At 42.4% G+C, this 72,089-nt stretch overlaps 1 protein-coding gene across 1 annotated transcript; it reads left to right on the top strand.

The window, feature by feature from the left end:
* The first annotated feature begins 49,554 nt into the window (after positions 1–49,554).
* cfap144 (cilia and flagella associated protein 144) lies at positions 49,555–60,479 on the top strand. The gene is made up of 4 exons (XM_060918470.1): positions 49,555–49,693; positions 56,086–56,145; positions 60,105–60,208; positions 60,366–60,479. The coding sequence occupies exons 1-4, from the start codon at positions 49,555–49,557 to the stop codon at positions 60,477–60,479; spliced, it is 417 nt and encodes a 138-aa protein (XP_060774453.1).
* Positions 60,480–72,089: the final 11,610 nt, after the last annotated feature.

Genomic DNA, 72,089 nt, shown 5'->3' with positions numbered 1-72,089 from the left:
GGGCTTGAAGGGAGGTTGGGAAGGTTATATCTAGCTTTACAAGAAATATCATCACTCACGCACATTTAAAGATTATCATCTCTTTATTAGTGATTTTTGCACTGCTCTTTTTAAATTTATGTAGTTCACTTTAAAATATATGTAGTGTGATTTTAGTAATGTACAAAGAGTAAATTCAATTGTAGAAATGGACTAGTTATAATGTTAAACCAGTGTTCTGGGCCCTGGGCCATGTAATTAAGAAAAAAAATTTAAATGTATATAGTTTTATTTAAATCTTGACTTTAGAATTCTTTTATTTATTTTTTTAAATGGTGTAGTTCACTTCAGTTTCTGTTTCCTTATTATTAAGTTCTCACCAACACCCATAATGTCTCAGGAAACTGACGCATGTGTCAACCGACAATTAAATACTAGTAATTTATCATCAGTTTAATAAAAATATAATTTCTCACTCATATATATCTCCGTTAGGACCACAAAGACAAATTGTAAGCTACATTATTATATTACAACATTCAAAATCCCAGATGACGTCCCATCTCACAAGACTATGATCAAAGAAATATATCTTCCAAGTTTCTCTCTCACTATTTTCTCCAATGAATCCTTGCTCAGTTGACTGCAGCAGCTCATTTGTAGGATCTGGACAATGCAAATTTATGTTGACATTAATATTGCGTGTCAAAAAAAAAACAAAAAACTTGTTATCCCTATATATGACTAATACACCAAAGGCTGGCTATGGTACGGTCGGCCGGCTGGTTCTGCGTAGGCTACATGTAGCATTAAAACATATGATTAAATTAAATCAGGGCAGTTATTGGTGTCGACATGAACACATTGTTGTTGATCTGTTAAATAAACTTCATCGGGGCAAATAGAGCACCACTGTAGATATTCATTAAACCACTCGAACTTTTGAGCTCTCCTGGCACACTAATCATACAGACCCTACACTGTAAATTCAACATAACCAGGCTACACGGAGCGGTTTCTGTGCATCGACATAATTCAATAGGTTACATTGTTGATACAGTCTATATACACACCCACGCTCGACGACTGACCATCTGTTTTCATCTTGAAAAATCCAACAAGGTTTTTTTTTTTTTTAAGTCGTCTTCCAACCAGGTCTGAATGATGTTCTTCTGTTGGCAGTTACCAAAATTTTGAATGTGCACTGTGCAGCGCTCAATTATGTCCCCCCCATCACTGCTTCCCCTGTGTTCCCCCTGTCCGTCTTCAGATGCTGCAAGTCAGGCTCTGATCTGTTTCAGTCAGTTGTTTTCTATTAATCTCTTACTTTTTTTGAGGGTGAAAATACCCGGGGCTAGGCTCTAAATACCCAGGGCTATAGCCCCAAGTGATAGGGCCTAATGACACCATTGGAGTCACTTACATCCAAGTTCTGATTTAGTGTGTACACTTTGCTCTTAAGAGAACAGTGTGACCCAAAGCTCCTTGATGGAATGATAATGCAGAGTGTTTCAAAAAATTTTATATTATTTGAGATGTAAATATCCCAGAAACTACATAGTTTAGGCAAATGAAACTGAACAGGCTTAAAAGTACATATCACGGGTAAATTCAGGAGCAAGATCAGTCAGTGCAAATTCTCCTATTTTATATTAAACTTTGGTCAAATATCTGTCACATTTTGCATTTTGTGCAATTTTTTTTTTACCTTGCACAATACCAGAAAAATTCAGTTGAAATCAAGCCATTTGAGGCGAATTGGTCCGCCTCTGAAAAAACTTGGCATTTGAATTTCCCGGGAAACATTGATTTTCTTGACGTCGCGTGCGGGACACCTCCCTCTGAATCCTACGTCAGCGCTGGTTTGTTTATGAGAAAACGACCTGGTGGTTTTCTGCAAATTTCTTCAACATTATCGTGTAATTATTAAAATGGTTAACAGATGTATCGTAGGAGGGTGCAGCAACACCAATCTTGATGGGATTAGTACTCGTTGTTTTCCAAAAGACCGGACAATGAGAGAGAAATGGGAGCGCTTGGTCTACACAGGCTGTGCACTGAAACTGCACAAGCTCGCGCAGCCTGCTGATGCTTTCGCAGGTGACGTCACGAATCTGGCTCCAGACTCCCTTGGGATTTTTCCAGATGTGTTTTGTTATTTTATTTTTTTCTGCTGTAGACAGATGGCCTTGTGCAAAATTACCCTTCTGGATGTGTGTGTAAAAGGACATACTTTCATATAAAAAAAACGAAATTGGTCGAGAATATGCACTTTAATGTTGAACATCCATACATTATCTGTAGCCGCTTATCTGCAGGGTCGCGGGCGAGCTGGAGCCTATCCCAGCTGACTATGGGCGAGAGGTGGGGTACACCCTGGACAAGTCGCCAGATCATCGCAGGGCTGACACATAGAGACAAACAACCATTCACACACACACCTACCGTACGGTCAAGTTAGAGCCACCATTTAGCCTAACCTGCACGTCTTTAGACTGTGAAGGAAACTGGAGCACCCAGAGGAAACCCACGCAGACATGGGGAGAACATATACACTCCACACAGAAAGGCCCTCTTCAGCCACTGGGCTTGAACCTAGGACCTTCTTGCTGTGAGGCAACTGTGCTAACCACTACACCACCATGCCACCCTAATGTTGAACAGTATAAGATTTATTCCTCAAAATTTGGATGAGAAATTCAAAAAGGTAGGTGGACTCCATGAATGATTTCACAAATTTTCAATATGTGCACTGCCTGACACACACACACACACACACACACACACACACATACACACACACACAGAGACAGCCTTCCTCTTTGAACCATGTCCAAATCTGCATTGCATTTGGTGCATTTTTAGATAATTCTCTCATAAATGCACGCTGCACAGTCTTGTTCGACTGTGTTCGAGCGAACTCGAACTCACAAAACGCCTTTTCTTTTCCAGTGAATGGCATTTCAATACCTAAAAAGATAAAAAACAAAAAACATTAAACATTAAATTTTGACCTGTTTTCACACATGCTGTTAAAATTTGAGGTCAATTGAATGAGAACTGGCAAAGTTATTAGGTTGTGAAATGATATCAGATGTTTTGAAACACCCTGTGCAATAAAAGTATAGATGTATACGGTATACTGTACATGTGACTGGCTCAGTTAGAAAATTTGCACACTGGTCTAATATGCCTCTCTAAAACCGTTTAAATAATGCATTCCTCTAGTGTCCGATACAGTCTTTTAAAGCACTTCTTTTCATTAGATAGTTTAAGGGACATTCCACCGAATGGGTGCCATTTGCTTGTTGTACCACTCCCAAATTAAACTTAATTTGTTATATCTTTTCAACACTGATTATAATAACACACATATTTAACTATTCAAAATGTGTATTGGTCAACCTCAGGCTACGTTATTTATTTTTTTACAAGGTTTGGAAGTCAAAGATGGCTGTATACTCTTTATATGAGTAACAGGACTGAGTTTTTAGTCTAGGATTAGCTAATACATGGAATTAAGCCACATGGCGTCATCACTAATAGCATGACCATACTTAGCACATTCTAGTGAGTTACCAAAAATCTGTATTTTTAAAATAAACAAGTATCATCTAAGAAATAATTTAAGTAACAGGACAGCATGTTGACATTGACCTTATCAAAGTTAAAAAAAAATCATCAAATATACAGAAAAGTAAATGAGAGAACTAACTTTTGGTCTTCCCATGGCCTTCAGAAGACACAACTGATGTAACTTCCTGTTGAGCATATGATTTATGGAATGTTCCAAATTTGTCAGATGGGGTAATATGTTTGGGTAACAGGACTGAGTGAAAACCCAGGGACACGACTAAAATGTGTATTTTAACTAAGATATTGTGGATTTCTTATGAAAAAAATATATTTAAACCATGGATAGGATATGGAGTCACACAACAGTGCAAAAGAAATACTGTTTCTGAAGGATTTTAATCATAATATTTCATAGTTAAGTATAAAGTTAGAGTGCGGGGACAGGTAACACATGCTATTTTTCAGTGTTTTAGGTAGTTTTTATTAATCCTTACAATTATATATCTTAAATTTGAAATCAGATCAATGTGCAGGACATTCTGCATAATAAGGAAATGTATTTTAAAATACATTTTTATGTACATTTATACATATAATTTTCTAGGGACAGAAATGGCACCGATTCGGTGGAATGGCTCTTAATCGGTCACGTTAATTCAACGTTAAATGCATAGACTTGAAATCCAGGCGAAATAACAGTTTTATCTGCAGGCTATCAGGTTCTTAAATAGCCTCTAGTCCAGGTCATTTCCCGATTCCATCTGTCACTAAGTCACTTTACACCCTACTTTAGCAAAGTGAACTACTTTGTCTTGTTTACACTACTCTGTCTTGTTTACACTACTCATATTGAGCCATATTTGTCAATCCTTGAAGAAATGTGTGTGGAAATATTTTCGCAGGTCAAACTGAACTAAAAGCAAATCTCATAGACAGCTGATAATGACACACTGATGGCTAAACAGTGAAAGAGCTTGGTGTGTGTTCAATCTTCCAGTACTGTAACTCTGTCACACTTCAGCTACTGTAGACACACATTAATGCACCATTTCCTTTGTCCTACTTGAACAGCCAGTCTGATTTATCTTTATTTATTGACTTCTTATGGATCGCTTATGAGACGTAAATTTGCACAAAACTAGGAGCTCTCATAGGATACATTAGTCTGAACTAACAGAATTTTCATGAATACTATTATTTCTTGTGTAAAAGTTCCTGCATATGATGCATAAATAAATCTGTTTGTAACCAGCTTGATAAATGAGACCTATAAATGTTTTAAACATTTTTTCCACTTATATTGTGTATTATGTTTTATATATTGAATTCTTATTGTGGGCGGCACGGTGGTGTAGTGGTTAGCACTGTCGCCTCTCAGCAAGAAGGTTCTGGGTTTAAGCCCAGTGAATGATGGGGGCCTTTCTGTGTGGAGTTTGCATGTTCTCCCTGTGTCAGCATGGGTTTCCTCCAGTTTCCCCCACAGTCCAAAGACATGCAGGTTAGGTTAATTAGTGGCTCTAAATTGACCGTGAGTGTGAATAGTTGTGTGTCTTTACGTGTCAGGCCTGTGATGACCTGGCGACTTGTCCAAGGTGTACCCCGCCTCTCGCCCATAGTCAGCTGGGATAGGCTCCAGCTTGCCCGCGACCCTGCACAGGATAAGCGGCTACAGATAACGGATGGATGTATAATTAGGTTATAGTTGTTGCCCTTGTGTTGTGTAGTTTAGTTTAAACGACATATATAACTAGGACACTCGGTAGCGTGCATATCTCCACCAAGCCACATGTTCAGATTTGCATGAAATCTAATTGATTATTCCTTGGCCCATGGACCACCTTTCCTCAAAATACTCAAAACTACTTTTTGAGTTACATTGGGAACAAACAAACAAGAGGTGAAAGCATAACCTCCTACACAGATTCATATCTGTAAGTAAAGTAATAGCTCACTTGGCATATAGTGTACTTTTATAATATACAGGATTTAGGCACTGCCTAAAAGTATGGGTAGACCTTCTGGTGAGTGTAAAATGTATTTGTAAAGTTATTTTTAAAAAATAACTTTAATAACCTTTTTTTAAAAAAAAATCAAAATAAGCACTAGAAAAAAAATCCATCTATGTGGATGTGTTGGTAAAGATCCAAATTTCTTTGGCCGGTGGTCAAGTGTTTATGAGATACATTGCCTTGCACTTATGATTGGGTTCCTTGTGGTGGTACACATACGTCATCCGTACGTACAGACATCGTACAGTCAAAAGCCATCAAAAATCAGGTTGATGTATTATCATATTTTCTTAAGTATGGAGCGCCACTCCAGGCACTGCGTGAGTGGGGAGCTCTGCTATTAACATTAAGTATACTTAGAAGAAGACTTTGTCACATGTACACAAGCACAGTGAAATTCCTCCTCTACGTTTAACCCATCTGAAGCAGTGAACACACACACACACACACGCACACAGAGAAATGGGCAGCTATGCTACAGCACCCAGGGAGCAGTTGGGGGTTAGGTGCCTTGCTCAAGGGCACTTCAGCCATGACACAAAGAAAGGAAAGTGCTGTTTATTCACTCAACTCCCCTCACATTTTTCCTGCCGATCCCAGGAATCGAACCAGCGACCCTTTGGGGTTGATTACGGTACTTAGTGTACTGATTACTTAGTGCACTGAGATTTGAGTTAATTAGCATGCTTGAATTGAAGTAAACTTGAATAAAATGAGTATAGTTTAATAATAAAGTTTTTTTTTCTTTTACTATTTATTTGGGTGCCCGTTTGTGCAAGTCTCAAAAAATAGACATAGAAAAAAGGGCTCTTTCTTTCTTATTTTGGGGTACAGAATCATAGTACCATTGAATTAATGGGTTCTGTTTGGGAATAGACACTCAATTTTATTTTATTTTATTTTATTTATTTATTAATCAATCAAATCAACAGGTCAGTACTCTTGCAATAGCAAGTCAATGAACTATGATATAAAACTCATCTCATCTCATCTCATTATCTCTAGCCGCTTTATCCTTCTACAGGGTCGCAGGCAAGCTGGAGCCTATCCCAGCTGACTACGGGCGAAAGGCGGGGTACACCCTGGACAAGTCGCCAGGTCATCACAGGGCTGACACATAGACACAGACAACCATTCACACTTACATTCACACCTACGCTCAATTTAGAGTCACCAGTTAACCTAACCTGCATGTCTTTGGACTGTGGGGGAAACCGGAGCACCCGGAGGAAACCCACGCGGACACGGGGAGAACATGCAAACTCCGCACAGAAAGGCCCTCGCCGGCCCCGGGGCTCGAACCCAGGACCTTCTTGCTGTGAGGCGACAGCGCTAACCACTACACCACCATGCCGCCCTGATATAAAACTGTGGCTGTATTTCTATGAACTCCATATTTCCTACAAATATTCATATTCATTGATGGGTTCAGAAAAATTACAGAAACGCCAAGGGATGTGAACATGTATATTATGACAGTATATTACTGTCAGAACCCCTGGCATTGCTGTAGGCCATCAGAATATTCTATGGCTCTGCAAAACACTATGAAACTAACGAGCTTGTTTTTGTCTTTCTCTTGTATCTGCAGCTGTTGGGGGAACCTGGCATCGTCTCTCCTGGAACGACGCAAGTGGGCAGTGGATAAAACCTTCCAGTCAAATGTGTCCACCTCAGCAACAAGCAGTGGTTTAAGTTTGGATTTAAGTTACCCTTAAGGCTAAGCTCTGCTGCTAACTCTGCAAAGACAAGCCTTTATATTGTGGAAGTATTTGGAAGTGTCAGACTGAAATTAAGTAAGAGAACTGAAACTTAAATAGCACTAGGTGGTCTGTATAAGGGTGCTTTCATATAGTGTTTAGTCCATTTGAATTGGTTCCTGGTTTGTCATCTCTCCTCTTGCAGGTTGTTCTGGCAGGAGTTCAGTGTTTATATTTAACAGTTATTCCACGAAATTGAGTCGTACATGAGCTGATAGCCTACGAGGCGCATAGTGCCGAGTCAGCTATAAGCCATGTACGATGAGATTGAGTGGAATAACTGTTTTATTCTATCCACATTCACTGGATTTTGAGAAACCAAGCATTTTTATTTTTTGCAAATTCGGTAAATAAAAACTTCATATAAAAAACATTCAATAAAATAATTTCTACTTAGAGTGTAAACAAACCGGCGAAATGATGAGCAATTTGTGAAAAATGCTATAATAATAATAATAATAATAATTCTTGAAAAATAAAAAGTTGATTCTTACCATCAAATGCTTTTATTCCTTTTTTTTTGGGGGGGGGGTCGTTTTCTTTAGGGTTTTTTTTGGTGGTTGGCAAACCAGCTTAAAAGGTGCATTACCACCACCCACTGGGCTGGAGTGTGGAACAAGAGATGGGGGGGGGGGACTATATTCTTTTAGCCATTTCTGTTTCTTTTAAATACTTGATAATTTTTGGGGTTTTGTTTTCAAATAGAGTTTTTATTTCATCTTCAGTTGGTTCAGCAACACGCCCCGCCATTTTGTTTCTCTCTACTCATGGTATATGAGCTGATATCCTAGTAGTAGAGTCGCCAATCAGAGTGCACGATTACTCATATCCAGTGAAAGTGGATAGAATAAAAGCATTTATTGACCATTGACTCCCTTCTTTGTACTCAGTGTGATTTTTCTAATTTCTACACATACTTGGAAATTTAGTAGTACATGGTCAGAAACCAAACCAAATAACAAATGAACCAAAAGTATCAACAGCTCTGATTTGGACTAATAGGTGTGAAAGTGGGCTAATAGTATAAAAACACAACGTAAAAAAAAGTAGAAATGACTTTCCATTATCCTCACAGAAATAGATTGCAACATACTTTATCCAGCACGTGTCAGTTGTCATGTCTTCCCAACCTTAAAACCTGCAGTGGCATGACAAATTCGCCTACTCGTTCAGCGTCGATTGTGTTAAGAGGTCTAAGTGGGGAAGCAGCATGTCTGAACAAAGGAGAGACTCTTGAGCTAAGTGCTTTACAATGAGGGGGCCTCATTCTGCGTAACCTGATCACTGTTTGAGCTTAGCACGAGTGACAAGCCAGTGATTGGCATCTTCCTCTCCCCCACAGATATGGCCGCCGTACAACTGGATAAGGAGAAGGAGAGGAGCCTTTGTGTTCTTATCTGTATATACACAGAGTCGCCAGCAGAGTTTGTGATCTGTCTAGCTGTCTCCCTTTCACCTCCCTCAGAGGGCTATAACAATAACAATCAGCACCATACTGTCCACCATCCCGCTCATGCTTGGATGTGTACTAAGTGTAGATGGAGCAGGGTGCATTATGAGAATTGCTGTGGGACTTTTCTAAGAGGTCTTATAGGTTACTGTGCTGCTGCTGTAGATCTCTGCACACCATAGATAAAATAATATCAGTTAATCTTTACATACCGTTTGTCACTACAGCTCAACGGACAGAGAATATTAAAAGGTACTGACTGCAAAGTCATCTGAAATTTCCAAGGTTTTTTTTTTTTTTTTTATTGTGCATGGCATTTTCCTATGTCTCGCAAAAACAATTTCATGCAGACAAAATGTGACCATTTTGATGTCCTAAGGGTCGCTTTTCTCCATTTTGGGACCAAATATATTCCCTCTTGAGGTTAACAGTATGGCCCTATGGGAGGAGCTTGAACTAATTAACAATTATGGAACTAGGTCACACCAAGATTGTGATGCGTGGAAAACATCGTGACTCTGCATCAACCTCAGAGAGTTTTGAATCGCAGGGATGTAATTTGTGGTTGACATTCTTGAATAGATTTGTTTAAAAAAAAAAAAGATATATATACACACACGCACGAATGTTTCTCAGTTACTGCTTTTGTGTTATCGTTTTTCTCTGCAAGATCAAAACATTCGGTGTACCGTATAACTCCATACTGTCAAGTTGTAGGCACTTACAGATGTAGGTGCAGGGGAGAGTGGGAGAAGCAAACTGTAGATTAAGCCAAATCAAAAGACAAGAATCATGGTCAGAGAAACGGGCCAGGGTCGATTGATCAGCAAACAGGATGTAGTAGGCAAAATGAGAAGACAAGGTCGGAGAAAGCGAGAATCAGGTTGAGAATACGAGAGGTCAGACAGAATGTAAACGGTTTGGTATGACAGGAGAAAAAACACTGAACAATACTTCGCATCTAGGGTGCATGAGAGAGGGGTTTAAATAGTGGAGCTGATAGATGAGGAAACAAGAGACAGGTGTAATTAATAGACAGGGGGCGCTGTGAATCATGGGAAGTGTAGTTTGGAGTGTCCATGTTTGTAGGCTGTTTTGAGCTTGTGCTCTCAATGCTGTTACTGACACATACTCACTAACGTGGAGTCAAGCTCATGCATAGCTAAGCGCTAGTTAGAATGATTATAATTTTTCTGGACAGATAACTAAGTCATCTAACCTTGCAGCTGCACTCACGAGGCAGGCTTTCCTTTTCTTTTCCACTGGCTCTTAGCTGGTGGGAGAGTGGAGTCCATCATATTTGCCCACACCAAGTTATTTTGGTTAAAAGTTGGTCAAACACGCCCCATGGTGGTCACGTGATATTGTTGCTCACTTGCTTCGGCGATCTCCGCAATCGTAAAATGCGAGACGAATTTTCTCTCAGGAAAACATTTACACATAGGATACACAGTGCGTGTGCGCACAGCAGCGAAACATCTCCAAATTCCAACAGCAATAGAACATTTAAGTTCCATTTCAACAGGGTTAGGTTTGAAAAATAACATTCTTAAGCATTGATACAATAATATAATCAACTTCTCCAGGGGGGCGGCACGGTGGTGTAGTGGTTAGCGCTGTCGCCTCACAGCAAGAAGGTCCGGGTTCGAGCTCCGTGTCCGGCGAGGGCCTTTCTGTGCGGAGTTTGCATGTTCTCCCCGTGTCCGCGTGGGTTTCCTCCGGGTGCTCCGGTTTCCCCCACGGTTCAAAGACATGCAGGTTAGGTTAACTAGTGACTCTAAATTGACCGTAGGTGTGAATGTGAGTGTGAATGGTTGTCTGTGTCTATGTGTCAGCCCTGTGATGACCTGGCGACTTGTCCAGGGTGTACCCCGCCTTTCGCCCGTAGTCAGCTGGGATAGGCTCCAGCTTGCCTGCGACCCTGTAGAACAGGATAAAGCGGCTACAGATAATGAGATGAGAACTTCTCCAGGCCTGCGTTGTACAATGAGTCATCAAACTATCACTCACACAGCACAATGCTCCCTCACATCACACAAAATGACAGATTTGGTGATCATACTGGGCTAAATCCAAAGTTAAATGTCAATTATGAGTAGTCGCTAGCTATTTGTTGGCAAGGATGGCAACTAGGCATTTTATAAATGTACATAAATTTGTATGCTGAAACATCAAAGAAAAGAAGATGCCAAAAAATATTGACACAAGTACAGGATCTATTACTTATCTTTAGTTTCTCTTGGGTTTAAACTCAATTCCATATTATTCATATACTAGTGCTTTGAATAATAGACACTGTCACACAAAGTAGGATGTAGATTTAGATCCCGAATGAACAAGCCAGAGGTGAGAGTTACAAGGAACAACTCCCTGAGATGACATGAGGAAGAAACCAGAAGAGGAAGCAGAGTCAAAAGGAAACTTATCCTCATCTGGGTGACACCAGATAGTGTAGTTACCGTATAAATCACTACTCTTCTATTAATGTCAAACAGTATTAAGTGTGTTTAAACGATCTGCACTATGAGCCAATTATGCATAAGCGTCACGGGATGAGCACAGAGCAGTCTTTATGATTACAGCCAGGGCCGTTGACAGCTTTGGCTGGGCCCGGGACAAAATAATCTGAGTGGGCCCCCCCCAAATAATCTGAGTGCCCCCCCCACACACACACACGCGCGCACGCACATCGCCACACAGCAACCACCCACACCCAACCCCTCTTTTCACAGTCTCCATTCACTCCAACCCTTAAATAACAGGTATTCCAAGCCCATTATAACAGTCAACCATTTTATTTCAACATTTCAACATATTTACAGTTTGAACATTTCCTTAGTCTGCAACTATTCAGGTGCGAAATGCAATGCGCCGGACTTTTGCTGTGGTAAAGTCGTCAATAAGGTCATTGAAGTCCAGCTTCTTTGCAAGTTCGCGCTCTATAGAGAGCATAGCCAGCCCATTGAGCCTCTCCTGTGACATGTTTGAGCGCAGGTAGTTGATAAACCAAAATGATTGTTTACGGGATGGAACTGGGCCTCAATGAGAACGGAGTTATGGCTTTCCCAAAATCTGAACATAGAAGCATCACCACTAGTGATGTGTACAGTGAGTTTTTCAGTGTATTTTTTTGTCTTGTTTTTCATAAACGTCCTTTCCGTACTCGATTTAGAATGTTACAAAAAAAATTGACACCCTCCCAACCACGTAACATTAGCCTATCTGACCTGGGGGCTGACACGTTTATTACGGATAAACCAAAAGGATTACAACGTTCCCTGGATATAGAACTGGACCGAGAAGATTTCAAAATCTTAACGTGTAAGCAACAACAATAAAACAGAGGTTGTTTTATTCATTTAGGGCTTATTAGGCTACTTTCATTAATTGTGCTTTTCATACAGGCCTATCATTTTTCACTTGAGCAAGGGAATTGTTTGAAGAGTATCCAGTCTAAGCGAAAGTTTAATGTTTTGCAACAGACTAACCTCAAAACACCCCATTTATAGCCCAGTCGTTACATTAAACTCTATCTAGCTGGCAATTTCACATGCCGTCGTATCTACACGGGATGATTTCCAACAAAATAAGGTTTAATTAACAAGAGGCAGCGTTCCACGGGCTTTCAGCTAACCGGAGTCCAGCTCAGCGCAGCTCAGCAAGCGTGCCTAAAACATTTGGATATGATTGCGGGCCAATGTGCTATTCTTTGCTTCTTTGAGATATATGCAACACAGTGTTATTAAACCGATATGTTTATGAAATAATTCAATGCCCTGTGCATTTCAGTGTTCACTCAGTGTACCCTGTTATCCCCTACTTTATAATTATGAATGGCGCGTCGCGCGTGCTGGGGTTACATTACGGGGCTGGAAAAAAGTTATCTGTGTCTTACCTGGCTCAGCTGCCCCACTGCCTTCACCACCTGCTGCATCATCTAAATCTTTTCTAAAATATCTATGCAGTGAGCCCCTGAGGCTCTTGGCTTCTTCATCTCTTTTTCTCTTTTCTTTTCTTTGCTCCTGCCTTGTGCATGTTGGCAAACGGGCTCGCACGCTTATTGTCGAAGCGTTATGATGGAATAGTGCCGTGTTATTTGGCGCCTTAATCAAAGACCAAACCGTTTCTGCATTAGGGGTGGTAGGTGGGTTCTTGAATCTATTTTCGAAGACAATAAAGGCAAAAGAACCAGAAATCATTCATTGAATGCAAATATAGCACATTTTTCTCCCCCAAATCAACACATTTTGAAATGAAACAGAATGATTAATGGCATCTTCATGAGGGACCAGTTCTGGGCCCCCCCTCATGCCTGGGCCCGGGACAAAATACCCGGTTGTCCCACCCTGTCGACGGCCCTGATTACAGCAGAAGTTATTTTGTATAAATCTACAGTATCCATGTGAGATTATACCCTGAAGCCAGGGTAAGATTTGGATATAAATTGTTTTTTGGAAGTGCTATCTATGGGGTATCCATCTTGGACTATATACAGCAGCAGAAGATGAGTCACAAATGAAGAATTAACAATTACAGTGTCTTGCAAAAGTATTCATCCCGCTTGGTGTTTGTCTTGTTGCATTACAAGCTGGAATTAAAATGGATTTTTGGAGGGTTAGCACCATTTGATTTAGACAGCATGCCTACAACTTTAAAAGAGTTTTTTTTTGTGACAAATTATAATGAAGATGAAAAAACAGAAATCTGGAGTGTGTATAGGTATTCACCCTTTTCATATGAAGCCTCTAAATAAAAACTGGTTCAACCAATTCACTTAATAAGTCACATAATTAGTTGATTAAGATCCACCGGTGTGCAATCAAAGTGTCACATGATCCATCACATGACATCTGTATAAAATCAACCTGTTCTGGAAGGACCCTGACTCTGCAACACTACTAAGCAAGCAACATGAGAACCAAGGAGCCTCCAAACAGGTCAGAGACAAAGTTGTGGAGAAGTATAGATCAGGGTTGGGTTATAAAAAAATATCCCAAACTTTGAATATCCCACGGAGCGCCATTAAATCCATTATAGCAAAATGGAAAAAAATATGGCACCACTACCAACCTGACAAGAGAAGGCCACCCACCAAAACTCTCAGACCAGACAAGGAGGGCATTAATCAGAGATACAATAAAGACACCAAAGATAACACTGAAGGAGCTGCAAAGATCCACAGCAGAGATAGGAGTATCTGTCCACAAGACAGTTTTAAGCCGTACACTCTACAGAGTGGGGCTTTATGGAAGAGTGGCTAGAAAAAAAAATAAAAAGAAAAGCCATTGCTGAGAAAAAAAAAGTGTTTGGAGTTTGCCCAACAGCATGTGGCAGACTCCCCAAACACATGGAAGAAGATTCTCTGGTCAGATGAGAATAAAATTGATCTTTTTGGCCATCATAGGAAATGCCATATGTGATGCAAACCCAACACCCTGAGAACACCATTCCTACAGTGAAGCATGGTGGTGGTAGCATCATGCTGTGGGGATATTATTCATCTGCAGAGACAGGAAAGCTGGTCAGGACTGAAGGAAAGATGGATGGCACTAAATGCAGGGTAATTCTGGAGGAAAACCTGTTTGAGTCGGCCAAAGGTTTGAGACTGGGACGAAGGTTATACATTCCAGCAGGACAATGACCCTAAACATGCTGCTAAAGCTACACTAGAGTTGTTTAAAGGGAAACATTTAAATGTATTGGAATAGCCTTGTCAAACCCCAGACCTCTATCCAATTGAGAATCTGTGGCATAACTTGAAGATTGCTGTACACCAACGCAACCCATCTAACTTGAATGAGTTGGAGTAGTTTTGACTTGAGAAATGGGCAAAAATTGCAGGAGCTAGATGTGTTAAGCTAATAGAGGTATACCCCAAGAGACTTGCAGATGTAATTGCAACAAAAGGTGGCTTGACAAAGTATTGACTGGGGGTGAATACCTACAGTATGCGCATTCCAGGTTTCTGTTTTTCCATCTTCATTATAATTTGTGTCAAAAAAATTGCACCTTTAAAGTGGTAGGCATGTTGTGTAAATCAAATGGTGTTAATCCTCCAAAAATCCATTTTAATTCCAGCTTGTAATGCCACAAAACAGGACAAATACCAAGGGGGATGAATATTTTTGCAAGACACTGTAGCATCATTAACTTTTTTGTATAATGTAACTGTCACTCACAACCTAAGCCTGTAAATCTCATTACTAAGCAACACCATGTTGCAGACAGAAAAGCTGCAGATCAGCTTGTTGGTGCCATTTACCTGTCCATCCACCCATCTGTCCATCCATTTATCTTTCCATCCATCTATCATCTATACCACTTATCCATCAGGGTTGCGGGGGAAGCTGAAGCCAAATCCCAGCTGACTTTGGGTGAGAGGCGGAGTACACCCTGGCCAGGTTTGTGAATCTTTCACAGGGCTGGTACTATTCATATTTATTTATATTTGTAGTCATTTTCCATTTAACATAGACATCTGTAAATTACACCAGGCTTCTATGCTTATCACGTCGTTCACTCGACATGATGGCAAATTAAATGTCAGAAATGTATTGAGAGCTATGGCAGCATCATTTACTCACGCTGTACAACATTTACATTCACACAATTTAGCCATGTTGTACACAGAAATGTTCCAGCAACAGCCATAAGGTTTCCAATTAGTTTCCACAATACAACTATACAGACTAAGTGCAGATTAACATTATGGACATTTTCAGCTGTGGCAGCAGATTTGTAGGAATGTTTACAATTATTATATAAAGCCGTCTTTAAGGACAACAAGAAATATTCAACATTGTAGAAACCAAACATTCCTAAAATCATAATTTTCAAAAGAAAAAGAAAAAAAAGAACCTGACACTCACTTAGGTGACCCCTTTTTTGTCTTTCCATCAAACTCAAACTCCAGAGAATTTAAAGCACATGTGCTTCCTTTTTGCCATTTAACTCTGTACACCACTAAATAACAAAACACATTTAAAGCAGGTTCTGTAATAACTTTAAACATTATTAAAACATCGACACACAGCACTTAGAAAACTTATAGAATTTTTGCCTGTAGTAACCCACTACAACTGCAGTCTATCTTCAAATGTAATCATTAAAAACCCCAATTCCAAAAAAGTTGGGACAATGTGTAAAACAAATAAATACAGAACGTGATTTGCAAACCATGGAAACCCTATATTTCATTGTAAATACTACAGAGACAGCATATCCGATGTTGAAACTGAGAAATTATTATTTTTTTTTTTAAATGTGCATTTTGAATTTGATGCCAGCAACAAATTCTTTCAAAACAGTTGCTGTAGATTTTTTTTTTTTTTACTGAAATGTTCCATTCTTGCCTGAGCTGCAATTTCAGTTGCTCAACAGTTCAGGGTCTCCTTTGTTGTATTTTGTGCTTCATAATGCCCCAAATGTTTTAAAATGGGAGACATGTCTGGACTGCAGGCAGGCCAGTTTAGCACCTGGACTCTTACTATGGAGCCATGCAGTTTTAATATGTGCAGAATGTAGTTTGTCATTGTCTTACTGAAATAAGCAAGGCCTTCCTTGAAAAAGATTTTGTCTGGATGGCAGCATGTAGCTCCAAAACCTGTATACATCATTCAGCATTAATGGTGCATTCCCAGATGTGCAAGCTACCCAAGCTATGTGCAGGAATGCCCCCTCCACAGCACAAATACTTGCTTTTGAACTGTGTGCTGATAACAAGCCGGATGGTCCCTCTCCTCTTTAGCCTGGAGGAGGTGGTGTCCATGATTTTCCAAAAAGAACTTCAAATTTCATTTCATCAGACCACAGCACAGTTTCCACGTCGTCTCAGTCCATTGTAAAGGAGTTTGGGGCCAGAGAAGGTGGCAGTGTTTCTGGATATTGTTTATTAGATGGTTTTAACTTGCTTTTGTGGCTGCAGTAATGAACTGTTTTCACAGCCAATGGTTTTCGGAAGTGGGATGCTCAATTTATTTTATTTTTTTATACCCAATAATATTACTGACCTGTTTCTAATTATCCTAATTACTTGTTTTTAACATTACACAACTTGTTCAGTGTTTCATTGCCCCTGTCCAAACATTTCTGAAACATGTTTCTGGCAATAATTTAAAAATAAATATATATATTTTAAAAAACAATGTAATTTGTCAGTTTCAACATTTGATACGTTATCTTTGCACTATTTTCACTGAAATATAATGAGGGTGCAATTCATCACATTCTGTATTTGTTTTACACAGCATCCCAACTTTTTTGCAATTGGGGTTGTAAGTACGTTTTAAGGAAATTGTTAAAATTTCCTTAATGAACCATTGGCATAGATGCTAGTTAATCATATTTCATGTATTTGATAATCTCATCTCATTATCTCTAGCCGCTTTATCCTGTTCTACAGGGTCGCAGGCAAGCTGGAGCCTATCCCAGCTGACTACGGGCGAAAGGCAGGGTACACCCTGGACAAGTCACCAGGTCATCACAGGGCTGACACATAGACACAGACAACCATTCACACTCACATTCACACCTACGGTCAATTTAGAGTCACCAGTTAACCTAACCTGCATGTCTTTGGACTGTGGGGGAAACCGGAGCACCCGGAGGAAACCCATGCGAACATGGGGAGAACATGCAAACTCCGCACAGAAAGGCCCTCGCCGGCCATGGGGCTCGAACCCGGACCTTCTTGCTGTGAGGCGACAGCGCTAACCACTACACCACCGTGCCACCCCATATTTGATAATTCTCTGCTTAAAAACAATAAAAACCCGAACAGTACACAACCATTAACAGCAAAGAAACCTTGCAAAAAAAAGGTAACAAAATCGTTTAACATGTTTTCTTAGATGCAATACTGAAAAACACTTAAAAATTAAACTTTAATTTTTACTTGTTATAAAATGGCACCGTGATTGTAGAATCAGCCAATTAAAGCACATTCTGCTAAGTGTCTTGCTTGAGCAATTGTTCACTGCATGAATACAACTAGCGGACATGCTCAATCATACTTAATTCCAGTTTCACAGATGAGCTATGCATAATTTAGCCAGTTTGCTTCTGATATCCAGAATAACGACCCTAGAGATCTCCTCTAAAAGCCTTGATTTAGTAGATTATAAAAAAAAATGTTGTCATGGGTCTTTCTTTAGAAAGAAACGGGCCAAGTAAAACTGACAGTAAGGAGAAGTATAAGCAACCTCTTTCAGCTTTTAAACTGCACATACAGTAAATGGCATCAGTCAGATGGTCAGCCATAATCTTAAGTCTTATTCAGACTGGATCAGTTTTAAATGTGGCGGCGGGGTAAGAATTATTGAAGTATGTCTGGGATTTTAGTATTTTAGTCCTGTCTCAATGTCAGCAATTTTTAGCAGAATGTGTGCAGTATGCGTCTGGAAAGATTATGCCATTTACTTTGTATAAAATGTATAATATAAATAACCTCAGGTAATGTCCTATATATCCAATCTGACCTGATAGCTTGGTAAAGATTACTATATCTGGTGTAAAAACAGGATGTGTGCCTTCACTATAAAGACACTTTCATCACTGTGATGTACACGTGAGTCTGTCATAATCATTACACATATCCTATGGCAACATTACATAATAGAGACACAGTGGCTATAAAAAAAAAAAGTCTACCCACCACTGTTGAAGGTTTGTGGGATGTAAAAGAAAAGAAACCAAGATAAATCATGTAACAACATTTTCCACCTTTAGTGCGATATAGCAAGCAATTCAAGTGAAAAACAAATGAAAAATGCTTTGGGGGAAAGGAAAGAAATTGTGTGACTGTGCTCAGAATTACATTGATGATCATGTTCAAAATTATCATACACTTGTCATCTGATGGGGCGGCACGGTGGTGTAGTGGTTAGCACAGTCGCCTCACAGCAAGAAGGTCCTGGGTTCAAGCCCAGCGGCCAACGAGGGGCTTTCTGTGTGGAGTTTGCATGTTCTCCCCGTGTCCGCGTGGGTTTCCTCCGGGTGCTCTGGTTTCCCCCCACAGTCCAAAGGCATGCAGGTTAGGTTAATTGGTGGCTCTAAATTGACCGTAGGTGTGAATGTGAATGGTTGTCTGTGTTAGCCCTGTGATGACCTGGCAACTCGTCCAGGGTGTACCCTGCCTCTCACCCATAGTCAGCTGGGATAGACTCCAGCTTGCCTGCGACTCTGTAGGACAGGATAAGCGGCTACAGATAATGGATGGATGGATTGTCATCTGATGACCGCGAGTTGGCCTAGTGGTTAGCATGTCTGCCTCTTCACCAGGAGATAGCGAGTTCTACTCACAGTCAAGTCATACCAAAGACCATCATAAAAATGGGACCTACTACCATCTGGCAAGGCATGCTGCAATACAGATGTGAGTGGGGAAGTCAAACTCTCATTGTTACCATAGGACCAGCCCCCCACTGTAACCCTAGCTATATACAGTGGTGCTTGAAAGTTTGTGAACCCTTTAGAATTTTCTATATTTCTGCATAAATATGACCTAAAACATCGTCAGATTTTCACACAAGTCCTAAAAGTAGATAAAGAGAACCCAGTTAAACAAATGAGACAAAAATATTATACTTGGTCATTTATTTATTGAGGAAAATGATCCAATATTACATATCTGTGAGTGGCAAAAGTATGTGAACCTTTGCTTTCAGTATCTGGTGTGACCCCCTTGTGCAGCAATAACTGCAACTAAACGTTTCCAATAACTGTTGATCAGTCCTGCACACCGGCTTGGAGGAATTTTAGCCCGTTCCTCCATACAGAACAGCTTCAACTCTGGGATGTTGTGGGTTTCCTCACATGAACTGCTCGCTTCAGGTCCTTCCACAACATTTCAATTGGATTAAGGTCAGGACTTTGACTTGGCCATTCCAAAACATTAACTTCATTCTTCTTCAACCATTCTTTGGTAGAACGACTTGTGTGCTTAGGGTCGTTGTCTTGCTGCATGACCCACCTTCTCTTGAGATTCAGTTCATGGACAGATGTCCTGACATTTTCCTTTAGAATTTGCTGGTATAATTCAGAATTCATTGTTCCATCAATGATGGCAAGCCGTCCTGGCCCAGATGCAGCAAAACAGGCCCAAACCATGATACTACCACCACCATGTTTCACAGATGGGATAAGGTTCATATGCTGGAATGCAGTGTTTTCCTTTCTCCAAACATAACGCTTCTCATTTAAACCAAAAAGTTCTATTTTGGTCTCATCCATCCACAAAACATTTTTCCAATAGCCTTCTGGCTTGTCCACATGATCTTTAGCAAAGTGCAGATGAGCAGCAATGCTCTTTTTGGAGAGCAGTGGCTTTCTCCTTGCAACCCTGCCATGCACACCATTGTTGTTCAGTGTTCTCCTGATGGTGGACTCATGAACATTAACATTAGCCAATGTGAGAGAGGCCTTCGGTTGCTTAGAAGTTACCCTGGGGTCCTTTGTGACCTCACCGACTATTACACGCCTTGCTCTTGGAGTGATCTTTGTTGGTCAACCACTCCTGGGGAGGGTAACAATGGTCTTGAATTTCCTCCATTTGTACACAATCTGTCTGACTGTGGATTGATGGAGTCCAAACTCTTTAGAGATGGTTTTGTAACCTTTTCCAGCCTGATGAGCATCAATAACACTTTTTCTGAGGTCCTCAGAAATCCCCTTTGTTCGTGCCATGATACACTTCCACAAATATGTGTTGTGAAGCTCAGACTTGTTAGGACTAGGACTGTTTTGGCCTCTAGAGGCCGCCACTGTTCCTGTGTTTTGTGTTTGTGTTAATTGCCTAATTATCTTCACCTGTGTCCTTAATTAGTTTGTCTATTTATACCCCTGAGTTCAGTCCTCTTGTCACGGAGTCTTTGTGCTGTTATGTTTATCTCCAGTTTCCTTTGTACTGTGTTTTTGATCTTCTTAGCTTTTGAATTTTTGCACTTTGCTTTTCTTTTGGATTTACTCTTTGGTTTTTTTTGTCTTTTGTTTTGCCCTGTATATAGTGTATATAGTTTAAATAAACCATTTGATTCTTTTTCTACTTCCGCCTCACGCCTCTGCATTTGAGTCATCCCCCTGGTGGCCTAGTGGGGGTTTGCTGGATTATCACACCAACGAACCAGGTTCGAATCCCAGCAAAACCCTAACAGAAAGACTCCGTCATGACCGACTCAGCAGAGGCTGCTTCAACTGTCTACCCGGCCAACCTTCAGGGAATTATGGCAGCTTTGACATGCTTCGGAGCGACCATGGACGCTCATGGACGTACGCTCACCAGCCAACGTGAGGCCCTCGCTCGCCACGAGGAACTGCTTCAGCAAATTGGGAAAACCCTGGCACAGCTGACATCTCTGCCTGCATCTCCTGCTCCTGATCCAGTTCCTGCTCCTGATCCAGCTCCCACTCCTGCTCCAGTGCCTCCTGCAATGCTGCCTTCTTCACCTCGCGAACCCAGCCTTCCTGCACCACAGAGGTATGACGGCAAGCACAGTGAGTGCCGAGAGTTCCTTACCCAGTGTCAACTCACCTTTGAGCTTCAGCCTACCACCTACACTACGGATCGCCGCAAGATTGCCTTTGTGATCACCTTATTAGCTGGTAAGGCGCGAGCCTGGGCTACTGCTATCTGGCAAAGACAGGGACCTGAGTGCTTTGATTTCCAGCTGTTTTCTGAAGAGATGCTTCGGGTCTTCGATCAGGCAGACATCAGTACCGACGCAGCCCGAAAGCTCATGTCCATCCGGCAAGGAGGAAGCGTCGCAGATTACGCCATCTCGTTCCGAACACTCGCAGCAGTAAGTGGATGGAACGAGACTGCCCTGGTGTCAGCCTTCCACCATGGTCTGTCTGACCCCATCAAGGACGGTCTGGCCTCTATTGGATGCCCAAGTGACCTCGAAACCCTCATCTCACATGCTATTCGTCTGGACAACAGGATGAGAGAACGCCACCAAGCCTTGAGCCCCCCCAGCCTCCCTACCTCTACCTGGAGACCGTCTACCTCCTTCAGTGACTGTCCAGAACCCATGCAAGTGGGTCGTACTCGCCTCTCCGCATCTGAGAGGGAGCGCAGAAGGAGAGACAAGTGCTGCATCTACTGTGGCAATCCTGGTCACTTCCGAGCATCATGTCCCGAACTCTTGGGAAAAGGACCGCCCCGTCCAGCCGAGGGAGGGTTGTGACGGGGCCTACCCTCTCTCCCGGACTCCCTGGCCAAGGAATCTACATCCCGGTCTCCATCTCCTGGGGTGAGTCTGTCCACTCTTGTCAAGCTTTGATAGACTCAGGGGCGGCTGGGAACTTTATGGATATTCACTTCGCCCAAAGCATCAATATTCCGACTGCACCTCTTGAAGTCCCACTGTCTGTGTCTGCCCTCGATGGCCAAGCGTTAGGTGATGGAAGAGTCACCCAAGTTACTTCTCCAGTTTTCCTCCAGTCTCAAGGTCACAAGGAAGAAATATCCCTGCACCTGATTCCTTCACCTGAGTTCCCAGTTATTCTAGGCCTTCCTTGGCTTACTCGCCACAACCCTCGCATAGACTGGGTAACAAGCCAGGTTGTGGAATGGGGCCCTGCATGCCATGCCTCTTGTCTGCTCTCTAGCTCTCCTGTGTCTCCTGTCGAGCCCCCTGATCTCACCGAGTTATCTCAAGTTCCCACAGAGTACTGGGATCTCAAGGAGGTATTCAGCAAGAGCAGGGCCGCCGTTCTTCCTCCGCACCGGGCCTACGACTGTGCCATCGACTTGCTCCCTGGGACTACCCCTCCTCGTGGCAGACTGTTTTCACTCTCTCAGCCAGAACGCAAGGCCATGGAGGAATACCTCAAAGATGCCCTGGTCTCTGGGTTTATTCGACCCTCCACTTCACCTGCTGGAGCCGGCTTCTTCTTTGTCGGCAAGAAGGATGGGGGGCTCCGACCATGTATTGATTACAGGGGCCTGAATAAGATCACTGTGCGCAACCGATATCCCCTTCCGCTGATGTCCACAGCTTTCGACCTGCTCCAAGGCGCCACCGTCTTCACCAAGTTGGACCTACGGAACGCATACCACCTCATCCGTATCCGACAGGGAGACGAGTGGAAGACTGCCTTTAACACCCCGTCTGGGCACTACGAATACCAGGTGATGCCCTTCGGACTCACCAACGCACCAGCTGTTTTTCAGGCCCTAATCAATGACGTCTTAAGGGACATGATTAACCTATACGTTTTTGTCTACCTCGACGACATCCTTATCTTCTCCAAGACCGTGCAGGAGCACCGCCACCATGTCCGCCAGGTTCTCCAGAGGCTGCTACAGAACAATCTGTTCGCCAAGGCCCAGAAATGCGAATTTCATGTTCCCGAGGTCTCCTTTCTGGGATTTATTGTACGGACAGGCCAACTCCAAATGGACCCTGCCAAGACCCTGGCCGTCCAGGATTGGCCTACTCCCAAGTCCGTTAAGGAGGTTCAGCGGTTCTTAGGATTCGCTAACTTCTACCGCAAGTTCATCAGGAACTTCAGTTCTGTGGCAGCACCCATGTCAGACCTCACCAAAGGGACAGGTGGATCTTATGGCTGGTCTCCTCAGGCAGAAAAGGCGTTCAAAGACCTCAAGGACCGCTTCTGCACGGCACCCATTCTGGTTCTCCCGGACACCTCCCAACCATTCATCGTGGAGGTGGACGCCTCGGACAGTGGTGTCGGCGCGGTGCTCTCTCAACGTTCGGAAGGAAAGCTGCACCCCTGCGCTTACTTCTCCCACCGCCTGAGTCCTGCTGAGTCCCGGTACGATGTGGGGGATCGAGAACTGCTAGCAGTCAAACTGGCCCTTGAGGAGTGGAGGCACTGGCTGGAGGGAGCACAACATCCATTCCTGGTTTGGACTGACCACAAGAACCTGGAGTACCTCCAGCAAGCCAAGAGACTGAACCCTCGACAGGCTAGGTGGGCCCTGTTTTTCAGTCGGTTTGACTTCACCCTCTCATACCGCCCCGGCTCCAAGAACACCAAACCTGACGCACTGTCCAGACTGTTCTCTGCCACTAACAGGGAGAATGAAGTCGGGCCTATTATCCCTGTGTCCCGGATTGTGGCCCCTGTCCGCTGGGGTATTGAGGAGGCTGTCCGACGAGCCCAACGCCAGGACCCCGGTCCTGGGACGGGGCCACCAGGCCTCTTGTACGTCCCACATCAAGCCCGGGCCAAGGTTCTCCAGTGGGGTCACTCTTCCCCTCTCACCGCCCACCCGGGAGCTCGGAGGACCCTGGACTTCCTGAAAAGACGCTTCTGGTGGCCTAACATGGAGAAGGAAGTAAGGTCATTTGTCCTGTCCTGTGAGGTTTGCACCAGAACCAAGAACCCACGACAGCGTCCCCAGGGTCTCCTGCATCCTCTGACCATTCCCCGGCGTCCCTGGTCCCACGTGGCAGTCGACTTTATCACGGGTCTCCCTGAGTCACAAGGTAACACGGTCATTTTGGTCTTAGTTGACAGATTCTCCAAGGCCTGCCGCTTCATACCACTGTGCAAACTCCCCTCTGCTCTTGAAACTGCGAAACTTTTGTTTAATCATGTCTTCCGAGTCTTTGGTCTTCCACAGGACATCGTCTCAGACCGAGGGCCCCAGTTCTCCTCCCGAGTGTGGCACGGGTTCTGCAAGGTCATCGGAGCCACTGCCAGCCTCTCCTCTGGGTTTCACCCACAGTCCAATGGTCAGACAGAGAGGCTCAACCAGGACCTGGAAACCACCCTGCGAGGCCTGGCTATGGATAACCCGACATCGTGGAGCACCTGGCTGCCATGGGCGGAGTACGCCCACAACACCCTGCAGTCATCGGCCACCAAGCTGTCGCCATTCCAGTGCCAATTCGGGTTCCAGCCACCTCTGTTCCCGGACCAGGAGGAGGACGCGGGGGTGCCCTCGGTCAACCAATATGTGAGACGGTGTCGCAAGACCTGGAGCATGGTCAGGAAGACCCTCATACAGACCTCCAGAACCAACCAGACTCAGGCCAACCGCCATAGGAGACCTGCACACGCTTTCCGCCCTGGGCAGCGTGTTTGGCTGTCCACTAAGGACCTTCCACTGCGGGTGGAGAACCGCAAGCTTGCTCCTCGCTACATTGGCCCCTTCAAGGTGGTGCGCAGGGTGAACCCTGTCTCCTACCGGCTCCAGTTGCCCCGGACTCTGAGGATCAACCCCACTTTCCATGTTTCCCTGTTACGGCCCGTACTGACGTCTACGTATGCCCCTGCCCCTAGGAACCCCCCACCCCCCCGCATCTTCCAGGGGCAGACTGTGTTCACTGTGAATCGCCTGCTTGACTCCCGCCGGGTCCGCGGCGGGTTGCAATATCTGGTGGACTGGGAGGGCTATGGTCCTGAGGAGCGCTGCTGGGTTCCTGCTCGGGATGTCCTTGATAAAGAACTATGTCGGGACTTCCATTCGGCCCATCCGGATCGCCCTGGGAACGTCAGGAGACGCTCCTAGAGGGGGGGGTCCTGTTAGGACTAGGACTGTTTTGGCCTCTAGAGGCCGCCACTGTTCCTGTGTTTTGTGTTTGTGTTAATTGCCTAATTATCTTCACCTGTGTCCTTAATTAGTTTGTCTATTTATACCCCTGAGTTCAGTCCTCTTGTCACGGAGTCTTTGTGCTGTTATGTTTATCTCCAGTTTCCTTTGTACTGTGTTTTTGATCTTCTTAGCTTTTGAATTTTTGCACTTTGCTTTTCTTTTGGATTTACTCTTTGGTTTTTTTTGTCTTTTGTTTTGCCCTGTATATAGTGTATATAGTTTAAATAAACCATTTGATTCTTTTTCTACTTCCGCCTCACGCCTCTGCATTTGAGTCATCCCCCTGGTGGCCTAGTGGGGGTTTGCTGGATTATCACACCAACGAACCAGGTTCGAATCCCAGCAAAACCCTAACAAGACTTTGATAGATCCCTTTTCTTTAAATAAAACAGGGTGCCCACTCACACCTGATTGTCATCCCATTGATTGAAAACACCTGACTCTAATTTCACCTTCAAATTAACTGCTAATCCTAGCGGTTCACATACTTTTGCCACTCACAGATATGTAATATTGGATCATTTTCTTCAATAAATAAATGACCAAATATAATATTTTTGTCTCATTTGTTTAACTGGGTTCTCTTTATCTACTTTTAGGACTTGTGTGAAAATCTGATGTTTTAGGTCATATTTATGCAGAAATATAGAAAATTCTAAAGGGTTCACAAACTTTCAAGCACCACTGTAGGTGAAAGGCTGAGGGCTATCGAAACTGAGATCGGCACCACACCCATACACCTATAAGGGCCACCCATAAGAGTAGGTTAGTACTGGGACAGGACACTGCCTGGGAAGACCAGATTCTGGCATGAGAGGGACTTTGATTTGGATTGTCATCTGATGTGATTCTCTTGAAGTGTCACGACAGATGATCATCTCGACACCTGCGGTTGGATGTCACACCCGGGTCCTGGCTGACAAGCTTTTCTGGCAACTCTCTTCTCCTTTGCACTGGTGACATTGTGTTTCTCAAAGTCCTCAACAGCAACGAGGCAGCACTTTCTCTACAATGACAGGTTCAGTGTGTCTGTTTCCCATGTGTTTAAGTTTATACTTCACACTTTCATGTTTCTCTTGAGGGGGTCTCTATAACAAAGCCATGGGCGACCTACCCAGCGGCTACCAGCACCAAGTTGTCCATAACATAGTGCTTTTGGGATGCGCGCTGTCCCCGTATGCACTACATGTCCATCCCAGCACAGTTGTGATTTCATCAGAAGTGACTCAATGTTTATTATGTGACACATCTCCAGAACAGTGGTGTTGGGTACGCGGTCCTGCCAGCGGATATTGCAAATCCTGTGAAGGCAGTGCATATGGAATGCCTCGAGTTGTCATGTGCACTTTCTGTAGGGAGTCTCCCTTTCATGTCAGTATAGAAGAGAGGACAGTACAGCGGCTCTGCAGACGCTGATCTTTGTTGTCAGCTTTATGTTGTGGCTCTTCCACAAATTATCTGTCAAACAGCCAAATGCTACACTGGCTTTGGATATGCGGTTGGTGCATCATCACCAACCAACCAATGTGATTCTAATTAACTCCAAACAGAAAAAAGATAGACAAACTGTTTCTGTTGGATTTTCTTGACATCTTCTTGGTTTCATCTGACTGCTGGTCTGCAAACATCTTCCAAAGTATGTACAGGATCTCATTTTTGTAAGGTATCAATCAGGAGAAGGGTACAAAAGAATTTCCAAAATATTAGATGTATCATGAAGAACTAATGAAGGCCATCAGCATTATCAAGTGGAGAAAATGGGGCACTGCAATGATATTACCAAGAACAGGATATCCTTTCAAAATTGACTAAAAGGACAAGAATTTAGGGGCATAATTCAAAAAAGAGAGGTTTGGCACAAAACCAAGATATGGGTGGCATGGTGGTATAATCGTTAGCACTGTCGCCTCACAGCAAGAAGGTTCTGGGTTTGAGTCCAGTGACCGATGGGGGGGGGGGGCTTTCTGTGTTGAGTTTGCATGTTCTCTCTGTGTGGGTTTCCTCCGGGTGCCCCGGTTTTTCCACAGTCCAAAGACATGGTTAGGTTAACATGGTGGGTGGCCTTTGGCTGAAGTGCCCTTGAGCAAGGCCCCTAACCCCCAACTGCTCCCCGGGTGCTGTAGCCTAGCTGCCCACTGCTCTGGGTACGTGTGTGCTCATTGCTCACTTGTGTATGTGTGTGCATGTTTGTGTTCACTGCTTCAGATGGGTTAAATGCAGAGGACGAATTTCACTGTGCTTGAGTGTGTATGTGACAAATAAAGGCTTCTTCAGCTTATCACCCAAAGAGCACTACAACCACGTTGAAGCATGGTGATGGCAGCATCATGCTATGGTTCTCTCGAGCTGGGACTGGGGCTCTAGTCAAGATAAAGGGAATAATGGATAGCACCAAATACCAATCTACTTTGGCAGAAAAAATGAAGGCCTCTGTAAGACAGCTGAAGATGAAAAATTTAACCTTCCAGCACAATAATGACCCAAAGCACAAATCCCAATCAACAAAGTAATGGATTCAGAAAAAGAAGATCAAAAAAGTTGTTGTTTTACAGTCAGACCCCACATCTAAACTCTTATCGAAAACCTGTAGAATGACTTGAAGAGGACTATACACAGGAGATTTGATACAACTCGATCTGGGGAGTTTTTGCAAGGAAGAGTGGAATAAAATTATCAGTTAATGATGTCTTAAGTTGGTAGACTCTTTCCCAAAAAGACAACCAGGTTTGTTCAGCCAAGTTATTATAATATTTTTTCATTTTATTTTTTCCCCCTACAATGTTTGTTTCTCAATTGAAAGTTTTGGTTGCTATATCACATTAAAGGTGGGAAAAGATCTGATATGATTTCTCGTTTTCTTTTTTTTATCATCACAAAATCCTGCAATTTTAACAGAGGTGTGTCGACTTGCATCCACTGTATGTCTGGAAATCATATCCCATCCAAATACTACTTTAGCAAACTGAAAAGCATAATGTTCCTCATAATTTGAAAAATTATGAGTCATGAATAAAACGAAAAATAGCATATGATTTGTTTGACAGTGTAGCTGCACCCCATTTGGCCTGTGAGGTGAACAGCTCATCATAAAGGTTTAATGGGCCATCTTCAATTCTGTTTGAACTTAATGAGATCATCAGTCTCAGTTTTATGATCCCTTGGCAGCAATTTTGCTATAACTGTGTTGGCTCTGTTCCTCCTCTGCTATGAGTCTTTAATATATGCAGTAAACAACATTCAAACAATATTAGTTTCTCTGCAGTCCAATAATCTAATGTTTGGTGTCTGGAGTGGATGGAAATGCAACCTACTTTGATAAACTATGATAAGTCAAGCTAGAAAGAGAAAATAACATTGCACATTTGATGGATAACTGACTGAATTGAGTTATTCTGCCATATGGAACTTCTGGCACTGCACACCAACAAGCACAAGAAGCCACTGATAACCTTCGGCTCATGTCTTTTTTTGCAATTGTGGTTGGCTGAGAAACCATTTTGTTTTAGATCGTATCCTTGCCTCATGTTCTTAACACACCCAAACGCCTCACCCTCTCATTCTAGCTCTTGGAACAAAGCCCAAGCAAGCCCAAGTCCCAATTGATACTCTACAAACATTGCTGGGCTTCTCCAAGGTAACTCAATATCTCTTTTGTGTCTGAAAATAAGTGGTAGTTGAGGACAGATGTGACATTTAGCTGGCTCGTCAGTCTGTGAGGGAGGTATAGCATGCCTTGTTTTTATCCATGTTTTGAAAGAAATGATTCATAGATAAATGAGCTTTTAAAAGATAAAAATTCACACCTCACCAATCCTAACATTGTCAGAAAAGACAACTTTTAGCGTTTTTATCTGATTTATGTACGAATTAGGCTTAATATTTACTACAAATAACTTAAAATGTTCTTATCCACAAAATTTAAGTAAATCAAATCAGACCCCCCCCCCAAAAAGTGACATTTGTTTCTATTAAAACCACTAATTAATTGCATACACAATTGTATATCCTCATACTGTATGTACATCTTTGGCAACTTTGGTATTAGCTTTTACTTAGAAAGTTACATGCATCTTTAAAGTTGTAAAATTGTATAAAAAGTTAAACTCTAAAAGGTAATTACTCCAATTATATAACTTAAAACTTTTTAAAGGAACACTTTTACTACAACCCTGATTCCAAAAAAGTTGGGATGCTGTGTAAAATGTAAATAAAAACAGAATGCAGTGATTTGCAAGTCCTTTGTCAACCTATATTCAATTGAATACAGGTCATTTTCAGAGATGTCCTGGCTTATGCTAGCAAAGCAAAGCCAAGCCGCATTCTGCATTTGTTACAACAGCGTGGCTTTGTAGTGAAAGAGTGCAGGTGCTAAAATGGCCTGCCTGCCTCCTATTGAAAGTGTGTGATGCATTCTGAAGTGCAAAATTTGACAACGGAGACCCCGAACTGTTGAGCAACTCAAGTCATATATCAAGCAAAAATGGGAAAGAATTATGTTCAAAGCTTCAACAATTAATGCCCTCAGTTCCCAAACATGTACTGAGTGTTGTTAAAAGAAAAGGTGATGTAACACAGTGGTAAACAAACATCTACAAATTATTGCAGTCTGTTTTTATTTACATTTTACCAAGCACCCCAACTTTTTTGGAAATGGGGTGGTATGTTTCCAAGTGAAACATAAATGTATTAAAAGTTCAAAAGATAAGGGTGCCACCACAATGACAAGGTATGGTCTAGTGGGTTTTTTTGTTGTTGTTGTTGTTGTTGTTTTTAAGTGGAGCACATTTACACAACAGTTACATTTTTGTTCCTATATAGAGACAGACATCAGAGGTAAATGTAACACCGAATTTACAATAATAGGTGCCATTATGTACTTCAAACGAGTTTTAAAAGGTACGTCGACTTTCCCAATTGTAGGACCCATACTAAATTCATCCTTGAAGTATATCACTCCAGTGACAAACTGAAACTATACCTTAAGGGTACCGTTTAGCATCTTTTTAAAAGATTGTATCAAAAAGTAATAAACGTAAGAGCATTGGTGGGTTAGACATGCCACCTACTGTGTCCACTGACATTTACCTCTATATAAAAAACTCAGTAGGGCAGAACTATCAGATAAGCGGACCTTCATGAGTGAAATCTGGTAAAACTCTGCCAAGCAGAAGACAGAGCAGAGTGTCTATGGCATGCTAGCAGATTCAGTGGCCTTTTCACTTTCAGCAGTTCTCATTCTCATATCTTTTCTCGCCTGTCAAACACACGCCTCATTCACACTTCATTCCTGGGTGACTCTCACTGTGTTAAAGTCTTTTCCCAAACAAAAGCCACTTTACGGAGGAATGTGACACGAGCAATGAACCTTTCCTCCCTCGGTGCAGACTCCACTTCAGCTGATAGACCACTGACAGCTAATATAGTGACACTTATTTAGTTCTGGGGCCAATGGAAACAGAATTATTTGCGAAATCACCTTTTATTGTAGTTCTCAAACTCATCTGAAACCAGTGTGGGCATTTCTGTGTGTATACTTCTCCAAAGACTATGAGACATCTGACAAGTTTGTAAGGTTCAGACAGAGTTTAAAGCCAAATCAGATAAATTTCTGCAAAGAAGAATAGCGCCAAAATTCAATCAAGGCAAGGATACAAATGTCAGAGTAATCGCTGAAAATAACTTACAACAACAATAACAAAAATATCAGATGCAGGGCTAAAATATTCTCTTTGCTGAAAAATCCTAGTGTACACACAACTAAAAAAAGCCTGACAGTTTAATGCTGCTATATATTGTTATTCTGATAGACCATGTTTTGGCTCAGTGTAAAGTATTCAGTTATAATGCAGGGTTCAGAATGGGGCTTCTCAGTAACACTTCAGTATGTTATACACATTATACACAGCAAGGTGGAATTCTCAATTCTCATTAGTCAGAAGCTGTTGATGTATTTTCTATAACAGCAGGTTGGACAGTAGGTATACGCAGTGCTTTTAACAACACTGTCACAATGCAGCTTTACAGAAATCTGGATATACAATTTAAATACAAATTTGCAATTTAAATTTGTCAATCAATCCCTAATGAGCAAGCCAGAGGCAATGGTGGCAAGGTAGACCTCCCTGAGATGACATGAAGAAGAAACCTTGAAAGGAACCAGACTCAAAAGGGAACCCATCCTCATTTGGACACTGGATAGTGCGATTATAAATATATCTGTTCCATAACTGTACAGAGTCAAAAATGGTACTTGTGTTAACAGGAACTTGAGTATGAGAATCAGTGGAGTATTAATTTTAAGTCTAAAATTTTTTTTGTTTTTTTTTTTAATAAGTTTATAAGCATTTTTGGTAGTGATTTGTACAGAGCTTTATCTTTAGAAATATAGCTCTAACTTTAAGTTTTCTGTTACAGTCAGGTCTTCAGGACAGACGATTTTGGTTCCTGTAGTTCATTGGGAACACGACAAGCTGCATTTTTTTGTTATCTTCAAGAAGACAGGCTGATGAGGGAGCAACAATTTAAATAAATGTGTAGTTTATTCTTTACTTAACCCACAACTAGTGTACCCAAAACCGCGAGCTGGCCTAGTGGTTAGCGTGTCCGCCTCTCGACCGGGAGCTAATGAGTTCTACTCGCAGTTGGGTCATACCAAAGACCATCGTAAAAATGGTACACTGCAAAAATTTGAATTTGAGGAGAAAATTACTTCATACTAGTGAAATTATCTTTCTGGATGGACAGATATTTTTACTTGGTAAGACATCTTGGAATAAATTGGTTGCAATCTAGAACTAGGTTTAATAATCTCAGAATTGGTGTCTTGTATTCTTCTAATAGGAAATGCTAGATCGTTTCAACTATATTCAAGATATTTTCACTTGCTACGATATTTTTTGCAGTGTAGTTACTACCGTCTGGCAAGGCACACTGCAATACAGATGCGACTGGAGAAGTCAAACTCTCACGGTTAACAGAGGACTAGCCCCCCACTGTAACCCTAGCTGTATAGGCAAGAGGCAGAAGGCTATCGAAACGGAGATCAGCGCCGCACCCATGCGCCTTAGAGTTGGTTAGTACTGGGACAGGAGACTGCCTGGGAAGACCAGATTCTGGTGTGAGAGGAACTCACACCAGAATCTGAGTTTTTGACTTTAGTCTACCTACCGTACACTGTGAGTAGTGAATACAGCAGCTATTTGGCAACAGCTTATTCATGCATTATTTCTTTAATTATTTGTTCCCATGTTGTTACCTTATATTAAGACAAGAAGCCTTTATTTATCACATGTACACTCAAGCACAGACTTAAGCACAGTGAAATGTCTCTTCTGCATTTAACCCATCTGAAGCAGTGAATACACACACACACACACACACACACACACACACACACACAAGTGAGCAATGAGCACACACACATACCCAGAGCAGTGGGCAGCTATGCTACAGAGCCCGGACTGCAGTTGGGAGTTAGGTGTCTTGCTCAAGGTCACTTCAGCCCAACCTTCAGGCCATGGCTGCCCTGTGTTAACCTAACCACATGTCTTTGGACTTTTAGTAGGTGTTACCTGCTCCTCATTGATAACTACTGTTTCAGGAAATGTGCAGGGTATTTAGTCATTAATAAAATGATTGTAACATTGTCAATCCTCAATCTCACTCTTAATTCATTATCTAAACACAAGGCATACCTTATAGATGATTGCTTCTAAGGATACATGTGTTCAGTATACAGATCTATTTTACAGTATATCACTCCAAAGCCATCACTTGTCAGTTAAACTAAAAGGAAACAGTGAAACATGAAGACAATGTGAATATAAAGACCTCAGTCATATTAAAAGATATGAATATTAATATTAGGGTTGGGGGTAGTACAGTTTGTTTCTTATGTATCTTATCAGATGATTGAAATACGACCAGATCACCCTGGTTTGCTTGAAATCAAGTTCTCATTCTTTCAATATTTACAGTGCCTTGAAAAAGTATTCAAACCCCTTGAACTTTTTCACATTTTTCCACCTTACAACCACGAACTTAAAAGTTTTTTATTGAGATTTTATGTGATAGACCAACACAGAGTAGCACATAATTGTGAAGTGAAATGAAAATGATAAATGGTCTTCAAAATATTAAACAAATAAAAATCTGAAAAAATGTGCATTAGTATTCAGCCCCCCTGCGTCAATACTTTGTAAAGCCACTTTTTGCTGCAATTACAGCTGCAGGTCTTTTGTGGTATGTCTCTACCAGCTTTGCACATCTAGACACTGAAATTTTTGCCCATTCTTCTTTGCAAAATAGCTCAAGCTCAGACAGATTGGATGGAGAGCGTCTGGGAACAGCAATTTTCAAGTCTTGCCACAGATGCTCAATGGGATTTAGGGCTGGACTTTGACTGGGCCATTTTAACACATGAATATTCTTTGATCTAAACCAGGGGTGTCAAACCTGATCCATAAAGGGCCGTGTGGCTGCAGGTTTTCATTCCAGCCATGCAGCAGCACCCTGATTTGGCTTATTCAATCAACTGACACACCCACCCTTTAATCAAGGGTGGGTGTGGCTGCAAGTATTTGACTGTGTGAAGACAGTTCAGTTGATTGAATGAGCCAAGTCAGGTGTGCTGCTGCATGGCTGGAATGAAAACCTGCAGCCACAAGGCCCTTTATGGATCAGGTTTGACACCCCTGATCTAAACCATTCCATTGTAGCTCTGGCTGTATGTTTAGGGTCATTGTCTTGCTGGAAGGTGAATCTCCTTCCCAGTCTCAAGTCTTTTGCAGCCTCCAACAGGTTTTCTTCCAGGATTGCCCTGTATTTAGCTCCATCCATCTTCCCATCAACTCTGACCAGCTTCCCTGTCCCTGCTAAAGAAAAGCATCCCCATAGCATGATGCTGCCACCACCATGTTTCACAGTGGGGACGGTGTGTGCAGGGCCGCGCTAACCCTTGCCGAGGCCCTGGGCAGACACCCCCCCCAAGGCCCCACCCCCACCTGTTGTCAACTGCGCTCAGCAAATTCACCCCCTCAGACGTGCCTGTCTAACTAGACACAGAAACTTAAATAACGACAGTGGCACAATTAGAAATACTATTGAACGATAAAACTTTATATCCATCAACACCTATTTAATCGAGAAAAAGCAAAATGGTGATATAGGCAATTGCATGGTGAAAAAAATCCATCAGACATCACGGTTAACAAGTCTGGTTAACTAAAGTTTAGCCTCAAGAAGCCTTTGAATGAGTGAGTCAATGAACAACATGTCAAGAACATAACCTAGGCCTACAACAGTTTCTTTAGTATTCAGAACAAGAACATTCATTTGGTATATAAATGTTCGTTTTCATTTTGGAATTCAGGCTACTTTTAACTTGTGAAAACAAAGAGCGATAAAGAAAGAAAAATATCTTGCTTCTCAGAAATAAATCTCAATGTTAGGCTATGTGAAACATTTCATCCTTTCACACACATGTCCCAAACAGCAGTGGCACACAGCTTTGCGCATTCAGTCTGACAGCCATGGGTCAACTTACAAGGGCACTTTCCTACTTTTCTGGAAAGCGAAGTCATTAATTAAATCATTGAACTCAAGTTGGCGTAGCGTGTGAAGACATGGTGGACAGTGATCATATTGACAATGACGGGTGATTTATGCGACGGGACAAGGTGGGCTTCTTTACGGATGGCGAAATGCATCAAAAATGTTATCAATATGATCAAAACTTCTGAAAATATTGTTTCATATTTTCTGATCTCGCTACCTCCGAGGCCCCCTAGTGGCCGAGGCCCTGGGCAGCTGCCCATGAAGCCCATTAGGATAACGCGTCCTTGGGTGTGTGCAGGGTGATGAGCAGTGTTAGTTTTCCGCTCCACATAGCGCTTTGCATTTAGGCCAAAAAGTTCAACTTTGGTCTCATCTGACCAAAGCACCTTCTTCCACATGTCTGCTGTGTCCCCTACATGGCTTCTGGCAAACTGCAAATGGGACTTCTTATGCCTGTCTTTCAACAATGGCTTTCTTCTTGCCACTCTTCCAAAAAGGCCAGATTTGTGGAGTGTGCGACTTATAGTTGTCCTGTGCACAGATTCTCCCACCTGAGCTGTGGATTTCTGCAGCTCCTCCAGAGTGATCATGGGCCTCTTGGCTGCTTCTCTGACCAGTGCTCTCCTTGCTCGCTCTGTCAGTTTAGGTGGACGGCCATGTCTTGGTAGGTTTGCAGTTGTGCCATACTTTTTCCATTTTTGAATGATGGATTGAACAGTGCTTCTTGAGATGTTCAGAGCTTCGGATATTTTTTTTTATAACCTAACCCTGCTTTAAACTTCTCCAGAACTTTATCCCCGACCTGTCTGGTGAGTTCTTTGGTCTTCATGATGCTGTTTGTTCTTCAGTGTTCTCTAACAAACCACTGAGGCCTTCACAGAACAAGTGTATTTATGCAGAGAGTAAATTACACACAGTAGGATTCTATTAACTAATTAGATGACTTCTGAAGGCAATTGATTGCACTGGATTGTATTTAGAGATATCAGAGTACAGGGGGCTGAATACTAATACACACCACATTTTTCAGATGTTTATTTGTTTAAAATTTAAGACCATTTATCATTTTCGTTTCACTTCACAATTATGTGCTACTCTGTGTTGGTCTATCACATAAAATCTCAATAAAAAACTTTTAAGTTCGTGGTTGTAAGGTGGAAAAATGTGAAGTTCAAGGGGTATGAATACTTTTTCAAGGCACTGTAGCTTTAGACCTGTCCACTATACATTATTTAATAAAATAATAGTCCATTCATCCATTATCTGTAACTGCTTATCCTGTACAGGGTTGCAGGCAAGCTGGAGTCTATCCCAGCTGACTATGGGCGAGAGGCAGGGTACAGCCTGGACAAGTCACCAGGTCATCACAGGCCTGACGCATAGACACAAACAACCATTCACACTCACATTCACACCTACGGTCAATTTAGAGCCACCAGTTAACCTAACCTGCATGTCTTTGGACTGTGGGGGAAACCAGAGCACCCACACAAACATGGGGAGAACATGCAAACTTGAACCCAGAACCTTCTTGCTGCAAGGCGACAGTGCTAACCACTACATCACTGTACTGCCCCTAAAATCATAGTATCTTAAATTAAAAAAAAAAAAAAACCCTGTCACATACGGAATGAAAGAGAATACAGAAGAGGCATTTGATAAGTTCTCTTAGCAGCTCAGAATGATACAGGTCTGATAGAAAAGAAAGACAGACCAGATAAAAAGAGATTGCCTCATGCTACATCAGTTTCATGTGGTATAGTTCTCAAGTTAACAACCTTACTGAAGAAGTGTGTAAAATGAAAATGACCTGCACTTTGCCTGAACTGACCTATGTTGAATGTGAATTCATTTGACTAATGTTCTTCTAAACAAATTCAAGGCTTGAAAACCATTGAGGACACACAGTTACTGAAAACGAAACCATTTATAGGACAATAACAACATTCGCAATGATGTTTTCTCTTGGTACCACAGCAATAATGAATATTTTAGTGAAATAACATTGTTTTGTTCCAAGAGTTAAGTTAAAAGATGAGAGTTAAAAGATGGCATAATTATGGGGGGGAATAGAACTCCTGATTTTTTTATTAATTAAATTTATTTATTTTGCACAGGATTCTACTCACTGCTTATGGGGGTGACAAGATGTTCATAAATTATGCAAAAAGAGAGCACTGTTCTTAGATTTTCAGCAGAAGTATATTCACGAATATGTTTCATGGTCCAGACGGACCTTTGAGGCCAAAAGGGCATCTCGTTTCATTGCCCACACACACATTTGGCTAATCGTCCTTACTAATGTGCCAGTAGTATAACCAATTCCTCATTCACTCAAAGCAACAGCATAATGATTAATCCACAGTGATTATTTGAGAATAAATTAGGTGGATGGAGGGAGAGGTGATAATTGCTGCCTACTGTCCTCTAGTGGCTATGTGTGGTGTAGAAATATCAAGAAAGATTAAGAATAGAAGAGGAAAGAATAAGGAAAGACATTATAAGGATAACAACTAGCTAGTAAGATTATCGTATCATGGTGGAAATCCTGAGTGATTTTAAAATAAAGGTTAGTCAGATGTTAATAGGTCAGTGATAAGTTCAGGTGGGAAGCAAGCACTTGAGATGTTACCCTCTATATTCGGATTTCCAAGGCTGCTGTATGTACTGTATGTAATAGCCATCACTAGCTGCACAATAAATATTTTAGAGATGAACAATGCATTATATCATGGAAGGAAGCCAAGAAACCTTTGTCACATGTACACTCAAGCACGGACTTAAGCACACAGTAAAATTCCTCCTCTGCATTTAACCCATTTGAAGCAGTGAACACACACACATGCACACACATACCCAGAGCAGTGGGAAGCTATGCTACAGCACCCAGGGAGCAGTTGGGAGTTAGACGCCTTGCTCAAGGGCACTTCAGCCCAATCTCAGGCCATGGCTGCCCCGTGTTAACCTAACCTGCATGTCTTTGGACTGTAGGGGAAACCGGAGCACCCGGAGGAAACCCACACAGACACAGGGAGAACATGCAAACTCCACACAGAAAGGCCCCCGTCAGCCATTGGGCTCAAACCCAGAACCTTCTTGCTGTGAGGCAACAGTGCTAACCACTACACCACCGTGCCATCCAGGTTTCATCAATTGCATAATATGGGGCAAACTATCACAAACACTTAGGTCATCTATCTTTTTGTTTAATTTGATTGGAAATTGTGTATTTAGTCTGTCTTTTAGTTTCTTCCCCAAAGAACATACGGTATGATAGAGTAAATAATTCACCTCATTTACATTCATTACACCTGAAACTGTGTACTACAGATGAACAAAAACTACTGATGTGTCACAGAAGCAAGTTAAAGAAATAGCCTCAATGAGGCTGTAGCTCATACCGGCCAAGACGCCCATAAAATCGTAAATATGACAGGTGGCGCCACCATCTTTTATGCACACCCACCTGAGGAACATTGTATGTGAGTTTGATTGAAATCTGATCAATCCTGTAGGAGCAGCGATTTATGTAAATTGTGGACAGATGACGAACGGACAGCACGTGATCGCATAAGCTCATCCGGCCTGGCCTGCAGCTGGATGAGCTAAAAATGTCAGCCCAAATGTAAACAGATCAAATCTAGGGGACATTTTACTCTGTCTAATCACCTGACATGGCAATCACTGATAGGGTGCATGAATCTACAGCCTGGGCTAAAAAGAAATCAGCCCCAGCTTCACTTCTTTGTATCATTTTGTGTATTTATCTTACAAATCGGGGCAGCATGGTGGTGTAGTGGTTAGCGCTGTCGCCTCACAGCAAGAAGGTCCGGGTTTGAGCCCCATGGCCGGTGAGGGCCTTTCTGTACGGAGTTTGCATGTTCTCCCCGTGTCCGTGTGGGTTTCCTCCGGGTGCTCCGGTTTCCCCCACAGTCCAAAGACATGCAGGTTAGCTTAACTGGTGACTCTAAATTGACCGTAGGTGTGAATGTGAGTGTGAATGGTTGTCTGTGTCTATGTGTCAGCCCTGTGATGACCTGGCGACTTGTCCAGGGTGTACCCCGCCTTTCGCCCATAGTCAGCTGGGATAGGCTCCAGCTTGCCTGTGACCCTGTAGAACAGGATAAAGCGGCTAGAGATAATGAGATGAGATGAGATCTTACAAATCTCCGTGGTTCTATTGCAGCTGGTTCCACAAAATCCAAAATAATCCAGACATTTGTTAAGAGCAAAATCAAATTCATGCAGATACTAAAAATGAAACTCTCTTTGAAAGACAGGGGTGGAGATGGGTACCAGCCCATTTATACTCTCCCCCCTTACTCATTATGAATACGATGTAGACAGTGTTGATAAACTGTTCCTGCATCAAGTTGGAAGACTGAAGAAAACTCAAGACACCTCAGAAACACTTTCCCATGACCAGGTGGTCTGTGTACTGGATTTCAGTGAGAGGATTCAGAATTCTCATTGTTATCAGTACGACTGGGGTTTATCTAACAAATTTGTCTACCAGATATTTCCATCCTTCAACAGCTGTGTCTGGGGGGAGCACTATGGTGGTAGAATCACCCTCAAAGTGGGCAAATGCTGTACATTTGATAACAGGGGCATTTATCTAAAGACAGACAGGCTCATAGACTCCCAGACCTCTTTGTGTGTGAGATAGTGATGTGCATGTTGTGTGTGTGGAGACAACAGGTCAATAGGCAGCGTGTGTTTGGATCTCAGAACAGATTGTGGTTTTGGATGACTGCTTGTCACGGACACAGTGGGGGTTCCAGACTTGAATATTTTCTCACAGTCTCTGTACTGCAAGAGTGATACCACATGTGTTCTAAATGATTAAGAACATGTCAACTGCTTAAAAATGTAAATAATTATTAAATCACCAAGTTTTCCTGTCACCGGGAACATGCACCTATGTAATGACAGTACAATGCCTATTGCAAAATTAGTATAACTAATAAATATGTACACCTTTAGCATATTAGCATATTATTACTAATAAATAATAATAATAATAATAATAATAATAATAATAATAATAATAATAATAATACAGTGCCTTGCAAAAGTATTCATCCCCCTTGGTGTTTGTGCTGTTTTGTTGCATTACAAGCTGGAATTAAAATGGATTTTGGGGGGTTAGCACCATTTGATTTACACAACATGCCTACAGCTTTAATGGTGGGTTTTTTTGTGACAAACAATAATTAAGATGAAAAAACAGAGATCTGGAGTGTCCATAAGTATTCACCCCCTCTCATATGAAACCCCTAAATAAGAGCTGGTCCAATTCATTTCATAAATCAAATAATTCATTGATTAAGATCCACCTGTGTGCAATCAAAGTGTCACATGATCTGTCACATGATGTCTGTATAAATCAACCTGTTCTGGAAGGACCCTGACTCTGCAACACTACTAAGCAAACAACATGAAAACCAAGGAGCCTCCAAACAGGTCAGAGACAAAGTTATGGAGAAGTATAGATCAGGGTTGGGTTATAAAAAAAAAAAAAATATCCCAAACTTTGAATATCCCACGGAGCACCATTAAATCCATTATAGCAAAATGGAAAGAATATGGCACCACTACAAACCTGACAAGAGAAGGCTGCCCACCAGAACTCACAGACCAGGCAAGGAGGGCATTAATCAGAGATGCAACAGAGACACCAACGATAACACTGAAGGAGCTGCAGAGGTCCACAACGGAGAGGAGAGTATCTGTCCATAGAAACCACTTTAAGCTATACACACCACAGAGTGGGGCTTTATGGAAAAGTGGCCAGAGAAAAAAAGTCATTGCTTAAAAAAAAAAAATGTTTGGAGTTTGCCCAATAGCATGTGGCAGACTCCCCAAAAACATGGAAGATGATTCTCTGGTCAAATGAGACAAAAATTGAACTTTTTTGCCATCATGGGAAATGCCATGTGTGGCGCAAACCCAACACCCTGAGAACACCATTCCTACAGTGAAGCATGGTGGTGGCAGCATCATGCTGTGGGGATGTTTTTCATCTGCAGGGACAGGAAAGCTGGTCATAACTGAAGGAAAGATGGATGGCACTAAATACAAGACAATTCTGGAGGAAAACCTGTTTGAGTCAGCCAGAGGTTTGAGACTGGGACGAAGGTTCACATTCCAGCCGGACAATGACCCTAAACATATTGCTAAAGCTACACTGGAGTAGTTTAAAGGGAAACATTTAAATGTCTTGGAATGGCCTAGTCAAAGCCCAGACCTCAATTCAATTGAGAATCTGCTTGAAGATTGCTGTACACCAACAACCCATCTAACTTGGAGTTGGAGCAGGTTTGCCTTGAGGAATGGGCAAAAATTCCAGTGGCTAGATGTGCTAAGCTAATCGACATATACCCCAAGAACCCTGCAGCTGTAATTGTAGCAAAAGGTGGCTCTATAAAAGTATTGACTTTTTTTTTTGGGGGGGGGATACTTATGCACACTCCAGACTTTTTTTTTTTCCACCTTGTTTGTCACAATTTAAAAAAACAATGTGCACCTTTAAAGTGGTAGGCATGTTGTGTAAATCAAATGGTGCTAACCTCCCCAAAAACCCATTTTAATTCCAGTTTGTAATGCAATAAAACAGGACAAACACCAAGGGGGATAAATACTTTTGCAAGGCACTGTATTATTATTATTACTACTACATTTGCACTAGCAGTGCTGGCACAAATTGTTACTCTCACTTAGGATCTTTCTACATTTTTATTATTATAACATTTTTAGGACGCTATTTCTCCCTCCGTTTTCAACCAATCATCACCAAATTGCACATGATTACATTGCTATGACTTTTGGTGGTGATCTGGATCACTGATCCGGAATGATCCATGAAAAACGGGATTTTTTTTCAATCACTTATAACTGTCAATTTTCATGATTTTTTCAATCAGGGCAGCAGGGCACAATTTTTCCTTGACCCTGAATTGACAAAGGTCAGCTAGTGCAAATTACTGTGACTTTCATCACAGTCACTATCAATGTATTATTAATTATTATTATTATTATTATTATTATTATTATTATTATTTCTCTTTTACATTTTGTTGCTTTCAAGGTCATGTTGAAGATATGATTTAGCTTTCTAGCTTTAGGCCACAAACCCCTAACATTTCAATATGGGCGTGTGGACTTTATTGATTTATAGAAACCTATTTACTTTTCACTTTATTTGACTCATATGTTCTTAGATCTAAATATTCAATCAGAAAATGATCCAAAAATTAAAATGCAATATTTTTCTCTTTTGTTTCTTTCCATTATATTTCTATATTGACTTATAAACATGTAAATCAGGATAAGCAAGACATTTTTCAGTGGTGAAAAGGACTATTTTCTGATGATACTCAAAGAAATGTGTGTGGTTTCATCTTTTATTAACTTGTGTCTAATTAACATTAGTGTGTGAATTATTTTAATATAAAAATTATATATAGCCAACAGCATAACTATTTAAAAATCTTGTTAAGATTTTAACATGGAACGGCATTGTGGGTGTTCCCTACCGTGTAATCTGACATGATATCTCCAAGTTCTACACACACACAGTCTGAAGATGACTGAGCAGCCACAGCCAGTAGAAGACAAACCTCCACTCATTGTTTGAAGCTTTCTGCACTTGTGAGTCACTTTCTGTTGTGGATAGACCCACATATACCCTAAAGATTATCACTTCCCAAAACCTGTTTACGCCCAACTCTCACCCTTGCTTCAGTGTTCGTCTCACCTGGATTCTGTAGCTCAAGTGCTGTAGGAACATCCTATCATACTGAACATCCTTACAAAACATTTAGCGCTGTTTTTATTGATAGTATAGCTATTAAAAATGATTTATAATCCCACTATTCAGGTTCCCTTTTGAGTCTGTTTCCTCTCAAGGTTTCTTCCTTATATCATCTCAGGAAGTTTTTTTCTTGCCACTATTGGTTATGGCTTCTTCATTTGAGATCATAATCTACATCTGCATTTCTATAAAGCTGCTTTGTGATGGTGTCTATTGATAAAGGAGTCATATTATACTCCTTTTCCACATGTTGACACAGTTCCATGTGGTCTTACTGAAATGTCTGTAACATGCTTTGTTCAAAACACCACAATGATAGAATTAAGATTTTAAAACCTTCTCACGCTGTCTAAACAGCCCTGTTCAAAATGGCTGATTTGAGTTCCTGTTCATTTAAATGATAATGAGGCACTGCTCACCCCACCCCCCCTCTTCTGCCAGCCAATCATGTAACACTTTCATGAATATTCATTCAAAAAGCAGTTCTCAAGCCATGAGCGGAGATACTCAGGGCGTATTCACACCTACGTTGTTTGGTCCGGACCAAACAACCAAACGAACCAAATTTCCCTTGGTCCGGACCTTTTGGGCTGGTCTGAATACAAACCACCGAACTCTGGTCCGGACCAAACAAGCAGACCGAGACCGAGCTGCAAGGTTGGACTCGGTCCGGACCAAAGGAACCCTGGTGCGGACCTTTTGGAGGTGTGAAAGCAGACCGGACCTAATCCGACAGTTTTGCTTTTTTGTACCTCGGGAGCTTCCATCATTTGTCGAGCATTATGGGAAACAGAGTCTTGACACTCCACCGCAAAGTGCAAACACTGTTTCGGTTGTCAAGGGAACCTTACAACAGTCGTTCAGTCAGTCATTCAGACCAGTGGTAGGCTAGACTACAGAGTACAAAAAATGAGTAGGGGGCAAACGTGGGCCGAGGAAGAAACGCATACCCTTGTGGATATGGACCCTTTTCAGTCATGTGACCTTCGTAAACGCGACCGCCATTTTGGACATGTAGTGGACTTCGACTTGAATCAGTTTGAATGCGAGGAAGGCGACAAACAAAAAACATAAAAGAAAAAGGAGCGAGATGCAGAAAACACCTTCACTATCCAGCGACGTAGGGCATTTACAGGGCAAGCAGAGGGAGAGGTATTTGCAAAAATTGAGGTTAGCAGGCTTAGAGAATGACGTTTACCTGCTTCCACCAGGATTGTTCACTGACATACGGAAGTACACGAAGCCCTCGTCTTTACCTGACTTCGGCCCACATGATCTGTATACCTATGTCGTTAAAAACCCATCGCCATACACATACACGCCAACGTCCGAGGTTCCGGAGCGCGCTAAATATAGGTGTAAATAGCTGCCGGATCATAATTACAGTAAACTAGTAAATACAGTAAAGGAAAAACTTGAGACTGAAAGGTTTTAACAGTCATCCAAATGACTGAACGTAAACATTGCTACAGTAACATACCAGCTACTTGTTGACATTAGCTAGTCAACAATAGCTACTACAGAAGAACAAAGAGGTTACAATGGGTTATTTTAGCCTATTTGGTTACACACTCGCCACCACAGAATGTTAACAGCAATGTAATGCCTTTTCTGGCTAATTTTATTCGTCTTACCTCCAACAAAGTGGTCACTACACAAGCGCTGGTATGCCAAGGGCTGCCAATCTGTTAATGGCCGCTATCCATCTTCTCCGTCAGGATCCGATAAAATGATAAACCTTGCCTTGTTTGTTGATGGTTACTACATCCAGGTGCACAACAATATAGTGGCATGATGGAAGTCTTGCTGAAAGTAAAAACTTTCTTTGCTGCCGTTCCTCAATGCTGGCTGTGGTAAACTACTGGTAGTACACGTCCAAAATGGCGGCCGCGTTTGTCGTGACGTCACGTGAAAAGGGTCCATATGGGCAGATGTCCACATATCTGAGCTTTTGGAGAGAACACACAAAAATGCAGACGTGTTTGCTGTATTCAGTGAGAAAATGAAGGAGAAGGGGTTCACGCGCTCCCCAGAACAGTGCTTTGTGCGCGTGTCGTCTCTGACCAATAGCTGAACGACTTCAGGGTGCTTGGCTTTGTTGACAGATTTTGGTCCGCTTACTAAAATGTACAGTGTGAAAGCGAACTGCACCAAAATGAAAAAATTAAAAAAAAACAACATTTGGTTCGGACCAAAGCAAGTGAACTATCAAACTATCCTGGTCTGAATACACCCTCAGATGAGGCGGTGGGATCATTCTAATGAGCTCCGTTTGTGACATAGAAAGTGGAGAAGAATCTGAACGGCTTGTTGAAGTTCATGTTTTCTGAAATCGGCAGAACAAAAGAAACTGACTGGGTGTCTTAGTTCAGAGTTTATGGGTTGGTAGACACTCCAGATACCCAAATGTATATGCATAAGTACTGAAAAAGTGAGGGTTTTTTAAAATATGTCCCCTTTGAAAGTGCTACATTAATTAAAATTTAATTGAGTAAAAAATAAAATACAACTTCACAAAGTAGTAACTATTTGTAACTAATCATTTCTTAATACATACACTATATTGCCAAAAGTATTCGCTCACCTGCCTTGACTCACATATGAGCTTAAGTGACATCCCATTCCTAATCCATAGGGTTCAATATGACGTCGGTCCACCCTTTGCAGCTAGAACAGCTTCAACTCTTCTGGGAAGGCTGTCCACAAGGTTTAGGAGTGTGTTTATGGGAATTTTTGACCATTCTTCCAGAAGTGCATTTGTGAGGTCACACACTGATGTTGGACGAGAAGGCCTGGCTCTCAGTCTCTGCTCTAATTCATCCCAAAGGGGTTCTATCGGGTTGAGGTCAGGACTCTGTGCAGGCCAGTCAAGTTCATCCACACCAGACTCTGTCATCCATGTCTTTATGGACCTTGCTTTGTGCACTGGTGCACAGTCATGTTGGAAGAGGAAGGGGCCAGCTCCAAACTGTAAAAACAGTCTGCATGCCTAGGTGCTTGATTTTATACACCTGTGGCCATGGAAGTGATCGGAACACCTGATTCCGATAATTTGGATGGGTGAGCAAATACTTTTGGCAAAATAGTGTACATTAACCGCGAGCTGGCCAAGTGATGTAGTGGTTAGCACGGTCGCCTCACAGCAAGAAGGTTCCGGATTCAAACCCAGTGGCCGGCGAGGGCCTTTCTGTGTGGAGTTTGCATGTTCTTCCCATGTCTGTGTGGGTTTCCACCAGGTGCTCCGGTTTCCTCCACAGTCCAAAGACATGCAGTTAGGTTGACGTGGGGCGGCCTTTGGCTGAGGTGCCCTTGAGCAAGGTACCTAACCCCTGACTGCTCCCTGGGCACTGTGTGTGGCTGCCCACTGCTCTGGGTGTGTTCACTGCTTCAGATGGGTTAAATGCAGAGGATGAATTTCACTGTGCTTGAAGTGTGCATGTGGCAAATAAAGGTTTCTTCTTCTGGTTAGCATGTCCGCCTCTTAACCAGGACATCGCGAGTTCTACTTGCAATCGGGTCATACCAAAGACCATCATAAAAACAGTACCTACTACCCTCTGACAAGGCATGCTGCAATACAGATGTGAGTGGGGAAGTCAAACTCTCACGGTTACCAGAGGACTAGCCCCCCACTGTAACCCTAGCTGTATAGGCGAGAGGCAGAGGGCTATCGAAATGGAGATTGGCGCCGCACCCATACACCTGAAAGAGTTGGTTAGTACTGGGACAGGAGACTGCCTGGGAAGACCAGATTCTGGCATGAGAGGGACTTTGACTAATACATACAGTAGCTTACCTTTGGGAGATTTCTGCTCATTTTGTTTTGTCTTCTTCAGTAATAAAAAAAAAAAAACTGATTCTGATGGGGTTTTTTTTCCCTTCAAATACAGGTGATTCGTGGGGGGGAAACCCACCCACAAAATAACTGCTTTAGAAAGACAACATTAGAAAAACATAGGGGTGTGAATCTGGCAAGACTATTGGGGAATTAGACTGGAATTGGATGAAGAGTAAACATCTAACTAGGCTTGGTAGTTAACTATTTTTTTCCCTCTGAGACACAATTCAGGAAACACTTTTTTTTTTTTTACACTTCTGAGACCAATGGACATGTTTAAAACAAATTAAAAAAACCTATATTTGTTCATTTTAGAGTCGAATATCAAGTCAAATATAGCTAAGCAATCAAAGTCAATGGTAACACTATTCAAAAGGTACTTCGTGCTTTTATAACACATTCATGAAATGAAAGAAAGATTCATGTCAAACCATGTAAATTGATATTGGAGGTTTTATGTAACTTTTTGTCTTTACATATAGAAGAGAGCACCAACCATCAATTATCATTATGACTTGGCGGATTGAGATGTTACCATATATATTTATCCATATCTTGTAGGTTATCTTATTTTTACTACAAGCACAGTCATGATAGGTACACAACATACACATCATGCTTCAAGTGTGTTATAACTGAACTAGTGTTGTAGTACTTGAGATTGGTCTTGGTCTCAAGACCACTTTTTGAAGGTCTCGTCTTGGAATCTGCCACATTTTTACTCGGTCTTGTCTTGGTCTCAGGCACAGAGGACTCGGGATTTTATTTCAAGACTGGTCAAGACTATAACTGCGGGGATTTCATGAAATTTCCTGTACGTTGTCTGATTTATTTGTGAACATTGTCACTGTGATTGGATGTCAAATTTCCTGCTTCAAATGCAACCAATAACATGTCTCTTTGCTAATTCAAATTTTTCTTCCTGTTAATGGCCGTCACCCCTCCCCCACCCCTCTTCACACACACTGGTCTTGACTCGGTCTCGCCCTGCCTTGGTCTTGACTTGATCTCAACCCCTCAAAGTCTTGGTCTTAATACACTTTGGTCTTGGTCATGAATTGGTCTTGACGACAACAATAAAGTGAACATTTGAATTTGAACCCTTAGGATTAAAAGAATTTAAATAATTTCCTTGACTGGTATATGGGCTTTATAAATAAGAAGCTGTACTGGAAAGGTTCATCACATTAAAACAAATGGACCAGGTGAGTGTTGAGTATTCAATCCCATGCTCTTATAAGAAGTAGACAACATACCATAATAAAACTGCCACAAAAAAAAAGTCCATCTACCATGTTCCCTTTTGTGATGCATCATAGATAGATAGATAGATAGATAGATAGATAGATAGATAGATAGATAGATAGATAGATAGATAGATAGATAGATAGATAGATAGATAGATAGATAGATAGATAGAATCTTTATTGTCATTGCACATCAGGTATACAATGAAATTGCAGTGCTTCTCCAGCCGGTGCATAATAAATATAAAGGAAAAACAGTAAAACAGGAATAAGAAGGAGTAAAATAGGAATAAGAAAGGAATGCATATTTACATCATTTACACAATACACTAGCATACACTCTCAGGGACCTGATGGCCCAGGGAAAGAAGCTGTTTTTAAGTCTGTTTGTCCTGTTTTTTAGGCACCTGTATCTCCTGCCAGAGGGCATGAGGGTGAACAGGTGCTGTCCCGGGTGTGTGGGGTCAGCAATGATTGCCCTCGCTCTCCTGAGACATCTATTTTAATGTATTTCAATAATAAGTGATCATTCAAGGTGGCATTTAGTCAAGTTTTTAGTGCTGGGATGTCCTTTTGTCCACTTTTATAGATAGCAAATGTTTCATGGGTGGCACGGTGGTGTAGTGGTTAGTACTATCGCCTCACAGCAAGAAGGTCCTGGGTTCAAGCCAAGCGGCCGGCAAAGGGCCTTTCTGTGTGGAGTTTGCATGTTCTCCGCATGTCTGCATGGGTTTCCTCCGGGTGCTCCAATTTCCCCCCCACAGTCCAAAGACCTGCAGTTTTGGCTAATCGGTGGCTCTAAATTGACCATAGGTGTGAATGTGAATGGTTATCTGTGTCTATGTGTCAGCCCTGTGATGACCTGGTGACTTGTCCAGGGTGTACCCCGCCTCTTGCCCATAGTCAGCTGGGATAGGCTCCAGCTTGCCTGCGACCCTGTAGAACAGGATAAAGCGGCTACAGATAATGGATGGATGAATCACAGGTGTTCAGCTTAGGCTTGAGCACTTGCCCTTTACACATTGAAACTCCTCCAGATTCCTTGAATCATTTAATGATAGTATGCACTGTAGAGGGGCGGCACGGTGGTGTAGTGGTTAGTGCTGTCGCCTCACAGCAAGAAGGTCCGGGTTCAAGCCTCGTGGCCTGTAAGGGCCTTTCTGTGTGGAGTTTGCAGGTTCTCCCCGTGTCTGCATGGGTTTCCTCCAGGTGCTCCGGTTTCCCCCACAGTCCAAAGACATGCAGGTTAGGTTAACTGGTGACTCTAAATTGACCGTAGGCGTGAATGTGAGTGTGAATGGTTGTCCGTCTCTATGTGTCAGCCCTGTGATGATCTGGCGACTTGTCCAGGGTGTACCCCGTCTCTCGCCCGTAGTCAGCTAAAGATAATCTTTAGAAGACACATAATCTACACATACAAATGACTACTTGCATGCAAGTAGTTGAGTCATTATTTAGGTTAATTAAGTCACTTGTATGTGTAGATTATGTGTCTTCTAAAGATTCTCTTTTTTATTTCGAGGCAGCTCCAAAGCATCCTTTCATTCATTCAACCTCAGTAATGGAGTTATCCTGGTCACGTGATCCATTGTGACGGCTCGACTGTTGTAAAGTGAGTCTCGCGCGCCCTCTAGTGGAGGAAAAACGCCACTGCCGTTAACAGTCTGTTTGTAGTTGCCAGGCAACAGCAAGCGGAAGCTAAAACAGTGTAGAAGATAGTGTAAATTAACTTCGACGTTAGGAAATAGGAGCGAACAGACATGGCAACACCGACTAAGGAGAAACAGAAAGAACCAGTGGATATCGTTCACCAAAACGCTATTCGTGTGGAGACCATCCTGAAAGAACAGCAGTGTCAGAAGCTTTATACCGAGTTCACAATCAATCCTTTCAAAAAGTGTGAGTAGAGATTTTTAATAGTTCCCTGAATGTTGTTGTTTCTGCTGTTGATTAAACACAGTCTGAACGGTCCTTGTCTTTGGTCCAAAGCACACGGAGATGTGTGATGGTCCATCCCAGATGCCTCAAAGCCCAGAGAAGGTTTTCTGTGTGGTGAATGCATTCTAGTGTTGGAAAGTTCAAGAATAAAACAAAGCCCCACATCTAATAATGACTCAAAATATGGAATCTTTAAAATCAATCTTCCTCAAAGGAATACAAGAAGGGATTTGGATATTTCACCCTCTACGGTGCAGCTCATCTCATCTCATCATCTCTAGCCGCTTTATCCTGTCCTACAGGGTCGCAGGCAAGCTGGAGCCTATCCCAGCTGACTACAGGCGAAAGGCGGGGTACACCCTGGACAAGTCGCCAGGTCATCACAGGGCTGACACATAGACACAGACAACCATTCACACTCACATTCACACCTACGGTCAATTTAGAGTCACCAGTTAACCTAACCTGCATGTCTTTGGACTGTGGGGGAAACCGGAGCACCCGGAGGAAACCCACGTGGACACAGGGAGAACATGCAAACTCCACCCGGACCTTCTTGCTGTGAGGTGACAGCGCTAACCACTACACCGCCCCTCTACGGTGCATACTATCATTAAATGATTCAAGGAATCTGGAGGAGTTTCAATGTGTAAAGGGCAAGTGCTCAAGCCTAAGCTGAACACCCATGATTCATCCATCCATCCATTATCTGTAGCCACTTATCCTGTCCTACAGGGTCGTAGGCAAGCTGGAGCCTACCCCAGCTGACTATGGGCAAGAGGCGGGGTACATCCTGGACAAGTCGCCAGGTCATCGCAGGGCTGACACATAGACAACCATTCACGCTTACATTCACACCTACGGTCAATTTACTGTAGAGCCACCAATTAGCCTAACCTGCATGTCTTTGGGGGAAACTGGAGCACCCGGAGGAAACCCACGCGGACAACATGCAAACTCCACACAGAAAGGCCCTCACCGGCTGCTGGGCTCGAACCTAGGACCTTCTTGCTGTGAGGCGACAGTGCTAACCACTACACCACCGTGCCGTCCCCCATGATTCATCTATAATTAAAATAACCACACAGGCTCGGGATTACTTTGGCAAACCTTTGTCAAGCACGACAATACAGAGTTATATCCAGAAATGCCAGGTAAAAATTTACTGTACAAAAATGAAGTCTTGACTCTAAATTGACCGTAGGTGTGAATGTGAGTGTGAATGGTTGTCTGTGTCTATGTGTCAGCCCTGTGATGACCTGGCGACCTGTCCAGGGTGTACCCTGCCTTTCGCCCGTAGTCAGCTGGGATAGGCTCCAGCTTGCCTGCGACCCTGTAGAAGGATAAAGCGGCTAGAGATAATGAGATGAGATGAGATGAAATGAAGTCTTGTGTTAACTGTGTCTAGAAGTGCCATCTGGGCTCTGAGGCATCTGGGATGGACCATCACACAGTGGAAACGGGTCAGATGACTCAGTATTTGAGGTCTTTTTTGGAAGAAATGGACTCCATGTGCTTTAGACCAAAGACGACAAGGACAAGGTTCAGACTGTTACCAGCAACAAGTCTAAAAGCCAGAGTCTGTCATGGTATGGGGTTGTGTCAGTGCCCTTGGCAAAGGTAACTTACACTTCTGTGATGGCAGCATTAATGTAGAAAAGTACACAGATTTTGGAGCAACATATGCTGTCTTCAAGACGGTATCTTTTCCAGGGAGATTTCAACAAGACAATGCAAAACCACATTCTACACACATTACAAAGGCATGGCTGTGGAAGAAGAGGGTGCCTGTCCCCAAAAGAGAATGTGTGGTGAATGCATGATATGTATTCTAGTGTTGGAAAGTTCAAGAATAAAACAAAAGCCCCACATCTAATAATGACTCAAAATATGACTGTACATACTTGAGAAATGACTCGTATTTGAGTTGGATCATATTCAGAGCGGGTCCGAGAAAGTTATTTTAGTTCTGCAATAGGTGCTTGATTAAAAAGATTTGAAAACTGCTCAATTAGAAGATTGAATCAGTAGGGGAGAGCGAGGAGACTTGGGACAGGGGACACCTGGGGCAGTTTGTATCCCTATAAATTAATTTCACTCAGATTTTAGATGACATCAGAAGTTAGATGTTGCCCATTAGAGTAAAGCCCAGCGCACATGGGTGACTTCTCATCGCAAGCATATTGCAATTTTTTGATGCAAGTTTCCTCTCTTGGGTAGCTGCCTGTGCGCATTATCTGCAACCAGCGGGCAATTTGGGGAGGGAGATGCAAGTCACGTGGAAATCATGTGACTACTCCACAGGCGGGGATTAGCTTAGCCTTTGGAGATGATCTCTTCGTTATCACACACGCAGCGATATCTCTGCAACAAGTCAGCAACTGGTGATTTTTTTTGTCGCAGAATATCAAGCATGTTTGATTACCTGCAATCTGTCGTAAGCAAAAAAAAAAAAAACCCCGCAGTCACACATATCTGCACATGAAGCAATTTTTCGCTTGTGTCAAAAAGTTGCACGATCAAGCGATGGAGAAAAAAAAACGCCCGTGTGCGCCGGGCTTAACCGACTTCCTTTGGAGCCATGAAGCTGGACACTGCAGTAAGGTCTCTACAGTTCAATATTTTTCCCCTCACCCAAAACTTGTATTTTCTACTTTGCCTCTACCTCCATCCTATGGTGTAATGTACGCTGGGGGATTGGGGATTTGTTAGGAATTAAAGTATGTAGCCGGGAGTTACCATATATAGTATCATTTATTAAACTTCAATTCTGCAGAAAAACATTTAAGGATCCCCCCCCCCCCCAAAAAAAAAAAAAGTCCTGATGGGGAGAGTTGGGACAGGTCATGATGTTATATGTTTTTTTTTTTTTTCTTGTAATTTACAACTATAAAATTGTTTAAATTTTTTGTTTAAAGTGTGGGCGTGTCCCTGCATGAGGATTAAACTTATTTCATTCCTCCTTGAGAATGGAACTGTTTTGTCTCATCAGGTTTTGGGCAAACTGAAATTTTTCTATCACTGTACCAGCATTGTGTGTTCATACAGCTCATATGTCACAGGTTTTGAGAAATAAAAATTAAACATGGATTAAGCTACCGTATTTTCTGGACTATAGAGCGCACCTGTATATAAGCCGCATCCGCTCTATTTAAAAAATAAAAAAAAGATATACAAGCCGCACCGGGCTATAAGCCGCAGATATCTATGTTGAAAAATTAGATATTTACTGCATGTACAGAACGATTTTGTACTGTAAATGTACATGTATGTACCTGAACAGATTCTTTCCGAACAGTGCCTTTTAACACGGCAGCAACTTTGCTGATTAAAACGGAACAGAACCAAGAGAAAATAACCGGTATTTATTTACCTTCATTTCTCCTGTGTTTGAAACCACAAGTCACTTTAATCATCTTCGCTGGATTTGAAAATAATTACCAGTTAGTAATTTGTCGTGCGTGTTCTATCTGCTAAAGATCTGCTAATTCTTCTTTGCATTGATTTTTCGTCTATCTTATTTTTGATTCTACTTCCGGTTAGAGCGCCCCTAGCAGTGGAAGAAAAATCCACAGAATAGCCGCACCTTTGTATAAGCCGCATGGTTCAAAACCTAGGAAAAAAGTAGCGGCTTATAGTCCAGAAAATACGGTAGGTATTTTATTGTTGTCCTATGTCTCCCTACTATGTCCCAAGTCTCCCAACAGAATGTCTCATGTCTCCCTGCAAAAAACAATGACAGAAAAAGTGAAGTCTGAAGGCCAGTCTATGTGACAAGCTGAGAAACTAATGTTGTAATAAGAGGGTATAGTAAATACACTCATGCAATATGACTGATGGTACCTGCAAAGAATTTTACACAAATCGATAAAAGCTGAAAACTTGTCCCAAGTCTCCCTGCCCTCCCCTGTTATTTATTATACATTTTGACTAGGTCGGTCAAAAGAGGCCTGAATTACACAGTTCAGTTCCCCAATGTTTAAGTCAGGGATTCTCAATCATTTTGCACTCAAAACAACCAAACCAAAACCTATTATTTAACAATTTATTAGACTGTTATTTCTGACCTTTCCACTCACAGAACATGTTTTATTAAAAGTGTCATTAGATTCTAGTTGACATTATTTATAGGCCGACTTGTTTTCGGCTTAAGGATTTAATTAAACCCATTGTTCAAGCAACTCAGAGCTCAGTCCATCCATCCATTCTCTGTGCTGCTTATCCACTGAGTGAGGGTGAGCTGGAAGCAATCCCAACTGGCATGGGATTGAGAGGCAGGGTACACCCTGCAGGGATCGAAACGGGAATTTGGGAGCACTGGTCCATTTGGACCAGTGCCTCTCAGAGGTACTGGTCCGAATGGAGTAGCACTGGTCTGTATTTATAATTACAAATTTCAAGCCGATTTTATATATTTATTCATATAATACAACCATATTGTACATGAGTGATCAATTTCAACTGTCTATAAACTTCTTCCTCAGTCATCTCATTATCCACACACACACACACCATACACTTCATGCCCTTCTCAGTATTGACCAGCCATGGCCTACCTACAGTCCACTTGGGCAGGAACTTCCAAACTCTTTTCTCCTCTGCTGTGTTGGTACTAGTAGGGCCAGAAACAATGACACTGTGGGGCTTAGGTTGATTGATCCGTGTATCCTTGCTGGTGCTAGGTTGATTCGGCTCATTCGGATTCCTAGATGGATTGGTGGATGATTTGGGTGGAATGGTGGATGACTTCTTGTGAACACTCTTGAATAAGGGCCACATACTTGTTGAGCGATATCCATTTGTTTTGATAGCTGTCAGAAATGTCAAGCCAAGGACTTTTAAACTTCGCAGGGGTCTAATCTATCTGACCAATAGCGGTTCAAGTTACATTTGTCTTCACAGGTAGCAACGAAAACAAACGGGAAGAAATTAAACTTCGCGCAGCCATGCTGCATGTAGCGGTGTATACTGCGCACGTAAACAATATGGCGGCGCCCGCGTCTATGCCAACTTGACAAATCTCATCTCATTCATCTCTAGCCGCTTTATCCTTCTACAGGATCGCAGGCAAGCTGGAGCCTATCCCAGCTGACTACGGGCGAAAGGCGGGGTACACCCTGGACAAGCCGCCAGGTCATCACAGGGCTGACACATAGACACAGACAACCATTCACACTCACACCTACGGTCAATTTAGAGTCACCAGTTAACCTAACCTGCATGTCTTTGGACTGTGGGGGAAACCGGAGCACCCGGAGGAAACCCACGCGGACACGGGGAGAACATGCAAACTCCACACAGAAAGGCCTTCGCCGGCCACGGGGCTCGAACCTTCTTGCTGTAAGGCGACAGTGCTAACCACTACACCACCGTGCCGCCCCAACTTGACAAATGTCTCACAAAAGCTATTGAAATTATCATAAAAAACGGTAAAATAGACCAAATTCTGCTTAAAATGGGCAAGAATCGTTGATAGAAACCATCGAGGCAGTGAGTAGTTTGACACATATATATATATATATATATATATATATATATATATATATATAGCGTGGCAAGCCAGTCGCCCACTCGGTCGAGTACATGTCACTAGTCGCCCGTACCCTTTCCAACTCGCATTGGCGAGTGGACGACCGCCCGTTTCGATCCCTGCCCTGAACAGGTCACCAGTCTATTACAGGGTAATATTACAGTTGGAGAAGTAGTTTTGGGACCAAAAGGTCACCAGTTTGATTCCCTGGACCAACAAGGATGGCTGAAGTGCCCTTGAGCAAGGCACCTAACCCCCAAATGCTCCCCAGGCTGCTCTGGGCATGTTGTATGTCACCCTGGATAAGAGTGTCTGCTAAATGCCTGTAATGTAATACAGCCATTGACACTCACATTTACACCTATGGGCTAGTTTCCGGAGGAAACCCATACAGGGAGAACATCCCAACACCACACAGAAAGGCCCTGGTCAAATGGCAGGTTTGAAACCAGAACCTTCTTGCTGTGAGGTGACAGTGTTAGCCACCGCACCACCCATAAGAGCTCAATAATAAATAACTTTTATAATAGTGGCTTGTGATTTCCAATATGATAACTTTTTTTAAAATCAGTCCATGACTGACCACAGGGTTGGACATATAAGCAGGGATATTGCACAGATGTCAAAGTGAAAAGAAGTCAAGAGAAGTACATGTTACACAGTGTTTCAGTGCTGGATAAACACTCAATTAACATCTTCATTATTTGTGTCAGTATTATTTCAACATTACACTCTTTGCTGTGGGACAAGTGCCTAATAGTTGTAAATTGATACTTAAATTATTAAAAGTATTAATAACAAAATGTTCTATACTTTCTTTCAGTGCATGTTTTACCTGATAAACCCATGGGAAGAAAAATGCATGAAGAGGTTGACGAGGACCGTATGTACCTTTTAACAAAATTTACATTCACACAGCAATATCTGGAAGAGTTTTATTTACAGATGAGCTACAAAAGATTAATAAAAAGAGATGTAAAGATCAGCAAGATTGTTTTCAATGGATATTAAAATTTAAAAACTAAACTTGATTTAAGTAGATTTAAGATGTAATTTATAGCAACTACGTACAAGTTACACAAGTGTCAGAAAGGCAGGCAACAGACAGACGTACAGAAAGGAGTTTAATCAGGCAAACTGGCAGACAAATCCAAATTGTCAGGCAAAAGGCAGAGTCAAAAACAGGCAATGGTCAGGCGAGACAAACAGAATGTCAAAAGGCAGAGACAAGACGCGAAGAAAAGCCAAGCACAAAATACAAAAAACAATGTCAAAACCAGAATCAGCAGTGCAACAAGTGTTGCCATGCAAAACAAGCCTCACCCAGCAGCACTTATTTTATACCTATATGTTGATAATGGTCATATTTCTCAATCATCAGCTGTCAGGTTATAGTCCTATGAAAATCCATGACCTTGAGTTTGACATTTCAGTCATTCAAGGTCAATGGTCATGGTGGCAACTGAAAGCCCATATGGGACTTCTTATATGTTTATTAATGATAAACATCTGGCTATCATGAACCATTTTAAAGTTATAGCCCTTTGAAAACCCATGACCTTGAATTTGACCTTTTAAGGTCACTCAAGATCAAAGATCATGGTGCCAAATGAAAGCCCATATGGCACTCTCTACAAGTTGATAAATAGTAAATATCTGTCTACCATCAACTGTTTTCAAGTTACAGCCCTCTGAAAATCCAGGACCTTGAGTTTGACCTTTCAAGGTCACTCAAAGATCATGGTGGCAAATGAAAGGCCATATGAGAGAGTTCCTATATGTTCATAATAGTAAACATCTGTCTGTTGGCAACCGTTTGAGTTATAATGGAAGATATTTTATTTTGACCGATGACTTTGACCCCCCGCCCCCCAGACCTTTAACCCCCGACCGCTACGGAGACTGTCCAAGCTACCTCATCATGCAGCATATGGTTGGAAGCAGAATTGAAAAATGCACATTTTAGTTTTGGTTTCAAGTCAAAATGATGAATTTGAAAAATTATCGCAAAAGAAGTGATCTTGACCTTTCCAGTGACCTTGACCTGATTACCCCCAAAATTTAATCAGGTAATCTACGGACCACTGCCCACTTCCCCTGAAAATTTGAACTCAATCAGTCCAACCGTCTAGACACTAGATTGTTGACAGACAGACAGAGTGGACTGATGACAATACTTCACCCAGCTTACTCCATCAAGGGCAAGGTGTTTTGTTTTTTTTTTAAAAAGCCAGCTTGGTAAAGACGGACACAAGGAACTGAGCATTTACTTCACAGTGAACAGAGAGAACTAAAGTCCTTAAATAGGTGCAGTGAAATTGTGAACAAGTGTGTGCAATTAAAACCAAGGTACCTGTGAGCAGTAAGGTGCAGGATGGGTGCTGTAGTCCATGGCAGCCATGTTTGAAGGCTGCTGGGAATGCTGGGAAGTGGAGTCTTGAGTGCAAACGTGACAACGACAACTGAGATGAGTTGAAGCAGTTGATTTCTTTAATAAACATAATAATGGGGGAAATGCAGAAGTAATACTAACTGGTTTATTTAAAAAAAAAAGGGTAATGAAGCATTCTCTGGATGCAACACAAATGTTGAAACCTTCAAGTTACTACTTTTTTCTTGCCACTTTATACAGTATGTGTCTCCTTTGAAAATTAATAGAAGCGAAATTGATTGTTTCTGTATCAGGATGTGACTGGACTCTGTAATGTACAACCCCAAATCAGAACAAATTGGGACTGTATGGGGAAAAAAAAGTGATTTTTAAATTTACTTTGACTTGTCTTTCACTGCAGACAGTATGAACCCAAGGTAGTTCATGTTTTGTCTGGTCAACTTCATTTCATTGTTAATATACATGTATTACTTCATTTCAGGCCTGTAAAACATTCCAAAAAAGTTGGGATGGAGGCAGTTTGAGGGATAGTAATGAGGTAAAACAATTTAAAATATATAATAATATGATTGGGGCGGCACGGTGGTGTAGTGGTTAGCGCTGTCGCCTCACAGCAAGAAGGTCTGGGTTCGAGCCCCGTGGCCGGCGAGGGCCTTTCTGTACGGAGTTTGCATGTTCTCCGCGTGGGTTTCCTCCGGGTGCTCCGGTTTCCCCCACAGTCCAAAGACATGCAGGTTAGGTTAACTGGTGACTAAATTGACCGTAGGTGTGAATGTGAGTGTGAATGGTTGTCTGTGTCTATGTGTCAGCCCTGTGATGACCTGGCGACTTGTCCAGGGTGTACCCCGCCTTTCGCCCGTAGTCAGCTGGGATAGGCTCCAGCTTACCTGCGACCCTGTAGAACAGGATAAAGTGGCTAGAGATAATGAGATGAGATGAATAATATGATTTGAAACAGGTGATTGTAATCATGATTTGGTACAAAATCAGTATCCAGGAAAGGCCGAGTCTTTGAGGAGGAAAGATGGGTCGAGGATCTTCAGTTTGTCCACAAATGCATGAGAAAATTATTGGAATCTTTAAAATCAATGTGCCTCAAAGGAATATATGAAGGGATTTGGATATTTCACCCTCTACGGTGCATAATATCATTAAATGATTCAAGGAATCTAGAGAAGTTTCAGTGTGTCAAGGGCAAGTGCTCAAGCCTAAGCTGAACACCCGTGATTCATCTATGTATAGTTAAAATAACCACATGGGCTTAGGATTACTTTGGCAAACCTTTGTCAAGCACTACAATACAGAGTTATATCCACAAATGCCAGTTAAAACTTTACTGTACAAAAATAAAGTCTTATGTTAACTGTGTCCAGAAGTGTCTTCGACTTCTCTGGGCTCGGAGGCATCTAGGATGGACCATCACACAGTGGAAACGTGTATTGTGGTCAGATGAATCAGTATTCCAGGACTTTTTTGGAAGAAATGGATTCAGTGTGCTCCGGACCAAAGACGACAAAGACCGTTCAGACTGTTACCAGCAACAAGTCTAAAAGCCAGGGTCTGTCATGGTATGGGGCTGTGTCAGTGCCCTTGGCAAAGGTAACTTACACTTCTGTGATGGAGCATTAATGCAGAAAAGTGCATTGAGATTTTGGAGCAACATATGCTGCCTTCAAGACGACATCTTTTCCAGGGAGATTTCAACAAGACAATGCAAAACCACATTCTACACAAAGGCATGGCTGTGGAAGAAGAGGGTGCCTGTCCCCTCTGTCCCCAATAGAGAATGTGTGGTGAATTTTGAAACAAAAAAAATATAACAATGATGACCCCGTACTGTTGCACACCTTAAGACCTGTTTGCAGGAAGAATGAGACAAAATAACACCTGAAACGCTTCACCACTCCATGTTTTCAGTCCCTAAACATAATTCAAGTGTTGTGAGAAGGAATGGCAACATTATAAAGTGGTAAATGCTTTACCGTCATAACTTTTTTTTTTTTAGTTGTAAGAATCAAAATTGAATGATGCATTTATTTTGAAAAACAACCAAGTTCATGAGATAAAACATCAAGTAATGTGCTGTTGTATTGTTTTCAGTGCAATACACGTCAAAGATTATTTACAAATCATTGTTTTCAGTTTTAATTTCAATTTCAACATTTTCTGATTTGGGGTTCGAGTTATGGTGTTATTTTTAGCCTCTGTCACAGCTTTAGCTTTTTAATTATTATGTTATTGCCTGACATGGTTCTTTGGTTCACAGTCCAGCTATAAGTACAGAAATTCTACTTTACTAAACTTACCTGACTAAACTTTACTTAATTAGATTTTCTGTTTAACCCCAATAGAAAATAAAAATCTGGAGAGTGTACATAATTACTTAATGTTGTCATTTTAACATTGAATGTAATTTGTAATGTTGTAAATATTGTTATTTTTTATGGCAGCTGCCTTCCTGAAGCTCATTCATGGAGCATATTCAGAACCAACAAAGAAATACACTCGTCCAATGACCGAGTCTCAAGAAATCGGATGGATTTCCACTCCTCTGGTAGGGCTGTGAGGCAGTGAAATATGATAAATACCATGTTAGTTTAGAAAATAAAGTGAGCTAGTGTATGTCATCTAACACTGAATGTGTCAGCGAATGCGAGGATATGTTGTATTCAGACATCAGGATACCAACCTCACACCACTTTACATTTCAGATTACTTCAGATCGCACGGACAGAAGACTGAACTTCCCACGGCAGAACTCTGAAATCACCAAATACATGGATGCTGCCTGGCGTCTGAAAGAACAAACTCAGAATCTTAGATGAAAGAAGGCTCATCTTCTCCGTAACTGCCTCAATAATGTTTCTTTAGAGTTCTAACCATGCTATTTTCACTACAGCTCACCACAGCACAATAAATGAAGTTAAGTACCTATGATATAAATGACTGAAATTTGTTCCATCATTCATCTTCAGTAAGAGTTTTATTCTGGTCAGGATTTCTTTGCATCTGGAACCTGTCCCAGGAACACTGGGTTTAGAATAGAATAGAATAGAATAGAATAGAATGCCTTTATTGTCACTATACACATGTACAATGAGATTAAAGCATCTCAAATAACAGTGCAAACAGCGTGTAGAGAGAGAGAGAGAGGAAGGGGGAAGGAAAAAAACAAAGGGGGTGTAAGGGGGGTAAGGTGCACAGTCTGAGGTGTATGTGTTGTGTTACATATTATGGAGTGAGGTATTGCACATATAAAGTATTGCACAGAGACAGTCACATAAATTATTGCACGAGAAAGTCACATTATAAGATAAAATATTACACATTATGAAGTATTGCAAGGTAAGGTAGGGTGCACAGTCCTGAGGTGTATGTGTTGTGTGTAAGGTGCACAGTCCTGAAGTGAATGTGTTGCGTTTCACATTATGGAGTGTGGTATTGCACATTATAAAAGTATTGCATAGAGAGTCACCTTATAAAGTACTGCACATTATAAAATAGTAAAATAAATAGACTATAAAGTCAGAGCATGTCCGAGTTCAGGGCGGTTATGGCTTTTGGAAAGAAGCTGTTTTTTAATCGATTTGTCTTTGTCCTGATGCACCTGTAGCGCCTCCCTGAGGGCAACAGGTCAAACAGATCAAAGCCAGGGTGGGAGCTGTCCTTGATAATATTCTTAGCTCTGCTAAGGCAGCGGGAGGTGTAAATGTCCATCAGGGAGGAGAGAGGGCAGCCAATGATCTTCTGTGCTGCCTTAACTACCCTCTGGAGCCTCTCCCTGTCTACAGCAGTGCAGCTGCCGTACCATACTGTAATGCAGTACGTCAGCAGGCTCTCGATGGATGAGCGGTAGAAGGTCAGCAGCAGGTTGGAGCTTAAGTTGTACTTCCTGAGGACTCTCAGGAAGTGTAGCCGCTGCTGAGCCTTCTTAATGACTGCTGTAATGTTTGCTGACCAGGAGATGTCGGCGGAGATGAGGACACCGAGAAACTGGAAAGTGTGGACCCTCTCCACATACACGTTGTTGATGTAGAGGGGGGCTAGGTCGGTGCTGTGCTTCCTGAAGTCAACAATGAGCTCTTTGGTTTTCTTGGTGTTCAGAGCGAGGTTATTTTCTGAACACCAGGCTGCCAACTTCAGGACCTCCTCTCTGTAGGCTGCCTCGTCTCCCTTTGAGATGAGTCCGACCACTGTGGTGTCGTCAGCAAACTTGACGATAAGGTTGTTGTTGTTGTGGGTCGTACTACAGTCGTGGGTGTAGAGGCAGTACAAGAGGGGGCTCAGCACACAGCCCTGTGGAGAGCCGGTGCTCAACATGCGGGTGGAGGAGAAGTGGGGACCAAGTCTCACAGTCTGGGGCCGGTTAGTAAGAAAGTCCTTTAACCAGGCACATGTGAGAGGGGGGAGGCTGAGAGTGTCCAGTTTTCTAATAAGGATGTCCGGGATTATTGTATTAAAAGCTGAACTGTAATCCACAAAGAGTATGCGGACGTAGCTCTGCTGCTGCTCCAGGTGATTTAGCGCAGAGTGGAGAGCTACGGCAATGGCGTCCTCTGTGGATCTGTTTGTGCGATATGCAAACTGGTAGGGGTTGAAGTCTGGGGGGAGGTGGTCCTTGATGTGCTGAAGAACTAGTCTCTCGAAGCACTTCATGATTACCGGGGTGAGGGCCACAGGACGGTAATCATTCAGGCTGGTGACGGGAGACTTCTTCGGCACTGGGATTATTGTTGCAGATTTTAGGCAGGGCGGGATGACTGCCTGAGCCAGGGAGAGGTTAAAGATCCTGATGAAGGTAGGGGCGAGCTGGTGGGCGCACGCTCTGAGCACCTTACCAGGTACACCATCTGGACCGGCAGCTTTCTTGGGGTTCACTGCCAGGAGCACCCGTCTGACATCGTGCTCCCGTACAGCGAAAGGAGTGGTGTAGGAACTGTGTGGTGGTGGGGGCAGGGCAGGAGCAGATGAGTGCCGCTGAGATGTTTCAAAGCAAGCAAAGAAGCGATTTAGCTCCTCTGCTAGCGGCGCACTCCAGTCTCCTGTTGGCACATCACAGTCTCTGAAGTTTGTGATGTCCTGAATGCCCTGCCACACCTCCCGTGTTGTTGCTGGACAGGTGGGACTCTATGCACAGCCTGTGGTCCGCCTTGGCTTTATTTATTCCTCTTTTCAGATCAGCTCGAGCAGCTCTGTACAGAGCTCTATCACCTGACCTGAAGGCAGCATCGCGAGCCCTGAGGAGTGAGTGGACCTGGCTGGTCATCCAGGGTTTCTGGTTTGGGAAGACCCGGATGTTTTTATCCACCGTCACATTCCCGATGCAGAACTTGATATACAGTAGTCCAGCACCGTTCCTGTGAATGTCTCCAGCTCCTGGTGTTCAAATAAGTCCCAGTCTGTCTGTTTAAAGCAGTCCTGTAGTTTGGAGAGTGCGTTGTCAGGCCAGGTTGTGATAGTCCTTGTGGTGGGCCTGGCTCTGCGTCTGAGGGCTGGGGAGAGCGGGAGGGAAAGATGGTCTGACTGGCCGAGGTGGGGGAGGGGTATGGCTCTGTATGCATGGTTGATGTTGGAGTAAACATGATCCAGAGTGTTCTCCCCTCTAGTAGAACACTTAACATGTTGGTAAAACTTCGTCAGTACAGTCTTCAAGTTGGCCTTATTAAAGTCTCCTGCGATTATGTGAACACCGTCAGGGTGGGCTCGCTGCTGTTTGTTAATGGTGTTCAGAAGGAGAGAGAGCGCTGTGTTTACACTGGTGTCAGGTGGAATATACACAGCTGTGACGATCACTACAGTTAGCTCTCTCGGTAGAAAAAAAGGCTGGCATCTTACGGACATGTACTCGAGGTCTGGGGAACAGTGTTTATCTATAATTGTTCCGTTGTTATACCAATTATCATGCACATAAATACAGAGCCCTCCCCCTCTGCTCTTACCAGAGTTCTCAGTCCTGTCCCAGCAGAGCAGAGTGCGGCCTGCTAGCTGCAAGTTAGCATCGGGTATTTCCGGATGAAGCCAGGTTTCTGTGATAAGGGTATATTCCTGCTTAAGGCAGGAATATACCCTGGATGGGATGCACACACTCATTCACACATAGGAACAATTTAGCATATCTAATCCATTTACAGGTATGTTTTTGGAAGGAAACCGGAGAACCCAGAGGAAACCCATGTAGACACAGACAGCAACCTGAGCTCAGGATCAAACCAGAGACCCTGGAGCTATGAGGTGGACATGCGGCCTGAAAAATATAACGTTTTTGAGAAAACTGAGTGAAGTGCGAGAAAAGCTTCTTCATGTGATGAAGAAAATATGATTTGTAAGGAACAATTCTGCAAATTTGTGCACTTCGCAAGAGAAAAATCCATAATAATCAGTGTTGAGCTGAGCCTGAGCTAGAGGATTTGGTAGGCTTGTAAGCTTGGCTTCTGTTTTTTGACTCTAAATGAAGAGACAGCACAATTATCACTTAACAGTTCTACACTTAAGTTATTCCACGAAATCGAGTTGTACATGAGCTGATAGCAAACGAGGTGTGTAGTGCCAAGTTGGCTATAAGCCATGTATGATGAGATTGAATGGAATAACTTTTATTCTGTCCACATTCACTGGATTTTGAGAAAACACAGCATTTTTATTTTTATTTTTGCAAATTCGATAAATAAAAACTTTGTACTAAACGTCTGACAAAATCATTTCTGCGTAGAATGTAAACAAACCGGCGAAATGACAGTAGCAATTTGTGAAAAATGCTATAATAATAATTCTTGAAAAAAAAAAAAAAAATGCTCTTACCATCAAATACTTTCATTCCATCTTTTGTTGCATTTGTTTTTGTATTTTGGGGGGGTTTTCTTCTTCTTGTTTAGGGTTTTTTGGCAGTTGACAAACCAACTTAAAGGTGTATTACCGCCACCGACTGGGCTGGAGTGTGGAACAGGAGATACTGGGAGGGGGAAAAACTATATTATTTTAGCTATTTATTTTCATCTCATCTCATCTCATTATCTCTAGCCGCTTTATCCTGTTCTACAGGGTCGCAGGCAAGCTGGAGCCTATCCCAGCTGACTACGGGCGAAAGGCGGGGTACACCCTGGACAAGTCGCCAGGTCATCACAGGGCTGACACATAGACTACGTTTACATGCACATCCAAATCAAGCTGCTGTCGGTAATCGAGCTGAAGGTCCCAGCAGGGTGCCAGAGAAATCCAATCCTACATGCACACAACTGAAATCGGGCTATTGTGTGAGGTGCATTGTGCACCCGAGCCACAGGTGGCGCAACACTCCCCATCGTGTTGGTACACTTCCGGTTGTCGTCATGAAGAAGAGCTATTCAAGAGTGTAAACAAAGTTATCAGTTCCGTGTTCTCCATTGCGCGTTTTTCTCCCGTCCATGAATTTTAATATATTCAACTCCTTAAGCTGAATGAGCATGAACTCTGTCTCCTCATTGCTCCAGAAGTGCACGTTTCTGCTTGCCTGTGGCAGTGGGGGCGTGGTCAAGCGCTGGTCTGTGACAGGAGGGCGGAGCCAGGGAAGGTGAGTGGCAGAATCACTTCACCTGACAGTAATTAACCTGTGTTTGTGTGTCTTCCCAGTAACCGCGCCCTATTTAAGGAGGCAGAGGGAGAGCAGAGGGGAAAGCTCATCCCGGGACTAGAACACAGCGTGCGCGCACGCGTGCGTGCGTGCGTGCGTGTGTGTGTGTATGTTTTTCTCTCAAGAATAAAAGTAGGCTGTTAAACTGAAAAGTCTGACAATAAAAAGCCTATTAGTACCAGAAGCTTTGTCCTGCCGTCCTCTGTGCTCCACCCACACTTCAGAGAGCTCTACATCGCCATTTTCTCTTCTCCGTTTGTTCCTCCTGACCTCTTCTGCTGCTCGCTACTACTGTTGTCATGCCGACCGAGGCTGTTGTGTTTCCCGCTTGTGGTCTAGTCACTCGTCACTTCCGGAAGTAGCTCGACAACTAGCTCGATAGGGTATACATGCACAAAGTAGCTCGGCAGAAATCGCATAAACTAGGTCGTGTAGCTCGATTCCGAGAAATCAAGTTCGGTTCAATTTCAGCCGAATTAAGGTGTATACATTGCATTTTGAACTTTGATTTCAGTCGAGCAACGGCAGAAATTCGATTCTCTCTATGTGCATGTAAACGTAGTGATAGACACAGACAACCATTCACACTCACACCTACGGTCAATTTAGAGTCACCAGTTAACCTAACCTGCATGTCTTTGGACTGTGGGGGAAACCGGAGCACCCGGAGGAAACCCACGCGGACACGGGGAGAACATGCAAACTCCGCACAGAAAGGCCCTCGCCGGCCACGGGGCTCAAACCCGGACCTTCTTGCTGTGAGGCGACAGCGCTAACCACTACACCACCGTGCCGCCAGCTATTTATTTTGTTTCTTTTATTTCTTTTCTTGATAATTTTTGGGGAGTTTGTTTTCGAGGAGAGTTTTTATTTCATCCTCGGTTGGTTCAGCAACATGCTCTGCCATTTTGTTTTTCTCTACTCATGGTATATAAGCTGATATCCTAGGAGTAGAGTAGCCAATCAGAGCGCGAGATTGCTCATATCCATTGAATGTGAATATAATAATACTTGTTATTCCAGCCATTTATCCACATACTGTATGTGGATGCAGAGAAGCCTCCAGGGGTAATAGCACATCCTGTACATCTGAAGTACTCATAAATAGAGCTAAATGATGACGGTAAATACATAAAAGATATCTCAAGCTATTTAGTACTAACACATACAAGCAGTGTTAAATGCTGCTGGTATTTTACTTTGGATTGCTGGCAATATGCCTGACAGGCTGTTTAGTAATAATGTATCTCTACAAAGCAGCTCCTATTTAACATGCTGAAGGAGGTAAAGAGGAGATAAATGAGGAAAAAAACACTTCGGGGTGTGCTATTATAGGAAAATATGGTGGTGTGATAAAATAGAAGTTCCTGTTGCCACCCTAAAGGTGATTATTTTCCAAAAACAGAATGTCCAAGTGTCATAATCCTCTTATAGCTAACACAGCAATGTGCCAGAAAATAATTTGTTTATTAATTAAAGCATGTCACATCATACTTTTTTTATCCATTTATAGTTACATTTATTGTTGTGGAACAAACAGAAAACAAGGTTGTGATATCACAACAGCAAACAGTTTTTCCCTCACCAAACTCTTTTCTTTCTTTACTTTAAAGGTCCCATGGCATGAAATTTTCACTTTCTGAGGTTTTTTAACGTTAAAATGAGTTCCTCTGACCTTCTTAAGTCACCCCAGTGGCTAGAAATTTCATAATGTGTAAACCAAACTATGCCCAACATTTGAGAATGGCGCGTCAAAACGGCGCGTTGATAAGCTCTTCCCTTTACTACGTCAGCAAGGGAGATGATCCCCACGCCCCCCCTCTGGATTCCCACCCACTGTATGGATTGCCCGCCCAGTTGTAGTGAGGAGACCATAGAGGACACAACAACATGGCATCACCTAAGCGAGCGAAACATGGAAATTGCGCTGTACATGGATGTGACAACATAGAAAAGAGTCTGTTTTTACTGCCGACGGGAGAGCCCCTGAAGACGCAGTGGCTTAATTTTATTTACTTCAATAATACATCGTCGAGTCTACCTAAGACGGTGTATGTTTGTCGGAAGCATTTTCCTGAGGAATGTTTCCACAACTTGGGACAGTACAGGGCAGGTTTTGCACATCAACTGTCACTGAAGCCTGGGTCCGTACCAAGCATCCCTGCCACATCAGCAACAAACACCGAACAAGTAAGTGTATAACTGGTCGTTTTGCCGTGTTTTAAAATCGGTGCGTTAGCCTAGCAATGGCTACATTAGCTGTGCAGCTAACCGCTTCCTGCAGTTAGCCAGGTAATCTGCGCTACAAAACTAAAGAGCATGCAGCATGCTCTGTTAAACTGAGTTTAGTCTGGAAATTGACTGTAACTTATGAGCTTATGTTTGACTATTGCTCCGCAATGCATGTCTTCTGTTGGATAAGCGATATGTTGCTGTAGTTGCTGCTTCTATCCTCTTTGGTTATGGAGTGCGTGTTCAAGCCTAGGGTATTATACGTTCGTAAACTACCACTCCGAACACTCTCACTCTCTGTTCTCTGTGTCACGTTGAGTTTACGAAAGGAGTCCGAGGGAGAACGGGGTTTTGTCTTAGCAGTGTGGCTACAGGCGCTGATAGCAGCGAGTATGTGTGCGCGCAGCTTGGTCAAGCCCCTCCCCCTCCCCCCATGGCACGCCCCCACCCTCTACCCTTCCCCGCCTCCTGCTTCTCATTAGCAAAACGACGCACTGGGAAAAGCGCTGAAATGGGGCTTTCTCCCAGGAGGGTTCATTTCGAGAAAGGCTGTGGATATAACATCCGGAAGCCTCCACGAGCCCATTTAAAGAATCAACAAACCACCATGCCATGGGACCTTTAAGCAAATAAGACAAAAAAAATGTGAAGTTTATTATGTTAGAAAGAAAACAGGAAGTGTAAAGTCCCCTGCCTTGACGACTTTCCCATGGCAGAAAACATGCAGACCATTCCAAAGCGCTGCACACTGGAGACTCTTTCCATAAATACTGTAGTAAATATCCATTTCCAAACATCATCATGTTTTTCTTGTTAAATAATAACAACACAATAGTAATTTTTATCCATCCATCCATTATCCGTAACCGCTTACCCTGTGCAGGGTCGCGAACAAGCTGAAGCCTATCCCAGCTGACTATGGGCGAGAGGCGGGGTACACCCCTGGACAAGTCGCCAGATCATCACAGGGCTGACACATAGAGACAAAGAACCATTCACACCTACGGTCAATTTAGAGCCACCAATTAGCCTAACCTGCATGTCTTTTGGACTGTGGGGGAAACCGGAGCACCCGGAGGAAACCCACACAAACACGGGGAGAACATGCACACTCCACACAGAAAGGCCCCCACGGGGCTCAAACCCGGACCTTCTTGCTGTGAGGTGACAGTGCTAACCACTACACCACCGTGCCGCCCCACAGTAATTTTTATAATGCATTTATTTTCTAGGGTCCCGTGCATGAGTTAATTGAAACCCATCCACTTTTCCTAATGATTTCCTAATTTCTATTGTGTTTCTTCCACCATATTCTCCCTTTCTGAATCCTGTTAAAGAGTTATTTTCCTCCTGGAGATGAAAGCATATGAAAGAAACCTCATATATATACCTGTATAGATATGTATGTTATTTACCAGCTGGGAGGTCCGTATCATGAAATACCATGACTGAGGTCTTGAAAGTACTGAGCGAGGCCCTCTGGGCCGAGGTCAGTATTCAAGGCTGAGGTCACGGTATTTCACCATATGGACCGACCTTAAGCTGGTAAATAATATATTTATTTTTTTCTTTACCGAATTCTAACAGAAAACGAGAGCGCCTGAAAGGGAAAACCGAGCCGAGCCGCCATTTTGAATCCTCATTCACGGCTGTAATGCAAATCGCTTCCTCCTCGGTATACAAGTGCACTTCCATGGCAGGAAAACTGCATTTTGCCGCCTATGTAGTCCCCTATTTATACAAATAGGAGTCATTCAGGATTCAGCCATGTTTTTGCTCAGAGTTAGCAAGTTAGAGGTTTTTAGCTTTCTCCTGCAATGTTTTATTTTATTTATTCTTCCTCAGGGTAGTAAAACTTGCTTTCGCTCTGAAGACTGTCGTTATCACTATCCATGCTGTAAAATTAATGCTATTTTCCTGAGAAATGCTGGCAAAAATTTATAAGATTTTTGATAATCTTATAAGTAAATCTTATAAAAAAAGATAAATGTTGACAAAAATTGCTACATTTGTTGTTGTTGTTGTAAATGAGTGAGTTGCCAGAGGTCCGTAACTGGGGTCCGTATCGTAGGATACGGACCAGCCAATCAGAGCGCAGAATTTGGACCGCGAAAAAAAAAATTAATTATTCACCGAAGGTGACGTGAATATTGACTTCATTGTTATTGTTCACCGATATTCACTGAGCCTGAGGTGGATAATTGTTTTAGTGCAAATACACGGGTAATTATTTTTAAAAAATCATATTTAAAAAAATTATTTATCTCAAACTTAAAAAACAGCATGTAAATGTAATAAAGATGCATGCAGACTTGTGTCACTTATCTATGCAAGTCGCATAAAATATTTTGTTTTGAAATAGATATCATAAATCACAATTCTACCTTACATTTGAATAGTTTTAGACCAAACTTCATAGCATCTTTAGTGCTTTTAGGAACAGCGTTTTCTTTCATCATTTGTAATTCTTCCTCACTTACAGTGACGAAGCAATTGTCTGCCATTTTGCCGAGTCACTCGAGGTGATTATCGAGAAATAGTCTGAATTTCTCGAACAATCAGCGCACGCGATTTCCTACAATCACCTCCGTATTTATACTAAAACAGAATAAAGAGAGATTTTGACAACATCCGGCCGGCTCTGCTGGGTGAGAAGTTGACAGTGATGCAGGTGGATGCCCCACTGGTGTCCTGGATTGTGGATTATTTGACTGGCAGGCCACAGTATGTGCGCTCGCAGTGCTGTGTGTCGGACAGAGTGATCAGCAACACCGGGGCTCCGCAAGGGACTGTCCTTTCTCCTTTCCTTTTCACTCTCTACACCACTGATTTCAACTACTGCACGGAGACCTGCCACCTCCAGAAATTTTCTGATGACTCTGCAGTGGTTGGACGTATTACTGGTGGTGATCAGAGCGAGCACAGGACGGTGGTGGACAACTTTGTCACGTGGAGCGGGAAGAAGCACCTACAGCTCAACGTGACAAAGATGAAATAACTGGTGGTTGATCTGAAGAGAATCAGGGCTCCGGTGAACCCTGTTAACATCCAAGGGGTCAGTGTGGACGTGGTGGAGGAATATAAGTACCTGGGGGTGTACTTGGATAATAAACTGGACTGGTCCAAAAACATGGACACGGTATACAAAAAGGGCCAGAGCCGTCTCTATTTTCTGAGACGGCTGAGGTCCTTCAACATCTGCCAAACGATGCTACGGTTGTTCTATGAGTCTGTGGTGGCCAGTGCCATCCTGTACGTTGTCGTCTGCTGAGGCAGCGGCTTGAAGGTGAAGGACACTAACAGACTCAATAAGATCATCAGGAAGGCCAGCCATGTTGTAGGTGTGGAACTGGACTCTCGGACAGTGGTGTTGGAGAAGAGGACACTGTCCAAAATAAAAACAATCTTAGACTGTCCTTCCCACCCTCTACATGAGGAGCTGATCAGCCACAGGAGCACGTTCAGTAAATGGCTGATTCCTCCACGCTGCACAACTGAGAGACGCAGGAAATCATTCTTACCTGTCGCAGGCAAGCTGTACAATGCCACTGTATAACTGTGGTACACTGTCTTACCATGTATACTGCACTCAGGTGGGATATATAGTATGTATATAGGAATCATTGTATATAAAATCACTTCATTTTGCTTTTACTTAAGTTATTGAACTTATTTACTTTTATTTTATTTATTCTTTTTTCAGACGATTTTATCTTCTATTTTTAGACATGTTTACTTCTTCTCTGATTCAGAAGCTTGGTAGCAAATTTGAATTTCCCTCTGGGATTCTCATCTCATCTCATTATCTCTAGCTGCTTTATCCTGTTCTACAGGGTTGCAGGCAAGCTGGAGTCTATCCCAGCTGACTACGGGCGAAAGGTGGGGTACACCCTGGACAAGTCGGCCTGGACAGGGCCGACACATAGACACAGACAACCATTCACACTCACATTCACACCTACGGTCAATTTAGAGTCACCAGTTAACCTAGCCTGCATGTCTTTGGACTGTGGGGGAAACCGGAGCACCCGGAGGAAACCCACGTGGACACGGGGAGAACATGCAAACTCCGCACAGAAAGACCCTCGCCAGCCACGGGGCTTGAACCCGGACCTTCTTGCTGTGAGGCGACAGCACTAACCACTACACTACCATGCCACCCGGAAAAAATATACACGCTTCATTTTATATTTTTTTAACTTCATTTTATATATATCGTTTAATTCTAACTGTACTTCCATACTGTACTACTCCCTATCGTGAACATAAGGAAAATAAGGAATCATGAACATAGTCATTTGACTGAACATGATTCGGCTTCACAGGAGTATTGAACAATTACAAAAAATATTAGTTTTGTTTAATTTTGTTTTAGTTTTTAACATTTATTTTAGTATTTATTTATATTTTTCACAGATCTTGTGTGAGGTAGCCACAAAAACACACAAGGTAAACAACAGCAAAGTTACTGTGTCTTTTTCTAATATACAGTGCCCTCCACAATTATTGGCAACCCTTGTAAAGATTAGTAAAAAGTGTCAGGGAAAAAAAATCCACCTTTTGGTGAAGTCACGTCATCTCACACTGAAAAAAATTA

This window comes from Neoarius graeffei, chromosome 4 (genome assembly GCF_027579695.1).
Source record: "Neoarius graeffei isolate fNeoGra1 chromosome 4, fNeoGra1.pri, whole genome shotgun sequence".
Classification (NCBI taxonomy): domain Eukaryota; kingdom Metazoa; phylum Chordata; class Actinopteri; order Siluriformes; family Ariidae; genus Neoarius; species Neoarius graeffei.
This window is presented reverse-complemented; position numbering and strand designations above follow the sequence as displayed.

Bases quoted from the DNA above. Each gene is read 5' to 3' on its own strand.
- cfap144 (XM_060918470.1), top strand. From the start codon at position 49,555: ATGGCAACACCGACTAAGGAGAAACAGAAAGAACCAGTGGATATCGTT. The intron at 49,694-56,085 runs GTGAGTAGAGAT...ACTTTCTTTCAG, and splicing joins AATCAATCCTTTCAAAAAGT to TGCATGTTTTACCTGATAAA. The intron at 56,146-60,104 runs GTATGTACCTTT...TTTTTATGGCAG, and splicing joins TGAAGAGGTTGACGAGGACC to CTGCCTTCCTGAAGCTCATT.